This window comes from Oncorhynchus gorbuscha, linkage group LG11, assembly GCF_021184085.1.
Source record: "Oncorhynchus gorbuscha isolate QuinsamMale2020 ecotype Even-year linkage group LG11, OgorEven_v1.0, whole genome shotgun sequence".
NCBI classification, from domain to species: domain Eukaryota; kingdom Metazoa; phylum Chordata; class Actinopteri; order Salmoniformes; family Salmonidae; genus Oncorhynchus; species Oncorhynchus gorbuscha.
In genome coordinates, this window is record NC_060183.1 from 63,224,850 (window position 1) to 63,296,938 (window position 72,089).

Here is a 72,089-nt window from a genome sequence, read left to right on the forward strand (position 1 = left end):
CTAACATACAAACACAGAGCAAATAACTGAGGAAAACTAAGGGTTTAAATACAATCAGGGGAAACGAGGCACAGGTGCAAATAATAATGGGGATCAAGGGAAAACAAAAGGTCAAAAAGCACAATGGGGGCATCTAGTGACCAAAAACCGGAACAACCCTGGCCAAATCCTGACAGGAACACCTACAATGTATTCGGAAACTATTCAGACCCCTTCACTTTTTCCACATTTTGTTACGTTACAGCCTTATTCTAAAACAAATTAAACCTTTTCCTCATCAATCTACACACAATTCCCCATAATGACAAAGCGAAACCAGCTTTTTTGAAAGTATTAAAAATAAAAAACAGAAATACACTATTTACATAAGTATTTAGGCTCTTTGCTATGAGACTGGAAATTGAGCTCAGGTGCATCCTGTTTCCATTGATCATCCTTTATGTTTTTACAACTTTATTAGAGTCCACCTGTGGTAAATTCAATTGATTGGACATAATTTTGGAAAGGCACACACCTGTCTATATAAGGTCCCACAGTTGACAGTGCATGTCAGAACAAAAACGAAGCCATGAGATCGAAGGGATTGTCCGTAGAGCTTTGCGTCGAGGCACTGATCTGGGGAAGGGTACCAAAAATTGTCTGGAGCATTGAAGGTCCCGAAGAACACAGTAACCTCCATCATTCTAAAATAGAAGAAGTTTGGAAACACAAAGACTCTTCCTAGTGCTGGCCGCACAGCCAAACTGAACAATCGAGGAGAAGGGCCTTGGTCAGGGAGATGACCAAGAACCCGATGAGCTCCAGATTTCCTCTGTGGAGATGGGAGAACATTCCAGAAGGACAACCATCTCTACAGCCCTTTATGGTAGAGTGACCAAAAAGAGGCCCTTCCCCTGTAAAAGGCACATGACAGGACACTGGGAGTTTGCCAAAATACACCCAATGGACTCTCAGACCATGAGAAACAAGATTCTCTGGTCTGATGAAACCAAGATTGAATTATTTGGCCTGAATGCCAAGTGTCACGTCCGGAGAAAACCAGACACCGCTCATCACCTGGCAAATACCATCCCTAATGTGAAGCATGGTAGTGGCAGTTAAATGCTGTGGGAATGTTTTTCAGTTGCAGATTTTGGGAGACTAGTCAGTATCGAGGGAGAGATGATCGGAGCAAAGTATAGAGAGATCCTTGATGAAAACCTTCTCCAGAGCACTCAGATCCTCATACTGGTGTGAAGTGTGAGAGAACATGTAGGTATTTACCTGATTTGTTTGATATTAATAAACTCAGCAAAAAAAGAAACAGACATGTGACTAACAGAAATGGAATAATATGTCCCTGAACAAAGGGGGGGTCGAAATCAAAAGTAACAGTCAGTATCTGGTGTGGCCACCAGCTGCATTAAGTACTGCAGTGCATCTCCTCCTCATGGACTGCACCAGATTTGCCAGTTCTTGCTGTGAGATGTTTCCCCACTCTTCCACCAAGGCAACTGCAAGTTCCTGGACATTTCTGGGGGGATGGCCCTAGCCCTCACCCTCCGATCCAACAGGTCCCAGATGTGCTCAATGGGATTGAGATCCGGGCTCTCAGCTGGCCATGGCAGAGCACTGACATTCCTGTCTTGCAGGAAGGGACAGACAGAACGGGCAGTATGGCTGGTGGCATTGTCATGCTGGAGAGTCATGTCAGGTTGAGCCTGCAGGAAGGGTACCACATGAGGGAGGAGGATTTCTTCCATATGGCCTGCAATGACAACAAGCTCAGTCCGATGATGCTGTGACACATGACGCCAGACCATGATGGACCCTCCACCTCCACCTCCAAATCGATCCAGCTCGATCCAGCTCCAGAGTACAGACCTCGGTGTAACGCTCATTCCTTCAACTGAAAACGCGCATTCAACCATCACCCCTGGTGAGACAAAACCGCGATTCGTCAGTGAAGAGCACTTTTTGCCGGTCCTGTCTGGTCCAGCAATGGTGGGTTTGTGTCCATAGGTGACATTGTTGCCGGTGATGTCTGGTGAGGACCTGCCTTACAACAGGCCTACAAGCCCTCAGTCCAGCCACTCTCAGCCTATTGTGGACAGTCTGAGCACTGATGGAGGGATTGTGCGTTCCTGGTGTAACTCAGGCAGTTGTTGTTGCCATCCTGTACCTGCCCCGCAGGTGTGATGTTCGGATGTATCGATCCTGTGCACGTGGTCTGCCACTGTGATGACGATCAGCTGTCCGTCCTGTCTCCCTGTAGCGCTGTCTTAGGCACATCTGTCACGCTCGAAGAGTGATGGGTGTGGAGTCAGGCACAGAGAGCTTTAATGTCCAACAGAAATAGCGTACAAACGGGTGACGCAGAACACAGGCGTAAAACACTACCCAAGTACAAACTTGTACAAAACGCCGAACATAGGCGTAAAACACTCTACCCAAGTACAAACTGGTACAAAATGCCGAACAAAGGCGTAAAACACTCTACCCAAGTACAAACTGGTACAAAATGCTGAACAAAGGCGTAAAACACTCTACCCAAGTACAAACTGGTACAAAATGCCGAACACAGGCGTAAAACACTCTACCCAAGTATAAACTGGTACAAAATGCCGAACATAGGCGTAAAACACTCTACCCAAGTATAAACTGGTACAAAATGCCGAACACAGGCGTAAAACACTCTCCCCATGTACAAACTGGTACATATGCCAGACAGCGAAAAAACACAACAAAAAACAGGAACACCTCTTGACATAACAGTAAACAAGCCGGCACAAACACAGGCGGGCTAATAGAACTTAAATAACCCAAAAACCCCAACAAGGAACAGGTGAAACCAATTAGACAAAACAAAATGAAAAGGGGAAAAAGGGATCGGTTGCAGCTAGTAGACCGCCGACGACGACCAAAACGGGAAGGGGAGCCACCCAAATGAGCAGGGACCATGGGCATCTTTCTTTTGGTGTTTTTCAGAGTCAGTAGAAAGGCCTTTTTTAGTGTCTTCGTTTTCATAATTGTGACCTTAAGTGCTGTCTTAATGACCGTTCCACAGGTACATGTTCATTAATTGTTTATGGTTCATTGAACAAGCATGGGAAACTGTGTTTAAACCCGTTACAATGATCTGTTAAGTTATTTGGATTTTTACTAATTATCTTTGAAAGACAGGGTCCTGAAAAAGGGCCATTTCTTTTTTTTGCTGAGTTTAGTTAACAATTAATACTGAACAAATAGAAAGACATTTATGTTCTATTAATACTGTGTTTCTGTAAAGGGATGGTTTCCACTCTAACTTGCTGCAGTTAGTCTGGGCGTATGGTCAAGGCAATAGGTTTTGCAAGAGAGAGCTTGAGCTGACAATGACTTGGGGATGAAAACCTACAGCCGGCATTCAATAGACAAGATGTGGTGCGTGTGACCATGAGATAGTGATAGCATGGAAGAGTTTATAACAATCCCTCATTGGCTCATCTTCATCCTGGCATCTGGGAAACTAAGACAGGTTGGGGTGAAACAACATCTGTGCAGATAACCAGGAGATGAACCCAAGGTGGCTTATGATGCCCCCCGATTTGCATGGCAGGGTGAAACCAGCCCTGACTAAGCTTTTTTAGGTCTCCTTTATAAGATCTCTGAGTGTGCAGTCGACAGCTTCATTATTGCAATAATTAATCAATATTTAAAAAGATGATTGTTTGAATAATTGTCCAAGTCTCTCTCAGTATACATTAATTTTCATGATAGAAGGTTCACCTCCCAACAGGACAACGACCCCAAGCACACAGCCAAGACAACGCAGGAGTGGCTTCGGAACAAGTCTCAATGTCCTTGAGTCACCCAGCCAGAGCCCAGACTTGAACCTGATCGAACATTTCCCAATCCAACCTTACAGAGCTTGAGAGGATCTGCAGAGACGAATGGGAGAAACTCCCCAAATACAGGTATGCCAAGCTTGTAGCGTCATCCCCAAGAAGACTCGAGGCTGTAATTGCGAAAAAAATGCTTCAACAAAGTACTGAGTAAAGGGTTTGAATATATATATATTTTTTATATATATTTTTGCAAACATTTCTAAAAACCTGCTTTTTCTTTGTCATTATGGGGTATTATGTGTAAAATAATGGTTTAAAAAATCTAGATATATTTATCCATTTTAGAATAAGGTTGTAATGTAACAAAATGTGGAAAGGGTGAAGGGGTCTGAAAACTTTCCAAATGCACTGTACTGTATGTGAGAATGCTGTTCATTGACATACGCTTCTGCAACTGTTCATTATCTATCCTGATGCCTAGTAACTTTATCCCCTACCTACAGTACCAGTCAAATGTTTGGACACATCTACTCATTCCAGGGTTTTTCTTTTTTTTTATATTTTCTACATTGTGGAATAATAGTGACGCATCAAAACTATGAAATAACACATATAGAATAATGTAGCAACCAAAAAACTGTTAAACAAATCGACATTCTTCAAAGTTGCCACTCTTTGCCTTGATGACAGCTTTGCAGATTCTTGTCATTATTTCAACCAGCTTCATGAGGTAGTCACCTGGAATGCATTTCAATAAACAGGTGTGCCTTGTTAAAAGTACATTTGTGGAATATCTTTCCTTCTTAATGTGTTTGAGTCAATCAGTTGTGTTGTGACAAGGTAGGGGTGGCATACAGAAGATAGCCCTATTTGGTAAAAGACCAAGTCCATACTTTGGCAAGAACAGCTCAAATAAGCAAAGAGAAATGACAGTCCATCATTACTTTAAGACATGAAGGTCAGTCAATGCAGAACATTTCAAGAACTTTGAAAGTTTCTTGAAAGGCACTTGCAAAAACCATCAAGCGCTATGATGAAACTGGCTCTCATGAGGACAGCCAAAGGAAAGGAAGACCCAGAGTTACCTCTGCTGCAGAGGATAAGTTCATTAGAGTTATATGCCTCAGAAATGGCAGCCCATATAAATGCTTCACAGACTTCAAGTAACATCTCAACATCAACTGTTCAGAGGAGACTACGTGAATCAGGCATTCATGGTCAAATTGCTGCAAAGAAACTACTACTATAGGACACCAATAAGAAGAAGAGACTTGCTTGGGCCAAGAAACACGAGCAATGAACATGAGAAGTGTGGAAATCTGTCTTTTGGTCTGATGAGTCTAAATTTGAGATTTTTGGTTCCAACCTCCGTGTCTTTGTGAGACACAGAGTAGGTGAACAGATGATCTCCGCGTGTGTGGTTTCCACCATGAAGCATGGAGGTGTGATGGTGCTTTGCTGGTGACACTGTCAGTGATTCATTTAGAATTCAAGGCACACTTAACCAGCATGGCTACCACAGCATTCCACAGTGACACGCCATCCCATCTGTTTTGCGCTTAGTGGGACTATCATTTGTTTTTACAACATGACAATGACCCAACACACCTCCAGGCTGTGTAAGGGCTATTTGACCAAGAAGGAGAGCGATGGAGTGCTGCATCAGATGACCTGGCTTCCACAATCACCTGACCTAAACCAAATGGTGATGGATTGGGATGAGATGAACCACAGAGTGAAGTAAAAGCATCCGACAAGGGCTCAGCGTATGTGGGAACTCCTTCAAGACTGTTGGAAAAGCATTCCAGGTGAAGCAGGTTGAGAGAATGCCAAGCGTGTGCAAAGCTGTCATCAAGGCAAAGGGTGGCTACTTTGAAGAATATAAAAGGTTTTTATTTGTTTAACACATTTTCTGTAACTACATGATTCCATATGTGTTATTTCATAATTTTTATGTCTTTTATTATTCTACAATGTAGAAAATAGTGAAAATAAAGAAAAACCGATGAATGGGTAGGTGTGTCCAAACTTTTGACTGGTAGTGTATATGTACATACCTTGTATCCCTACACATCGACTTGGTACTAGTACCCTGTGTATATAGCTAAGTTATTGTTATTTTTCTATTATTTCCCTTTTTTTCTCTGTTTTTTCGGGAAGGGCCCGTAAGTAAGCGTATTACAGTTAGTCTACATCTGTTGTTTGTGAAAATAAATTTTTATTTGAAATGGTTTGTCTGGTTTTTATCTTTCCCCTTTAATCAGTGACTGATTCAGACCCTGTCAGTGGATTCTCTGGCCAATCAATAACATCCTTGTTCTTTCAGGGTCTAGACCTGGATACTGTTAAGCACTTTGTGACAATGTTTTTGTAAAAATTCATGAGAAGGGTGTGACACCCATAGAAATAAAGTTAGATTTCTATGTGGACACCTGCCCACATAACAACCGGACAACAACAAGCTCACCAGAATGATACATTCACCTTTGATCCAGATTAAAATGGCTGCAGCAGGGATGTAGTGGAGTGGAAGCACAACTAAACAAGGACAACACCACTGGTTTATTAAATAAAAAGTGTTAACACACCTGGCTGTTACACCAACTTAGCATTGTTACCTGCAGTGTTTATGTTACTCTCTCTGTTATCTCAACCAGCTACAGTGTTGAGCCACCGTTATGTTTTTAGCTTGTAACCCTAACATGGAGTTTGTTCAAATCAGTTCAAATGTATAAACACTGCCATCTTCTGGCCGTCTTCATAAATATCCCCAAGGTAAATCTTTGATATCCAGGAAGTAGCCTTGTCATTTTTTAAAATTTGTAGGGTTTTTGAATGGTAAAAAAAACGTAGTGCAATAGTCTTCAGCAAAAACACTTTATAAAAGGTATCTGGCAGAAGTAAATTAATCCACAAACATAATTTGACATATATTTTAAATGTCTGCATTTTCACAAATGTTATTATATAATCGTCAAGCCCATTCAAAAGATTATGGGACAGGACCCGGAAGCATGACGTAGGACGACGTCACTTGCACACCGTGTTGGCTGGGACTGGGAATGGCTATGGACCTATCATTTGTATGACAAGACAACAGATTCATTCACATCTCTTATTACAAACAGGTGTACAATAAACAAATACACTACTCTTCAATCCTTACTGTAGGAGGGTCATTCCACTGAAATTAGTATATTTGGAATCCCTTTGATATTTTAAGTAGAAATTAAAAGGCTGTTATATTAAATCATGTTTTAATTGTGGCAGGATTTTATGTAATCAACCCGGGATATGGTGTATTTTGTTGGTCCCGGGGTCATCCTGATAACATTTTAAGCCGACAGTCGACCTCTCCTCTCAGGTGGGGATGAAGACCAGGACAAATTTCATTCTTTGACCAGAATGTAACAACAACCTCGGCATGGCCCTCTTCCTCATCACTAGATTGTAACAACAACCTCAGCATGGCCCTCTTCCTCATCACTGGATTGTAACAACAACCTCAGCAGGGCCCTCTTCCTCTTCACTAGATTGTAACAACAACTTCAGCATGGCCCTCTTCCTCATCACTGGGTTGTAACAACAACCTCAGCATGGCCCTCTTCCTCATCACTAGATTGTAACAACAACCTCAGCATGGCCCTCTTCCTCATCACTAGATTGTAACAACAACCTCAGCAGGGCCCTCTTCCTCATCACTGGATTGTAACAACAACCTCAACAGGGCCCTCTTCCTCATCACTAGATTGTAACAACAACCTCAACAGGGCCCTCTTCCTCATCACTAGATTGTAACAACAACCTCAACAGGGCCCTCTTGCTCAACACTGAATTGTAACAACAACCTCAGCAGGGCCCTCTTCCTCATCACTAGATTGTAACAACAACCTCAACAGGGCCCTCTTCCTCATCACTAGATTGTAACAACAACCTCAACAGGGCCCTCTTCTTCAACACTGGATTGTAACAACAACCTCAGCAGGGCCCTCTTCCTCAACACTGGATTGTAACAACAACCTCAGCAGGACCCTCTTCCTCATCACTAGATTGTTCCACATCGGTTGTCTCTTGTTCTGGATCATATTCTGTGTTGTCTTCAACTTCTGACACTTCCTCCTCTAATGCATCTTCACTGTCAGTTTCCTGGCCTCTCTCCTCCTCACCAGTGTCATGATCAAAGATATGATCAAGAGCCTCTCATACAGTATTTCAATTGGTCATTGTGCTGCCACAGAATGAATTGTGAGCAAGGCCTCAAAAAAGCTTTATATACCAGAGCTGTGAGAGAAGTTCTACGCATTATTGAAACAATGTTGCGTATGTTTGTGAGAAAGCCAACAGGTGTGATTCCCGTGGGGGAAAGATTCTATTGGGGAAAGGTTCCCGTAGGGGTTGCCATGGAAGCCAAGAAGGGGATTGAGGTGTGTGTAAGTTTAACTTTCGTCCATCGAGCCACAAAAGCCACAGCTCTTGCAGAGCAAGGGGAACAACTACTTCAGGTCTCAGAGCGAGTGATGTCACCCGATTGAAACGCTATTATCGCGCACCACCGCTAGCCATTTCACATCGGTTACACTCACCCCCTTTTGACCTCATCCTTTTCTGCAGCAACCAGTGATCCGGGTCAACAGCATCAATGTAACAGTTTAACTTTTGTCCGTCCCCTCGCCCTGACCTGGGCTCAAACCAAGGACCCTCTGCACCCACCGACAACAGTCACCCACGAAGCATCGTTACCCAACGCACCACAAAAGTCAAGGGGAACAACTACTTCAGGTCTCAGAGTGAGTGATCCGATTGAAACGCTATTAGTGTGCACCACCTCTAACTAGCTAACCATTTCACATCGGTTACATGTGCACGCTCAAACACACATGCATGTGGGGGTCTGGGAGAGGAAGTGTGTCCATCTGATGAATGGGCATGTGCCTCCAAAAATGTTCTATGGGGTTGAGATCTGGAAACTGGCTAGGCCACTCCAGGACCTTGAAATGCTTCTTACAACGCCACTCCTTCGGGCGGTGTGTTTGGGATCATTGTCATGCTGAAAGACCCAGCCATGTTTCATCTTCAATGCCCTTGCTGATGGAAGGAGGTTTTCTCTCAAAATCTCATGATACATGGCCCCATTCATTCTTTCCTTTACACGGATCAGTCATCCTGGTCCCTTTGCAGAAAAACAGCCCCAAAGCATGATGTTTCCACCCCCATGCTTCACAGTAGGTATGGTGTTCTTTGGATGCGACTCAGCATTCTTTGTCCTCCAAACACTACGAGTTGAGTTTAAAAAAAAGTTATATTTTGGTTTCATCTGACCATATGACATTCTCCCAATCTTCTTCTGGATCATCCAAATGCTCTCTAGCAAACTTCAGACGGACCTGGACATGTACTGGCTTAAGCAGGAGGACACGTCTGGCACTGCAGGATTTGAGTCCTTGGCGGCGTAGTATGTTACTGATGGTAGGCTTTGTTACTTTGGTCCCAGCTCTCTGCAGGTCATTCACTAGGTCCCCCCGTGTGGTTCTGGGAATTTTGCTCACCGTTCTTGTGATCATTTTGACCCCATGGGGTGAGATCTTGCGTGGAGCCCCAGATCGAGGGAGATTATCAGTGGTCTTGTATGTCTTCCATTTCCTAATAATTGCTCCCACAATTGATTTCTTCAATCCAAGCTGCTTACCTATTGCAGATTCAGTCTTCCCAGCCTGGTGCAGGTCTACAATTTTGTTTCTGGTGTCCTTTGACAGCTCTTTGGTCTTGGCTATAGTGGAGTTTAGAGTGTGACTGTTTGAGGTTGTGGACAGGTGTCTTTTATACTGATAACAAGTTCAAACAGGTGCAATGAATACAGGTAACGAGTGGAGGACAGAGGAGCCTCTTAAAGAAGAAGTTACAGGTCTGCGAGAGCCAGAAATCTTGCTTGTTTGTAGGTGACCAAATACTTATTTTCCACCATAATTTGCAAATAAATTCATTAAAAATCCCACAATGTGATTTTCTGGATTTATTTTCTAATTTTGTCTGTCATACTTGAAGTGTACCTATGATGAAAATTACAGGCCTCTCTCATCTTTTTAAGTGGGAGAACTTGCACAATTGGTGGCTGACTAAATACTTTTTTTTTCTCCCCACTGTATGTATGTATGTATGTATGTATGTATGTATGTATGTATGTATGTATGTATGTATGTATGTATGTATGTATGTATGTATGTATGTATGTATGTATGTATGTATGTATGTGTGTGTGTATGTATGTATGTATGTATGTATGTATGTATGTATGTATGTATGTATGTATGTATGTATGTATGTACGTGTATATATGCAGTGTGTGTATTCAGTGTATGTATGTACAGTTGAAGTCGGAAGTTTACATACATCTTAGCCAAATACATTTAAACTCAGTTTTTCACAATTCCTGACATTTAATCCCAGTAAACATTCTCTGTTTTAGGTCATTTAGAATCACCACTTTATTTTAAGAGTGTGAAATATCAGAATAATAGTAGAGAGAATGATTTATTTCAGATTTTATTTATTTCATCACATTCCCAGTGGGTCAGAAGTTTACATACAGTCAATTAGTATTTGGTAGCATTGCCTTTAACTTGTTTAACTTGGGTCAAACGTTTCAGGTACCCTTCCACAAGCTTCCCACAATAAGTTGGGTGAATTTTGGCCCATTCATTTTGGCCCACAGAGCTGTTGTAACTGAGTCAGGTTTGTAGGCCTCCACAAGCTTTTTCAGTTTTGACCACAGATTTTCTATGGGATTGAAGTCACGGCTTTGTGATGGCCACTCCAAAACCTTGACATTGTTGTCCTTAAGTCATTTTGCCTCAACTTTGGAAGTATGCTTGGGGTCAATGTCCATTTGGAAGACCAAATTTGTGAAGTGCACCCGTCCCTCCTGCAGCAAAGCACCCCAACAACATGATGCTGCCACCCCCCGGCTTCACGGTTGGGATGGGGTTCTTTGGCTTGCAAGCCTCCCCTTTTTCCTCCAAACATAACAATGGTCATTATGGCCAAGCAGTTACATTTTTGTTTCATCAGAACAGAGGATTTCTCCAAAAAGTACCATCTTTGTCCTCTTGTGCAGTTGCAAACCGTAGTCAGGCTTTTTTTTAATGGCAGTTTTGGAGCAGTGGCTTCTTCCTTGTTGAGCAGCCTTCAGGTTATGTTGATAGAGGACTCATTTTACTGTGGATATAGATACTTTTGTACCTGTTTCATCCAGCATCTTCACAAGGTCCTTTGCTGTTGTTCTGGGATTGATTTGCACTTTCCCACCAAAGTACGTTAATCTCTAGGAGATAGAATGAGTCTCATTCCTGAGTGGTATGACGGCTGCGTGGTCCCAAGGTGTTGATACTTGTGTACTGTTGTTTGTACAGATGAATGTGGTACCTTCAGGCGTTTGGAAAATACTCCAAAGGATGAACCAGACTTGTGGAGGTCTACAATTTTTTTCTGAGGTCTTGGCTGACTTCTTTATATTTTCCCATGATGTCAAGCAAAGAAGCATTGAGTTTGAAGGTAGGCCTTGAAATACATCCACAGGTACACCTCCAATTGACTCAAATTATGTCATTTAGCCTATCAGAAGCTGGACCAAAGGAACACCTAACACAGGGGCCCGTGCTCAGTCCCCTCCTTTACTCCAGGCACAACTCCAACACCATCATTTAGTTTGCCAAATGACACAATAGTGGTAGGCCCGATCACCAAAGACGACAAGACAGCCTATAGGGAGGAGTTCAGAGACCTGGCCGTTTGGTGCCAGGACAACAACCTCTCCCTCAACGTGATCAAGACAAATGAGATGATTGTGGACTACAGGAAAAGGAGGACCGAGCACGCCCCCATTCTCATCGACGGGGCTATAGTGGAGCACGTTGAGAGCTTCAAGTTCCTTTGTCACCAACACACTAACATGGTCACCAACAAACCATCACCAACAAACTAACATAGTCCAAGCACACCAAGACAGTCGTGTAGCTACCTCATACCCTGCAGTGACTCAGTACTGGTACTCCCTGTAGCCATGTTATTTTTACTTGTTATTGTTATTCACTGTCAATTTATTCCTCGTCACTATTTCCATTTTTTTTTTATCTAACTGAATTGTTGGAAAAGTAAGCATTTCACTGTTAGTCTACACCTGTCGTTTACAAAGCGTTTACAAAAATGTATTTATGTAGTAGTAACAGAGTTCTGTGTTGTGTTACCCATACCAGGGTTCTGATCAAGAAAAACTCGTTCATTACAACTGACCTTATTTTTGCGGCAGGGTAGCCTAGTGGTTAGAGCGTTGGACTAGTAACCGGAAGGTTGTGAGTTCAAACCCCCGAGCTGACAAGGTACGAATCTGTCGTTCTGCCCCTGAACAGGCAGTTAACCCACTGTTCCCAGGCTGACATTGAAAATAAGAATGTGTTCTTAACTAACTTGCCTGGTTAAATAAAGGTAAAATATAAAAAATAAAGAAATAAAAAATAATTGTATGATGCAATACATTCATTCCATTCTTGTGAATCTTCTATTGGTTGGTTGCTCCTGGATATTGTGTTGTTGTGTAGTGGTACAGTGGAGTGACACTTGTCATACTCAAAGTTCAAATATGATTGATGTTGCGCCATTCAGCGAGCTGGATTAATTATAGTGTTTGAAATACCTAGAATCGTTACAAAAACACACAACACAGGACCAAGCTTGGCATTGAATTTAATTAACCAATGTTTAAATGTACAGACAATGACAAAATAACTGAAAAGATAAAGACATTGTGCTCTAAAAAAACAGTTCTTAGCTTGTCCTGCCTTGTGCATAATTGATTATTATCTGCAATTATGCCCGCCCTGCTTTCAAGACTAAAGTTTGTGCAAAGCATTATCATAGTTAATTGCCTATTCCACATAATGTAGAGACTACAGTAGGAAGTAAAGCAGCATCTATTTGGCCCATTCTTCTTGTGATAGTGTAGCTACAATGACACTTCTACCAAGACTCTGCTTTTCAACCCCATAATAACCCTTAATACCTGGAATTTAAAAAGCCATTCAAACAGATAACACTGCAATACTGAGACATTAAAATGCCACCTAAGAGTAATGATTGGCTCTGTTGCTAAGCAGCTACGGTATAGGTACTTAATGACCACATTCTAAGGGTTGGATGGATTCAAGACTTAAGCCAAAGGTATCATGACTTTAAAGGCTCAGTATTTTACATACATTTCCACACTACAAGGTTAGAACAAAACTGTGAACATGATAACGCCCTTTTAGTGTAAGAGCTGTTTGAAAAGACGACCTGAAATTTCAGCCTCTTTTGGTGGGATGGAGTTTTGGCCTGCCTGTTGAAATCACCAGGCAGTAAATGAGTTAATAGACCAATAAGAAAGAGTTCCAAACCTCTCTGCCAATAACAGTTAGTATAAGACCACTCCCATACAGTCCTAACAAAATTCTTGCTTGAGAAATTGCACCTTTTTTCCTTTCTTTTTCCTAGGGGTGATTTTTTTTAAACAATTTTTAAACCCATCACAGTTGGGTACTTAATTGTTACCGATAAATTATTTGATATCAAGATAAAAATGGCTTCATTGGACCTGTAATACTATGAATACTGGTCCGAATACAAGTCTAGGTCTACGTTCCAATATGTACATAGGTCCACATTGGAACCTAGAGTTAAGCTCTTATATGCACATTCTAGGTTGCTCTAGCTGATTCTTCCTCACCAGATGACCAAACAGGAAAGTATTTTTTATTTTACTTCACAGTCAGTCTGTCTCAAATGATACCCTATATAGTACACTACAAACAGTGCACAAAATAGGAAATAGGGTGTCATTTGAGTACCATTCATCACATTTCAGTCTTTTTCATAAGTAACTTTGTCAGCCAGCATAGTTCACTTCACAGTGTAGTTGCTTGGTTGGTGTCAGCTCTACCGTTTGCGGACCTTGGTCGAACCTGGGTTGAAATTAGCACCAGGAGCATACTGTAAATATTTGAAAGAAAACATCCTATTTTCAACCCAGGTCTGGTACCCTAGTTCTAAGCTGGTTCTCTGCCTGTCCCCAGTGTCTATGCCTTGCTCTTCTTCTGCAGCCGGGTCCTGGTTGGTTCTGTGAGGACCAGTGGCTCCTGGACCACCATGGCAGGGTACTTCCTCCCCAACATCTCCACTTCCACCTTCTGCCCTACAGAACACAGCTCCACTGGCAGGTAGGCAAACGCCAGGCTCTGCTGGGTGGTGTAGCTGTAGGCCCCAGATGTAGTGTTACCAACCACCTAGGAGAGATAGAGAAGGTTGCAGCAATGCAAACGGTGGGTGGAAGTGTAAGCTTCTAATGTTGTGTTGCCTCTATACACCCCCCCACACACACACACACACACACACACCTTAACCCCAAACCCTTAAGCCTAAAATAGCATTTGAACAAATTAATTTAACAAAAACACAGAACTCTGTTACTACTACAAAATCAAATAAATTTTATTTGTCAAATGCTTTGTAAACAACAAGTGTAGACTAACAGTGAAATTGTGTCTTACCTTGTCAGAACATTCTGGTGACTTGTCAGGACAATGTGGTCTTGATAAGGTAGGAAAACAATGTACACACACACACACACACACACACACAGCTCACCTTGCCATTGAGCCAGATAGTCTCATTGCCCTCGGGGTCAACATCATCTGTTTCCATGGTGATGTATGACAGCTTCCTCTTCAGACCTTTAGCTTTTATCTCCTGCAGCGCTGCCTTACCGATGAAGTCAGCATGCTGGAGACAGACAGGGAGAGATTTGGGAGTGTTGGTATGTGTGCTTTATTTAGAAGTAGAATAAATAACCCCAAAAGGAATACAGGAGTGTAGGAGAAAATGTTAAGTAGACGTAGTAGGCCACAATTTCATAACATCTAAAAATAAGCTACACGTTTGAATATGACACCAATATTTGAACACAGTGGTTGACTGGTGAAACAGCAGTAGCTAGTAACAATGTCTACCTTGTTGAGTTTGATGAAGTAGTCCAGACCAGCTTCCAGGGGGTTGGTGTCACAGTTCATCTGATGAGACAAAAACATCAGTCCAACAGCCACAAACAACTTAAAAAGATGTGTGTACGTACCTCTGCACCCCAGCCTCTGAAGCCTTTCTCCAGTCGTAGTGATGACATGGCGTAGGTACCAAAGTTGTCGATGCCCTCGTCCTCTCCTGCTGCCATGATAGCCTGGTACACAGCTGCCATGTCCTTGTGAGGAATGTACAGCTCCCAGCCCAACTCACCTGAACCACAGTCCGTTAGTTGAGCTGTACATGCACTCACATACTCTTAAAAATGTTTAAGCCCACAAACACACCTGTGTAGGAGATCCTGATAGCTCTGAGGTTGATGCCACCCAGTTGAATGGGTTTGCAGTGGAGGAACTTAAAGCTTGCATCGCTCATGTCCTCCTGAGTGAGTTTCTGTAGAACATCTCTAGCCTTTGGTCCAGCCACACCCAACACCCCAATGTCCTCTGTCACGTTGGAAATATCTACATCATACGCCCCCTCTGCTACCTCCTTCTCCATCCACCTGGGGTTAGGGAGGGATCCATGGGGTTATATTTACAACTTCAAGGAACTCAAAAGGAAAGAAACACTGGCACAATGTTGATTCAACTAATAAAAGTCTTCAATATGAACTTTGATCAGTTGAATCATGTATATTAGTGCAGGGCTGGAGCAAAACCCTGCACCCACATGGCCCTTGGAGGTCACCACTAGGGGGTGATATACAACACCAGCAGACTGTGTTGTATAAGGCAAGGCCTGATTTCAAGGTTTTACTGCTAACCTACAAAGCATTACATGGGCTTGCTCCTACCCATCTCTCTGATTTGGTCCTGCCCTACATACCTACACGTACGCTACGGTCACAAGACGCAGGCCTCCTAATTGTCCCTAGAATTTCTAAGCAAACAGTTGAAGGCAGGGCTTTCTCCTATAGAGCTCAATTTTTATGGAATGGTCTGCCTACCCATGTGAGAGACGCAAACTCGGTCTCAACCTTTAAGTCTTTACTGAAGACTAATCTCTTCAGTGGGTCATATGATTGAGTGTAGTCTGGTCCAGGAGTGTGAAGGTGAATGAAAAGGCTCTGGAGCAACGAACCGCCCTTGCTGTCTCTGCCTGGCCGGTTCCCCTCTTTCCACTGGGATTCTCTGCCTCTAACCCTATTACAGGGGCTGAGTCACTGGCTTACTAGAGCTCTTTCATACTCTCCCTAGGAGGGGTGCGTCACTTGAGTGGGTTGAGTCACTGATGTGATCTTCCTGTCTGGGTTGGCGCCCCCCCTTGGGTTGTGCCGTGGCGGAGATCTTTGTGGGCTATACTCAGCCTTGTCTCAGGATGGTAAGTTGGTGGTTGAAAATATCCCTCTAGTGGTGTGGAGGCTGTGCTTTGGCAAAGTGGGTGGGGTTATATCCTTCCTGTTTGGCCCTGTCTGGGGGTGTCATCAGATGGGGCCACAGTGTCTCCTGACCCCTCCTGTCTCAGCCTCCAGTATTTATGCTGCAGTAGTTTATGTGTTAGGGGGCTAGGGTAAGTTTGTTATATCTGGAGTACTTCTCCTGTCCTATCCAGTGTCCTGTGTGAATTTAAGTATGCTCTCTCTAATTCTCTCTTTCTCTTTCTTGCTCTCTCTGAGGACCTTTTTTATTTTTTATTTCAACTTTATTTAACCAGGTAGGCTAGTTGAGAACAAGTTCTCATTTACAACTGCGACCTAGCCAAGAGCCCTAGGATCATGCCTCAGGACTACCTGACATGATGACTCCTTGCTGTCCCCAGTCCACCTGGCCATGCTGCTGCTCCAGTTTCAACTGTTCTGCCTGTGATTATTATTATTATTTGACCGTGCTGGTGATTTATGAACATTTGACCATCTTGGCCATGTTCTGTTATAATCTCCACCCGGCACAGCCAGAAGAGGACGGGCCACCCCACATAGCCTGGTTCCTCTCTAGGTTTCTTCCTAGGTTTAGGTCTTTCTAGGGAGTTTTTCCTAGCCACCGTGCTTCTACACCTGCATTGCTTGCCGTTTGGGGTTTTAGGCTGGGTTTCTGTACAGCACTTTGAGATATCAGCTGATGTACGAAGGGCTATATAAATACATTTGATTTGTCTCAGGGTGTATGAGAGACAGAGAGCTGAATGAATAGTTAGAATGGAGATTCATTTGTTTTTAATGTGCTGTTTGCCTATTGGGGCAAAGAGAGGGGCCGTTAAAGTAGCAGCTGCTGTAACTACCAGTGTTTCTAAGTGGGATAGAATAATGTTATATAATGGATTACTGAATCCTTTTATATGGGACGGCTAGACTCTACACCTTGTTAGCTGGCCTGGGATGCTTAGAGTCTGTCTGCCTGTGTTACCTGAGGTCATGCAGCTCTGATCCAGATCCTGTGATGAGGAGGAACTCTCCAGGTGTGAGCTGGGTAATGGTGACCTCAGCGTAGACTCTCCCAGTGGGGGTCAACATGTGGCTGATGTTAGTCAGGCCCACCTGACAGAGGAGAGAGTGAAACATAAATATAACCTAAACCTCTGCCTGAGCAGCAAACATATCACTGCCACCTGTTGGCAATAGTGAGTTATATAGGGACTTATACAGTGGTGCAATGAACTGTCTATGAGAGTCAGTGAGTTTTGCCTGGTGCGATGCAATGATACATTTAGTCCCTCTCGTTTTGGGCCTAGCGTTGGTGAGATACAGTAAGATGTGACATAAAAGCACAGTGAGTTGTGTATAGAATAGTTGTAATAGAGTGAGTTGTGTATAGAATAGTTGTAATACCGTGAGTTGTGTACAGAATAGTTGTAATACAGTGAGTTGTGTACAGAATAGTTGTAATACAGTGAGTTGTGTACAGAATAGTTGTAATACAGTGAGTTGTGTACAGAATAGTTGTAATACAGTGAGTTGTGTACAGAATAGTTGTAATACAGTGAGTTGTGTATAGAATAGTTGTAATACAGTGAGTTGTGTACAGAATAGTTGTAATACAGTGAGTTGTGTACAGAATAGTTGTAATACAGTGAGTTGTGTACAGAATAGTTGTAATACAGTGAGTTGTGTACAGAATAGTTGTAATACAGTGAGTTGTGTACAGAATAGTTGTAATACAGTGAGTTGTGTACAGAATAGTTGTAATACAGTGAGTTGTGTACAGAATAGTTGTAATACAGTGAGTTGTGTACAGAATAGTTGTAATACAGTGAGTTGTGTATAGAATAGTTGTAATACAGTGAGTTGTGTACAGAATAGTTGTAATACAGTGAGTTGTGTACAGAATAGTTGTAATACAGTGAGTTGTGTACAGAATAGTTGTAATACAGTGAGTTGTGTACAGAATAGTTGTAATACAGTGAGTTGTGTACAGAATAGTTGTAATACAGTGAGTTGTGTACAGAATAGTTGTAATACAGTGAGTTGTGTATAGAATAGTTGTAATGCAGTGAGTAATAACACAGTGAGTAGTTGTGTGTAGTGTTAACCTTACCTTGGGCATAGTGTTGGCAAACAGTCTGTCCAGCAGTTTATGAGAATCTTTCCCTTTAACCATGAACTTGCCGAAGGGTGTCAGGTCAACGACCCCAACCTTCTCCATCACCAGCTTACACTCCCTCCCCACCGGCCCGAACCAGTTGGTACGCCTGAAACTGGGCCTGGGGAGTAAAGACAGACACTTGTGGGTTAGTTACTTGGTTAATTTAAAATGTAATGTCAAAGTATTGGCTGAGACAGACCTGCACAGTTGTGAAGAGGGCATGGCAGTGCCTCTTTCCTTTAAATAGGTTGAAAAGATTTGGATCCTCAAAAAGTTAGAGCTGCACCACCAAGAGCATCTTGACTGGCTGCATCACCGCATGGTACAGCAAATGCCCCGCCCTCGACTGCAAAGTGCTACAGAGGATGGTGCGGACAACCCAGTACATCACTGGGGCCGAGCTCCCTGCCATTCGGGACTATATCAGGCAGTCTCAGAGGAAGGCCCAAAAATTGACAAAGTCTCCAGCCACCCAAGCCATAGACTGTGCAAAGCTGTCATTTTTTAAATTAACCTTTATTTAACTAGGCAAGTCAGTTAAGGACAAATTCTTATTTACAATAACGACCTAGGAACAGTGGGTTAACTGCCTTGTTCAGGGGCAGAACGACAGATTTGTACCTTGTCAGCTTAGGGATTCGATCTAGCAACCTTTTGGTTACTGGCTCAACGCTCTAACAAATGAGGACAGAATTTTACCACGCTATGCGCTTCTGCACACAGAGGGCCCGTTCTGTGAGCTTGTGTGGCCTACAAAATTTTACTCCTAGACGTTTCCAGTTCACAACAAAAGCACTTACAGTTGACCGGAGCAGATCTAGAAGAGCAGAAATTATACAAACTGATTTGTTGCAAAGGTGGCATCCTATGACGGTGCCAAATTGAAAGTCACTGAGCTTTTCAGTAAGGCCATTTGGCTATGGAGATTGCATGGCTGTGTGCTTGATTTTATACACCTGTCAGCAACAGGTGTGGCTGAAATAACCCAATCCACTAAGTTGAAGAGGTGTCCCCATACGTATGTATATTTAGTGTATTTATTGGGCAGAGTTGGTTGCCAGACTTAACACTTTGTTATAAAATAAGTCATACAAAGACAAGGTGTTAGGAAGGAGACTATTCACTGCCAGTACTTAAATACCGTTGCGTCACTGAGTCCTTATACAGTAGGTTGTATAGTTTTACATATGGAAAACTATTTTCATATACCATGGGCATAATTTCATAAAGAAATCCCACAGGTGGTGCTAAATTCTCTGAGTCAATAAATAGCCTAGTCAATCACTGGTGGGTGGCCAAGTGGAAGCTAACCCTGGGTTTGAGTTGGCCAACAATCTTAAACCGGCGTTTAAACGGGCCAACTGGAACCTAACCCTAAGTTTGATCTCCAAAACACCTCCAGCTCTTAAAACAAAAGTGGTTTCAGACCAACACCTGATGAGGATGAAGTCAGACTAATATTATCAGTCTATAAGGGTATTGAACAGTAGCTACACAGGATTTATTTCCCACGGCATTACCTGTAAATAAATGTGTTTTGATGTTCTCTAAATGTTTCTATTGTGCTGGCTCGAGTAACTGTTACATAATGCCATGTTACAGTCGGTGAACTCACCTCTAAGACCCATTGGGGCTGGCTGATATTTTTACAGGGGGTGGTCTCCACTCCTCCACTGGGAGCTGTCCAGCCTATCCTAACCCTCCCCCCTTCCATCCCCCCCAAAAAAGAACACAAAGTCCTTGAACATTCTAACACACTCTCGGCTGCACCAGGACGAAACCACACTGCTGTCATGTGCCCAATTTTTGTTTCTTCTTTTAAGTCCATCAAAGCATATACCATATACAAAATGAATTTATATGAATGTAAGTACAGAAATTGTTTGCTCTGTGGGAAATGAATGTCCTACTAGTCAGTGACAATTACGTGGAGTTGAGTTTGTGACAGCAACTATGTGAGATAGGAAATCCCAGGACACGGTGTCTATAATACTATGATCTTCTATGTAATGTGATGGACCTTGTGAGCGTCAGAGCAAAGCATGTTACACGTGTGTTCGTGAGAGTCTCATAGATAACTTTTAATAGTTTGTATCTTAAACTATTCCGACTCCACAGATGTTTTTGTAATAAGACCCGGCCCTGGCCCCTTCGGCATCCACCCTTGTCTCACAAACAACTCAACCCCAGTCAATCACACAGACTAATGGTTGGTATCTGCAGATGCAGACAAAATAGACAAATCCAATGGTATGACTCTGTAGCTCAAAAGGGGTTTGAAGTCCTAATTCATGCCGGCGTTATGGTGGGACTCATTGGGTTAACGCTCAGTGTATTGTCATATTTGTACTGATTGATTGACTGGTTTGGTATCTTACTTGTAACCGGCATTGTCTCCAGGCTTATAGAACCAGTGAGGCTGTTCCCAGCCGGCGTGGAACCCCATGGAAGCTTTTCCCTTTAGCAGCTCATACACACCACTCGTCCTGTTGGTCGGACGGCCAGCAAAACGCTCCTCTTTAGGGTAGCCCACTGAGAGAGGGGGGAAGGAGAGGGAGAGCAGAAGGGGGGGGATAAAGAGAGAGAGAAGAGTTTTGACAGCATGAGCGGTCGTGAGTAGATGCGCTTGTTTTGTGATCAAAGCGAGAGCTACAGGTAGTGACGTGTGTACATCTGTTCATATCCTTTACTAGCTCAGTTATGGATCATTTGCAGGCAGCAATGGGCAAGTGTATGTTTCCTACAAGAGCTCAAAATCTTTGAAAAGTGAGTCAGGTAAAGAGCTTTTTTGTCTTAAAGGGGCTGTGTTGTATTTTGAGACGGGTTTGCATAAGCTAAGTAGGTAGAATGTAGCATCATTTGTCTGATTCTCTGTAATAATGGTGGAGGAATAATGATGCATTTTATTTTGTAAAGTGGTTTCTTGCATCAAACACCACTCTAACATGGCCAGTCACCTTGTCTGAAGGACAAGTGGATAAACAGGTTAATGTCAAGACCTGCATGTTTTTTTCAAAAGTCTAATGGAATCTAGGCCTACATTAACTGCTACTGTAGACTGAATGATAGAACAGCTATGTCCATGTTAAAATATTATGGGATGCATTTTCTCCATTGCTTTTGATTGTAGACCACTCTCGTAGGCCTACATTATGATTAAATAGCCATAGTAGCCTACTTGACCACTTAACTTCAAATCAAATAAAATGTTATTTGTCACATACACATGGTTAGCAGATGTTAATGCGAGTGTAGCGAAATGCTTGTGCTTCTAGTTCCGACAATGCTGTAGTAACCAACGAGTAATCTAACCTAACAATTCCACAACTGCTACCTTATACACACACGTGTAAAGGGATAAAGAATATGTACATAAAGATATGAATGAGTGATGGTACAGAACGGCGTAGGCGAGAGGCAGTAGATGGTATCGAGTACAATATATACATATGAGATGAGTAATGTAGGGTATGTAAACATGATATTAAGTGGCATTGTTTAAAGTGGCTATTGATACAACTTAAAGCGGGTACAGCCTCAGTGTTTACAATAAACACACAAAGTTGCACAGGATTTTCACAACTTTCAAGTTTGTGCATAGCAGACCTGAAAATTTGCTCAGTGATGAAAAACATTTGAGGGAACATTGGTAGTGACTACTCACCCATGTTGTTGAATCCATAGGACTCTCTGGCTTTGGCACACAAGTAGGGTACAGTGGTCCATTTTCCATACCGGTTGGGGTCACACTCAATGAGGTCATAGGGGGGTTCCCCTGTCACGATCCAATCACTGAGGAACTTCCCAATGCCACCGGCGTGGATCACTCCATACCTGGGACACAAACAGACCCCGAGGTATGTCTTTAAGCTACAACCTCCTACTCCCTGTCAATCAAACATAACAAGGCTTTTATAGTTCCCACAATAGGGAAGATGCTTAGAACTTTCACACTACACAATCCAGTCATATTGACTTCAGCATCCACCCGAACCCATCACACACACAAACACTCCCGTTTACCCGAAGCCGATAGCGGTCCAGTAGTTACGTGCTCCCTGGTGCGGTCCGACCATAGGAAGGAGGTCAGGGGTGTAGGTGATTGGTCCAGATACAATGTTGATGATGTCAGCATTCTTCAGTACAGGCACCATCTCCATGGCCATCTCTACGTGGTGCATGATACGGTCCAGGTCTGACTCAAACAACTCCTTACCAAAACCTGTTCAACACACACACACACAGAGAGTACAACTGAGGTTAAGGCATAGAGAGCGAGGGCAAGAGAGAGGGTGAGAGAGCGATAGAGAGATCAGCAGACAGACCTGGTGGTACTCCATCTCTAACCCAGGAGTCCTGCAGCACCATCTTCTCCTCTTTCTCATAGGGTCCAAACAGCAGTCCATCTCTCTCCTGTCTAAGGTAGTAGGAACCCTCCAGGTCCCTGATCACTGGCAGCTCTGCCTTTAGTGCCTTTACCTAGACACAGCAAAACACAAACTTTATTAAACATCAAATCAAACGCTGTTAAACATCACAACACATTTACTGTAAAATATGCACAATGAAGGATAGTTAAGACAGTAAGACATTAAGCTGTGATTCAATTAGTACCTCAGGCACCGTTGCCGTGACAACATACTGGTGATGGACAGGGATAGTGGGGTGGTCAAAGCCAATCTGCTGGCCAACTTCCCGGGCCCAGAAACCTTTTGACCAATCAAAGATTAGTAATGAGTTCATGGTCTACACAGGAAATTGATGAGTTTTGATGAGACCAGGAAGCAGTTAACACAGACAGTAGGGAGAAAGACACCACCAACATGTAAACAGCCATCCCTGAACCGCTCCAATCTCCACCATAAGGAAAGCAAAACAAGGTTAGGAATAGTCTCACACACACTTACACTCTCTGCCCTCTACCAACCAGCCTTCACTTCTTGAGACCAAAACACTGTAAAGCCAACTGGGTCCCACAGAGGATTGTAAAAAGATAGTGACATAAATGGAGGCATGCGTGTGTCACAAAGGGATGTCTTGAGCATATTAGAATCCCATGTACAGAATGTATAAGCTGGCAGCTAAGAAGAGTGAGAGCATGACTTACAAAAGTACTATGGTGTACTCTATGCCACTCAGATATGGGCTGTATTCAAAATTGTACCCTGTGTAGTCCACTAGTTTAGGCAAGAACCATGGGTCACTGGCCAAAAGTAATGCACTATATGGAGAATAGGATGCCATTTCAGATTGAGACCTGCTATATTACACTAACAGAGTTAGCCGTCTGAATATGGCTCCAACATAGAGATCCTATTAAATTACTCCAAATGTTTTATCTTTATTCTAATTCCAAATTTGAAGGGCTCCACATCTTAGGACAGGGGTTCCCAAACTTCTTAACTTTGCTTATTTCCTGCAATTGTAAACATTGTCATTGGGTGCAAAGAAAATGTTGCAGTTTTAAAGCAAACGTTCTATACGTTTTGCAATGTCTAATGTGTATTCGTGTGATATTTGAGTGAAAACTAAATTACAACAATATCTTTGGGCAATTTGTTTTAGAAAAACATTAGCTGACATGGGCTAGTTGATCTGGACAGTTCTGACAAGTTAGTCACTGCATACCATAGAGATATTTCTAACATGACAAGAGGAACTGATGATGCACTACCCAATTTCGAAATTGCACCTTATGCATTCTACTATTATAACTTTCAAGAGTAAGTTTAAAACCGTCAATTCGTAAACTCAATCCTCTGTCTGGACAATTGTTCCTTTATGATCTAGTCAGGTCATTACATTGGTGTCAGAAGTAAAAACATTGATAAAAGTTAGCCAGCTAGGTAGCTGACTTCTGTGGCTAGCTACCGTATGTGAGAACGGGGTTGAAAATGCTTCGAGGGAATCCGAAAGTGAAGGTGGGGGTAAGGGACGATTATGGCCAAGAAGATGCGTGTGCATGGACGTCGGAGGATCTGGCTGAGGAGATCGCCAGGGCGTCGGAGCCCTGAGGCTGCTTGAGGGAGGACGTTAGAGTGATGGCGGCTGAAGCGGGCATGAGTGCCCCGTCGACTGTGCTTCGCGCTGATTCTGGTGGGCGGACCGAAGGGGTGACGTCGCCGAGGAATCTGGGGCTCAGTATGTAAACAAACATGGCGGCGCCCAGTTCCCGGCTGCGTCTGTATTTGTTAAGACCCTGAAGTATTCCGGTAAGGCGGATTGGGAAGCTTTTCATGCTCAGTTTGAACTGTTATACCTCGATGACATCCTGGCACATGGCAGCTCCTTCCAGTCAGCCCTGGTGGCGCTACGGCGTGTGCTGGAGCGGGTGGCTGCTTCAGGTCTGAAGCTCCACCCCGAGAAGTGCCACTTCATGAGGAGAGAGGTGTCCTTCTTGGGCCACCGAGTGGGGAAGGACGGGATCAGCACCATGGAGGACAAGGTGGGGGTTGTCAGACTGGCCCACCCCCACCGACCAGCGTCAGCTGAAGAGCTTCCTGGACCTGGCCTCGTACTACACAAGGTTTGTACGGGGCTTCTCAAGCGTCGCTGCTCCCCTGAACCGCCTGCTGCCGAAGGACAAGGCTTTCACTTAGACAGTGGAGTGTGAGGAGGCGTTCAACACCCTCAAATGTGCACTGATCGAGGCCCCCGTGCTCGCCCCCCTGATCTCACCTTGCCCTTTATCCTGGACACAGACGTGAGCAATGTGGGCATGGGTGGGGTGCTGGCCCAGGTGGGGCCAGAGGGGGAGAGAGTGGTGGTGTACTTCAGCAAAACATTTGACAAACATGAGCGCCGCTACTGTGTCACCCGACGGGAGCTCTTGGCTGAGGTGGCCTCCGTCAAACACTTCAAGTACTACATGGGTGGCCTGCCCTTTACTGTAAAGACTGACCACTCTGCTCTCCAGTGGCTCATGTCTTTCAGAGAGCCAGAGGGACAGGTGGCTCTCTGGTTGGAGGAGCTTCATCCGTATGACTTCACAGTGGTGCACAGGGCAGGGGCACGCCACTCCAACGCCGACGCCATGTCCCGTCGGCCCTGTACTGCAGACGGCTGCCGCCACTGTGAGCGAAGAGAGGAATGGGAGAGCGAGCTGAATGCAGAGGAGGGGGTCTGTGCCACAGTGTGTCGGGCAAGCGGGCCTGTCTGCTGTGAGCTGCAGACTGTCAATATGGCTGAATGGGGGAAGCAACAGGGACGGGACACAGACCTACAGCCAGTGCTACAGTGGGTAGAAGCGCAGGTGAGGCCACCATGGGAAGAGGTGACAGAGCTCTCATTCGCGACCAAAGGGTTGTGGTCAAAGTTTGAGAGACTGAGGCTGGCTGATGGCGTGCTACAGCGCGCATGGAAGGAGTCGGCTACGGGAGAGGAGAGGTGGCAGGTGGTGGTCCCAAAAGCATTGCGGGAGGCTGTGCTCCAGAGTACTCATGAGGGGGTGGGGACAGTACACTTTGGGGTCACAAGATCACTGCGCCGTCTCAGTCAGGGCTTTTACTAGGGGCAGCACAAGAGGGATGTGGAGGACTTTTGTCGCCGCTGTGACAACTGCACAGCGAGAAAGGGCCCCCCAGGCCACTCTCATGCTCAGCTCCAAAAGTTCCCAGTGGGGGCTCCCATGGAGAGGGTGGGAGTGGATGTAGTTGGGCCATTTCCCACCACAGACAGTGGAAACAGCTGGGTGCTCACGGCCATGGACTATTTCACAAAATGGCCTGAGGCCTATGCTCTGCCTGACCAGGAAGCAGAGACCATCGTCGACACCCTGACAGCGGGGATGTTGGAGCTGCAGAGTCCATCCACAGCGACCAAGGCAGAAACTTTGAGTCCTGTGTGTTCGCCACTATGTGTGAGAGGCTGGGTATGCACAAGACCCGCACTACTCCTCTCCATCCTCAAAGTGATGGCCTTCTTCCAAACACCAGCGTGACTGGGACAAGCACCTGCCTATGGTCCTCATGGCATGGCGCTCCGCTGTCCAAGACTCCACCTCCTGCACGCCTGCCCTCCTCATGCTGGGGAGAGAGATCCGCACCCCTGCGGAGATGGTGTTTGGTCGGCCCCTGGATAGCCCTCATGTTCTCCTGGGGCCGGAGTATGCCCGGAGACTCCAGGACTGCCTGGAGACAGCCCACACCTTTGCCAGAGAGCAGCTGGTGCATGCAGGTGTGAGTCAGAAGAGGAACTATGACGTGCACACCCGGGGAAGGCACTTTGTTGCTGGGGAGCTGGTCTGGGTCTACAGCCCCCTAAGGAAAAAAGGCATATGCCCTAAGTTGGAAAGTCACTGGGTGGGACCCTGCAGCGTCCTGGAGAGGGTCGGGGAGGTTGTTTAGCGGGTGCAGCTTCCTCCCAGGGGGAGAAAGGTGACACTGCACCAGGACAGGTTAGCCCCATACAGAGGGGCCTCTTCTCCCCAAACCCCAGGGACCCCCACAATTCCCCTCTCTGGCAATGACATTCTCCAGGCACCCACCACCAGGTGCCGCAGACAAGGCTCCAGACAGCCCACTCCCCCTGTCTCCCCCCCGTGTCACTGCGTGGTTCCCCAGAGCCATGGACTGTATTACCCGTTCCCACTTCCTTGTCCCCCATATCCCTGCCTTCATCCCCTGGGTTCCAGAGGGACACTCTGCGACCATCACGGCCACGCAAGCAAAGGAGACCTCCGAGTCGCTTCAGAGACTTTGTTTGTTCCCACGGGGACGAGGGACTTTGGTGGGGGGGGGGGCTGTGTAGCGTCCCGCACAGACAGCTGTGTGTTAGGCTAGTAGGGGGCTGTGTTGTACTTACCAGTACCCAGTGTTTGCGGGGTCCGACATGCCAATCAACCTGCCAATCACGGGAATGCCTGGAATGTTCTGATGCCGGGCATCCTGGCGGTTGGCGGGGTGGCGTGGAGGGGGGTTGGGCAGGGGGATGGAGCATTGGAAGTGAAGACCAGGTTTAGCCTTTGTTCTCGCTCTTATGTCTGGCCTTCACAAGAGAAGGTCACGGTTGGCTTGTGGGTTATCTTTCATTTATTTGGCGTGGGCTACGGCCAAACAGTAGCCTGTGTAAAGTTGGGTTAATAAACCGTCAATTCGTAAACTCAAGCCTCAGTCTGGACAATTGTTCCATTACAGTATTGTACAACTTTATATATATCCATACACTACACCAAATAGTTTTAATAAGAGACACCCATAAAACTTTAAACATAAAATGATTTATGGCATAACCTCTGTTACAGCAAACTGACTACTAACCAGTATTCATGGGTTGCATGTTTAGTCACAATCTTGTTTTGAATGTTAGTTTTGGACTGATTCCCAACAGCATTCTACTCAAATGCATTGTCAATGAGTGTTGATAAAGAGTTTATCAAAAAGTGCATTACAATGACAAATCAAAAGAGGAAGAAAGGAAAAGCATGTCATTTTGATGTCACGGGATTGACTTTAGCTAGCTAAAACTGAGGGGAGGTCACAAACTTTGCTAGCTAATAACATTGCAATCTGTCTAAAGTCAATTTGATGATATGATAATGCTGGAAAAGTTGTTCCCTACTAAATATTTTAATACTTCAGCTAAGTCATTGTATTTCCAGGCACTATAGTTTAATTTAGACTAAACAGTAGTTAGCATTCGTCCAGAATGACTGTGCTTATCACAACTTTACCAAGGGCACCAACCACTATGTTGCTGCCGATAAAGGGCGGCTAGAGAACTTTCATAATAATGTCATACTGCGACTGAGTGACGGAGGTGCAACCTATTGCTACTGGTCCCTAGCCAGACAAACAATGATTTTTGGGGCGAAAGTCCGACGTGTGTCAACTGCGCTCTCTCTCTCTCTATACACACAGACACACACCATGGCTCCTGCAGCCACCACAGCTGTTTGTCCCCACAGATCAGACTGGTAATGGCCTGCAGGAACTAGTTGTGACGGGGAACGGCAGAAGTCAACAACTGGGGTTATCTGCTGAGTTGCAACTGTTCCACACCAGACACTGGCTCAAATACAGTACATTCAAAAATAATTCATACCCTTTGATTTACCACATTTAGTTATGTTACAGCCTTATTCTAAAATGGATTCAACCCCCCCCCTCAATCTACACACACTACCCCATAATGACAAAGCAAAAACAGCTTTTTAGAAATGTTTGCAAATGTATAAAAAAGGGGTAGTGTGTGTAGGTTGATGATGATTTTATATATATATATATATATATTTTTTTTTTTACACCCATTTAGAATAAGGCTGTAACGTAACAAAATGTGGAAAAAGTCAAGGGGTCTGAATACTTCTGGAATGCACTGTACATAAATACTTAAACTACATGTAGGGTCTGATATAATCGCTCATTTTAGATTCTGCTTTCTCGCTCTCAAATTGGGCAGTTTGGCTGATTTGAACATCAGCGTTGTTTACATTTTCCAGCACAGAGGGACGTACGTACTCTACTTTTAAAGGTTGCCTTGCACCAATTCTGTAGAATACAGCTAGTTGGGCCAGGGCAGAGCTTCCGAAGGAGTCAGAGTAGACAGCACATGTTTACAAGCTCCCTGTAGGAGGACACACACAGGGCCATTCACAGACCCTCCCAGGAATAACCTCTAATGAATGGACTCATTGGAAGTGGGGCTGTCTGACACAGGCTCAGCCATGTCCAGAGTACAACCACCTCCATACCTCTAACTAACTAGTTAATTTCCCTCCCTCGCTTATATTTATGAGCACCAGTAATAACCTAAATCGTTTCTGAAGGCCAGAGATAAACAAGGTTTCTCTCTCTCATTGAGACACTGTCCTTTCACTGGGGGTCTCAGTGTCCTGTGCACCTTTAGCAGGTCACAGGGCCAACTTTTGAAACCGATCCTTCAGGGGAAGTGACTTTCCAAGAACCACAACCCTTTACCTTACTCTGGGGGTTCTCTTTGGTCAAGGTGCCAAACAGTGATGGGGTGTAGCAGTATGAAGGTAGGGTTGGAGAAGGGGAGGTAGACATGGAATGGGTGAATGTTGGAGTGAAACAAGGGGGAGGAAAGGGGCGAGTTTGAGACAGTGGAAGGAGAGAAGGAATAGGGTGAGTGTGGGACTATCATTTGTGTGTTATTTGTGTATTGTATTTGTGAGACATTCTACTGCACTGTTGGAGCTACTGCAGAAACATAAGCATTTCACTGCACCTGCAAATATGTGTACGCAACCAATAAACTGATTAAATGTTTTATTTTATTTTAGAAGGTGGGAGGGATGGAATGGAATTAGTGTGGGAGTAGAGGGAGGGAGCAAATGAGAGACTGTTTGTGGGGAATGCTACAGCGGTACTTCAGGATCTGCTTTCACATGGAGTTATTTCTGCACACCGTAGCGCCAGCAAGCATAAATCACATACCCTACCCCACACACACACACACACACACACACACACACACACACACACACACACACACACACACACACACACACACACACACACACACACACACACACACACACACACACACACACACACTAAAGGAGTAGTTTGACCTGAGGGTTAGAGAGTTGTATTGTAATGAAAGATATAAACTTCCCAATGATATGTATAGAGTGGGAGGCTTCCGGAAGTGCTCTTCACAAAAGATTATCCTCCTCCTCCCAGGGTTATTCCCACAAATATGAACAAAGCTCACAAAATGTCCAAAACTCAACCACAAATCAGTGGGCGTATTCCAAAGTAGAATAATGAAGTTGAGAGATTTAGCTCCAAAGTAAAGGAGTGAGTTTAATGGGTGTAGTAGCTACTGTTTATGAGTACAACCAAGGATGTTCTGATAAAAAAAAGTAGCCCACAAAACCAAAACTGGACACATAAGACTCTCAAACTGCAGGTTGTGTATGTGTTCGTGTCTGCAAAGTGCAAACACAGCAACTGACACAATCACCACAAACTCCCCCTACCAGGCCTGTGTGTGCTGTACGTGCACTGTTCTATTTTACTGGACCATAAGGAGACAAGTCATTACCGCATTAGTCAAACACTATAAATCTAGTGTCCAGTGGGGTTTCAAACAGCAGCTTCAACGACGAGGTTTTAGATTAAATCCCTCAGCTGCGCTATGGGACGTTTCCATTGTACCCCTGACAAAGTGGCTTTCATTTGGCCCCAGCAGCTTTATGTGCAGCTATACATTTCTCTCTCCGTGTTGATTGTATGCAAAGTGTAATGTATATGACAAGGCTGTAAGTCTCTCACCAGCCGTGACTTATGCAATAACACACATCGATGGGCAGTATATCTGCAGATCCCCTATAGGAAGTGTTATATCTACCAAGCACTCGTTATCCTCTGTAGCTCAGTTGGTAGAGCATGGTGTTTGCAGCACCAGGATAGTATGTTCGATACCTGGGATTACCCGTACGCAAAATGTATGCACGCATGACTGTAAATGGCATTTGGTTAAAAGCGTCTGCTGAATGGCATATATTATACATTATATTAATATTATAGCCTAATTCATCCTGTGTACCAAAACAATACATATCCGTTTTTTTGCCTGACTGGACAATGTTGTAGCTGCTGTGAATCAACTACGTGTTCAGCACTAGACAACATTTTGGTAGTAACAGGCAGCAGGTAGGCTAGGGGTTAAGAGAGTTGGGCCAGTAACTGAAATGTTGCTGGGTTGAATCCCCAAGCAGACTAGGTGAGGCACTTTACCATAATAGCTCTGGATTAGAGTGTCTTCTAAATTACTTAAATGTAGTTACAGCTTGTTACATTACACCAACTGAGGAAATCAAGTTGAGTTGACAAAACATGAGTCAAATTCTAAGATAGCTGACTGTTATTCAAAGATGATGATTTTTTTGTATTTTTTGTAATAAAACTATTTCTACCCCTTTTTCTCCCCAATTGGTAGTTACAGTCTTGTCTCATCACTGCAATTCCAGTACGGACTCGGGAGAGGCGAAGGTCGAGAGCCATGCGTCCTCCGAAACACGACTCTGCCAAGCCGCACTGCTTCTTGACACACTGCTTGCTTAACCCGGAAACCACCCGCGACACAGCCCGGGATTGAACCCAGATCTGCAGTGCCTTAGACCGCTGCGCCACTCGGAAAGCCCAGTCAGCAATGGTTTGACTGTTGTACATAGGTGATGTTAACACAAGGTTGTCAAATGAGTGGACCCAAACTGCAAATTCACGAACTTAAAGAAAACCAAGTTTGCAGAGAAAAAGCACATGGAAACCCAAGCATCACTAAGGAATCAGAAAATGTTTGTTCTTCAACATTTAAAAAAAATCTGTCAGCAAAGTGTTAAAACGCCTGCTGAAGAGGCGTCCTTCAGCTGCTGCTCTGTGATTGGCTAAAACCTGTTGGCCTGTTTGGTTAAACTGATGAGGGAACGGAGGGCCAAGGGCCATAATAGTAATGGGTTTAGCAAAGCTACACCAAAGCAAAGTAAACCTACAACGTGCCCCTCTCCTCCTCCTCCAGCGACCCATAAAGGAGGGAGAGAGCAAACTTCAGGCAGCTGCAAAATTAATCAGTTATGCAAGGAGGTATGATAGTGGAGACAAAACCTTGCCAACTAAATCCTCCCAGAACTGGTATGACCCAGTTCAAACCATGTGACCCAGTTTCTCCTGAACTCAGAATGTCGTGTATAGGGTCAAATGTCCCTAAGATAGCAGCCTTGGAATAAGAGCAGTTCAGACAAGAGTCAGAAAGACTGAAAGAGGCTCAGCACTGGGCCAAATCAAACAAGAACTACAACTGAACTCACCCCTAAAGTATTTAGTTTCATCAACTTCTTTGTCCTCAGGACTGGGGTCCTAAGATCTAATTTGTCTGTGCCGAGTGTGCTCTTTACTGTAGACTATACCCAATTCTACTTTTACTACGGTCATCTCTTTTGTCTGTCTACAAGCAGTAAAAAAAATACAAATAACCAGTGGCTGAACTGAAAATGAGTTCATTTTATTTTTATTTGATTTTACCTTTATTTAACTAGGCAAGTCAGTTAAGAACAAATTCTTATTTTCAATGACGGCCTAGGAAGTGGGTTAACAGCTTTGTTCAGGGGCAGGAGAGAGGAGAGACTGGTTTGATTGACTTGAGAGACATGGGGTCCTGCATTTTAACCAACCCAAACTGGTAAACCAGGTCTGTGGGTTTAGTTTCTGACAACCTAAAGAGGAGCTAGAGGTGTTAACTTCCCCAGCTCACCCACCCAGACTGGTCTGTGTTATACAGACAATCTGACTCACACCAACTCGTTTAGAGAAATCTTCAACTGAAGTTGTTGTTCAAGCCTTTTGGCCGGCTCTAATCATAGTTTCTCAATGTTTGCCAGTGAGATTTCAATCTGACCCAAAAGCTGTGAATAACAGGACTGTGTTGCCGAATGGACAAACTGCTTGAGTCAGTTTTAAACATTAGAAACTCATATATAGCCCTAAATGACCTCTACATGCTGATATATCTACAAGATACTACAGTGCATGATGCAATGTATTGATACAATTTATCTAGAAGTCAACAGTCAATGCATGTTCTGTAATATGGTCACTAATGTTAGTTTGGACATACAAACTTGTGCAAGGGCCAATCAATCATGATTTGCAGCACAAACACTCTGTACAATAACATTAGAGCCTGGACCCAACTACATCAACGCTCATCTGGCTCTCTGGCAGACCAAGTTCTAGCAGGAAGCTAAGCCTCCCAGTTTGCCAAAGGTTCTTGTTTCTATTCTCCATGTATGCAGCAAGAAGTACATGTTGTGCATGTATTCCTGCATGCAATTGTATGTACCGGTGATGACCCATTCCATTCCAGCCATTACAATGAGCCTGTCGACATATTCTGCTCTCCTCTAGCCTCCATTGGGGTTTACATAGAGACAGATATTTTGCCACTGACAAATATTCAACCACTGACCTGTGGCGTTGACTATGCGGTTAGCTCTGATGGTCCCGTGTGGGGTCTGGACATCCCACTTCCCATCACTGGTGGGTGTGAGGCCAGAGACCAGGGCTGGGTTGTAGATCTGGGCTCCATACATACGGGCCCCTGCAGCCAGAGCCATGGTTAGGGAGTAGGGGTCAATATGGCCATCTCCTGGGTTATATAGACCCGCTAGCACCTGGGGGAGGTGGATATTATTACTGTCATGTCGTTGTCTACTGGATCAAACAAACGTTCTTGGTCAATGACAACTTTAAAGATACATTATGGAAATGTTGTTTCCCTCAAGAGCCCCCGCAGAGAGAAAAGTTGTATAAAGCCTCTTTAAATCATTAGAGTATATCCACTAGGCTCTTAGGTCATGACATGAAACTGAGATCACAATGATGTCTATTAGCCTGGTCCCAGATCTGTTTGTGCCGTCTTGCCAACTCCTATGGGCATTGTCATACCAATGACCAATGGAGTTGGCAAGAGAGTGCAAACATATCTGGGACCCAGGCTACATGTCTATGGCGCATGAGAATGCATTCCCCACGGTCCAGACCAGAACAATAGATATAGAGCCATGGTTATAGATCAGTGGTGGCTGGTGGCACTTTAAATGGAGAGGACAGGTTCATAGTAATGGCTGGAACGGAATAAATGGAATGGTATCAAACACCTGGTTTTCCATGTGTTTGGTACCATTCCATTAACTCCATTCCATCCATTATTATCAGCTGTCCTCCCCTCATTAGCCTCCTCTGACAGATAGATATATTTTTGGTTCAGGTCCAGACCTTGTCCATGTTGAGCAGGGGGAAGAGCTCCTTGATCTTCTCAGGGGTGATGAGCCACTGAGGCGTGGGGTGCCAGTGGGCTCTTGCCATCTGGTACTTCAGCTCATCCACTCTGACTGGGGTGGAGGCAATACGGATACTGCCTGGCTGGTGGAAACCCACCGCCTATAGACACATGGATAAAATGTGTGAAACATGCATACATAGTGGGTATCATAAGTAGTCACCCCCCTTTTCCCCCACATTTTGTTGTGTGACAAAGTGATATACAAATTAATTTTATTGTGATTTGTTGTCATTGAGCTACACAAATAACTTCATTAAATTAATAAAAATGTAATAACTAAAATAGTTATTGCACCCCATTTGTTTAGACAAGCCTAAAACAATTCTCATAATAAGTAGCATGTCAATCCCTGCTATTTCACACGAAGGTAAGTATTGAATTTCAAGTACAGATTCAACTACAAAGACCTGTGAGATTTTCAAAAGACTCATAGTAAAAGGGCAGTGATTGGTAGATTAGTAACAATAACAAAATATACATTTAATATATATTTAAGCATATTCAAGTTAATAATTATGCTGTGAATTATGTATTAAACCCCCCCAGACACATCAAAGATGCAGTCATCCTTCTGAACTGAGCTGCAGGACGGGAATGAAACTGCTCAGGGATGTCACCATGAGGACATTGCTCATTTTAAAACAGCTCAATGGCTTGAAGAAAAAAAACTGAGGATGGATCAACATTGTATTTACGCCACAATAATGACCTAAAAAGTAGAAAGAAAATTAAAATATGCAAAGCCTTATGTTTGGGGCAAGTCCAAAACACACTGAGTTACTGCCTCCTTGTTTTCAAGGGTGGTGGCAGCTGCATCATGGTATGGGTATGGTTGACATTGGCAAACAGAATGTTTCACAATAAAAATAAATGGGACAGAGCTAAGCACAGACAAGATCCAAGAGGAAAATCTGCTTCAGTCTGCTTTAAACCAGACACTGGGAGAGGAATTCACCTTTCAGCAGGACAATAACCTACAACACAAGGTCAAATTTACACTGGAGATGCTTACCAACAAGACAGTGAATGTTCCTGCTTGGCCAAGCTACAGATGACTTAAATCTGCTACAAAATCTATGCCAAGACTTGAAAATTACCATCTAGCCAACATCTAGAATCATTTTTAAAAGACTAAATGGGCAAATATTGCACAATCCAGGTGTGCAAAGCTCTTAGAGACTTACCCAAGAAGAATCACAGCTCTTAGAGACTGACCCAAGAAGAATCACAGCTCTTAGAGACTTACCCAAGAAGAATCACAGCTCTTAGAGACTGACCCAAGAAGAATCACAGCTCTTAGAGACTGACCCAAGAAGAATCACAGCTCTTAGAGACTTACCCAAGAAGAATCACAGCTCTTAGAGACTGACCCAAGAAGAATCACAGCTCTTAGAGACTGACCCAAGAAGAATCACAGCTCTTAGAGACTGACCCAAGAAGAATCACAGCTCTTAGAGACTGACCCAAGAAGAATCACAGCTCTTAGAGACTGACCCAAGAAGAATCACAGCTCTTAGAGACTGACCCAAAAAGAATCACAGCTCTTAGAGACTGACCCAAGAAGAATCACAGCTCTTAGAGACTGACCCAAGAAGAATCACAGCTCTTAGAGACTGACCCAAGAAGAATCACAGCTCTTAGAGACTGATCCAAGAAGAATCACAGCTCTTAGAGACTGACCCAAGAAGAATCACAGCTCTTAGAGACTGACCCAAGAAGAATCACAGCTCTTAGAGACTGACCCAAGAAGAATCACAGCTCTTAGAGACTGACCCAAGAAGAATCACAGCTGTAACTGCTACAAAAGGAGTTAACATGTATTGACTCAGGGGAGTGAATTCGTGTCTAATCAAGGCATAGTTACGTTTATATTCTTCCAATTTCACAATACAGACTATTCTTTGTCATCAATGACAACAACAACAAAAAAAAAACAATTATATTCATTTCAATTCCACTTTGTAACAACATTTTTAAAATCCAAGGGGGGTGAAAACTTTGATACCCACTGTACATAAATTCACTCATACAGACAGACATTATATAATCCGTTGTGCTGTGGTTGACATATAGTATACCTGTCCTGTCTCGGCCTCCAGACTCTCATACAGCTTGATGCTGTGGTAATGGACCTTCTTCAGGTTGATACCAGGGTGGTAGTACGTGGTCAAACCGGCCTGGAACAGACCATAAACATGGACACTTAGAAGAGGAGGCATGGTCATGTACATGGAAACACTGACAACACTTGATCTACTGTATTGACCCTGCATGTTTGCAAGGCAATGATTTGAAAGTGCATCTTATCAAATAATAGTAATACATATTTCAACAACATCATGTTATCTCCATTGACCTGAACTACACTACACAACCAGGGCATGCAGTTCACAAGATCCTAACATAGATACATAGAATGAGAAGTTTGATAAGTCTACTAGGAAAGTTGGCCCCTTGACATTAAGGGCAGCATATTTACTATGTAGAGTAATCTATATGGGATAGGGTTGGTTGGAAGGGGGTCATAGAGAAGCAGTATTAGGTCATCAGATCCTTGGCAGACCCACATAGTCCTGGTTCTTTGACAGCAGCTGTCTGACAGCTACCATAACTTAGATCTTCTTACATGCCTCCATCTACTTCTTGGGAATCTCCCTCTGCTGAGTGGACTATCTGATATCTTGTAGTACCGTAGTATCTTCGGTCGGGTTTTTCCCGTTAACTGTAAGTCACTCTGGATAAGATGACTCAATGACAAAATGTAAATATCTACAGTGTGGTCTCAATGTATTATTTCCATGTTGAATATCTCTGACCTTTATCTTTTCCTCTGACAGTTCCTTCTAACAGTGGGTGTGTGTAATAACTCCTTCATTTATTCAAATGTTGGGGAACAAACTCCCATACCTTGCTAACTTATGTATTAGTAGAAGACGGGTGGAGGTGGGTGGAGATTTCACTTAAGGGGCACAGGGTCTTGCAAAACGAACTCGCCCAATACGTTTGTGTGCCCCCCTGACTGACAAACAAAACAAGACTCTATCCATGCGCCCCTTGAGCCAACTGTTGCTCCCAGACAGTTCTGTCTTCCCTCATACGGTTAAGATAAGGTTTTGGGACAGGTAAGCTGATCCTAGATCTGTTTTAGCTTTTGTTGACCTACAGCGTGCCAGGTGGATCCAGCGGTCAGTTCAGACTTCTCCAGCAGGACCACATCCTTCTGTCCAGCCTTGGCCAGGTGATAGGCCAGACTGACTCCAACACAGCCCCCTCCGATGATCACCGTCTCAGCCGCGTCCTTCCACCTCTTCCCCAGGACCATAGTGCTGTCCCTGAGAGGGGGAAGAGGGGGTAAAGAGGGGTGATGTAATAATACATGTATGTGAAAACATGTATTAATTGATTTGAATGCATTTGAATCTATTTTAATACAGGTAAAGATGTGTAGAGTAGTTATGTGACGTCTATGAAGCAGAAGAGATTATTGTGAAGAAAATCAACCCTGACCAGTTCTGACCTGACATACACCCCTGGAAGGAAATGCAACACATGCTGCCATGAGATCACTCAGACAACCTGGCACATTAACGTCAATTGTAGATATAGGCTATGTTGTATGTCACATTATAAACACAGAGAACATTAGCGCGTCAGAATAACATCATGGTCTGTTCAGCAGGGAAGTCATGTGCATTATGCAAATTGAATTAAAACGGTTGGGTTGTGGGCAGACCCATAATAACATTACGCTATCAAAAAGCCCCTTAAAGCCTACCGGACACCTCTGTGGTCTCTCCAACTGTCCCAAACGTGAAATCTGTAAACTTACTGTAGGATACAAGAAAGCTGAAAGGGTAACATAAGTTGTTTACTACAAGGCGAAAAGTGCACGAGGGGGCTTACCCATTTCCCACATGTTTCTGCGAAGTGTAGTTTATTGTACGCAGTGGAATACAGACAATAGCGCGATATGCGGCAAAATCTCTCCGGAGGTGAGTATTAATTGCGTTAAAAAGCCTAGACATGGTTTAACTAATTAAAATATATATTAAAACACAAAGCACACCAGAACCACCTCTGCCTAATTTCCCACCGCAATTTACTGCAGGCCTTCTATACCAAAGCACTATTTTGTTGGCTGAACACGCCCTCGTTCGCGCAGAGCGCCAGTCAATTTAGGCACAGTGAAACTTGGTGCGTTCAAAACAACTGGGAACTCAGATAAAAACGAGCTCAGTGTGGGAAAATCGTGACATCAGTGATCTTCAGTTCGGAGAAATTTGAGCTCTAGGATCTGGCCTTAATGACTATCTTGGTTGAAGATCGATCTGGCCTTAATCGCCATGTACTCGTATAATCTCCACCCGGCACTCCACGGGACTGGCCACTCCTCAGAGCCTGGTTCCTGCCTCTTCCCAAGTTCCTGCCTCTTCCCAAGTTCCTGCCTCTTCCCAAGTTGCTACCTCTTCCCAAGTTGCTGCCTCTTCCCAAGTTCCTGCCTCTTCTCAAATTCCTGCCTCTTCTCAAGTTCCTGCCTTTCTTGGGAGTTGTTCCTAGCCACTGCTTCTACATCTACATCGCTTGTTCTTTGGGGTTTTTTGGTTGGGTAAAAATGGCTTTATAAAATATATTGATTGATTGATTGACTTATTGATAGCATGATGCTCTAGTTTCCAACTTGTAATTCAGATTTGGATGCCCGTTTAAAACGACTTTTCCTAGTCGGAGTTTCTTTTCGAGTTCCAAGTTGTTTTGAACGCACCAACTGTGTCCAGACCCTCCCAGTCTAAAAATCGCTGAAATGTTAACTCTTTAGATATCATAGGTCAGGCGGTGTCTCAGGGAATCTGGGGAATAGAAGGGCCCCAGCGTATAACACAAAAGAGAATATACAAATAAATGAATAATACACACAAAATGGATAAGCACTGTTGATATTGATGATATTTAGTCCAATAGACCCTTCACAAAATCTTGTTTTTGTGACAAGATCTATCTATGTCATTGTCATCTAATGGCAGTGTAGACAGACAATGCTTGCATAACTTGAGTCGACATAAACTGCCCATAGAGCATTGGCCAGGCACAATCTCACCTAGTGTAACCGATGTGTAATGGCTAGTTAGTTAGCGGTGGTGCGCGCTAAAAGGGCCACGTTCTTTTGTGGTGCGATGGGTAACGATGCTTCGTGGGTGTCAGTTGTCTATGTGTGCAGAGGGTCCCTGGTTTAATCCCAAGTAGGGGCAAGGAGAGGGACGGAATCTATACTGTTACACTAGTCTACACAATACACATTAACCAGGGCCAGTGATGTGTAATGACACAATATGGGTAAAGCTACTCTGAGCAACACAATATGGGTAAAGCTACTCTGAGCAACACAATATGGGTAAAGCTACTCTGAGCAACACAATATGGGTAAAGCTACTCTGAGCAACACAATATGGGTAAAGCTACTCTGAGCAACACAATATGGGTAAAGCTACTCTGAGCAACACACTGGATAAGAAAACTATTAGGACAAGACTAGAATATTGAATTCCTTTGTGGGTGACATTCACAGTAGCCTATGGTCATTTAAACAAAATCTATATATATTTAACCAGGCAAGTCAGTTAAGAACAACTTCTTAGTTACAATGACAGCCTAACCCAGACGACGCTGGGCCAATTGTGCGCCGCCTTAAGGGACTCCCAATAGAGCCTGGAATCGAACCAGGGTCTGTAGCACTGAGATGCAGTGCCTTGCGCCACTGCGCTCAATTGGTGTAGCACATTTCACAAGGGCTCCTGGATTGACACAGGAGGTTATGTGCTGTTTTTATCAGTCCCTGCTGGTCTGATGAATTGGATCCAGTCTGAACAGGCCACGGAGGGACATAGAGTTGCATCCCAAATTTGACGAGAGCTCAACAGGGAGCCATTAGGGACACACACAGACTTACAGTATCATCTACTATTATATAAGTACAACCCCTAGAAACCCCCTGGAACAGCTGACCTGCATTCAGGTTCTATCTGTTGAGGAATGTTATTGGATCTATTGTTAAAAAACAGTGAGTTTAACCATAACTTAACCATATGTTTCTAAAAGCGTGTGTGTGCACGTGCACGTGCATGTGTATGTGTGTATCCACACATGCATTTGTTTGTGCGACTGCACATGTGTGTGTGTCATAACCATTGCTGACAGACAGGGGAACAGGGGATTGAAGATTTGGTCAAGAAAATAAATGAGTGGACTTCTGTCAATACTGCGCAGCAGACCTGGGATAACTATACGTTTACCTATGCTTTGTGGAAAGTAAAACACAAATTGGGGGGGTGGGAACTGACTGTTACTTTGGAGGTGCTTAACTATTTGAATACAGATCCCAAAAAAGTACTACTTTTAAAAACTATTTGAGTCCAGATCTCACAAAATAACTACTTATCAAATCTATTTTAATACAGATCGCACAAAGTGACTACTTATCAAAACTATTTTAACACAGATCTGAGAAAGTAACTACTTTAAAAAAGTGTGAATACATATCTCAGGAATTGACAACTTTTTTAGAATCTATTGTATTAACTGCCTTTAACTAATGTCAGGGTTGTATCTGCAACTGCATGTTGAAGATATAAATAGAACCAATACACTCTTAGAAAAAAGGGTTCCAAAAGGGGGTTTCAGCTGTCCCCATAGAATAATCCTTTTTGGTTCCAGGTAGAACCCTTTTTGGTTCCCTACATGGAACCCAAATTGGTTCTACCTGAAACCCAAAGGGTTCTACCTAGTATTTAAAAGGATTCTACGCAGAGTTCTCCTATGGGGACAGCTGGAGATCCATTTTAGGTTTTAGATAGCAGCTTTTATTCTAAGATTGTAGAACACAATGTCATATTCTATTCCAATCTACTGTTACTGACAGTCATATTTTATTTACACAATACAAGTCTATTCGATCATTCTTTAAATGTCCATTCTCCTGAATGTCCATTGTCTGAGGTGTACATAATAATAAATAAAATCTATTATATTTTGTACAGATATATATATTGTGATGCTCAACTACTGTATGACTTTTTCAGCATGCCACTGAAAAGGTTAAAAGTTACAATACCTTTTATGATACCTGAAACATTGGATACTTAGCAAAAACAGGTAACACTTTTTAGAGGTATTTATAAACTATTTCTAAGGCATTTACAAACAGTATGCATACCATTTATTAATCATTACTCCCACATTTTGTAAATGTTAGTAAGGTAGTTATTCACACATGTATTTACACTGAGTATTAGTAATATTAGTAATATTAGTGCTTTGGGTGGTGGACCATTCTTGATACACACCGGAAATATATGAGCTTAAAAAACCCAGCACCGTTGCAGTTCTTTACACGAACCGATGCTCCTGGCACCTACTACAACACACACATGCAGACCAACACAACACAAACACACATCCATACACATTACATGGAGGAATATTCCTCTTGTGTTACACACTCACTTTTATCATCTGCTGCTACTCTGTTCTACTCTGTTCTATATTGTACTATTATTATTATCTATCCTGATGCGTAGTCACTTTACCCTGCATTCATGTACATACAGTATCTACCTCAAATACCTTGTACCCCTGCACATTGATCTGGTACTGGTCCTCACTGTACTGTATCTCCATTCCTGTGTATTTTATTTTATTCCTCTTGTGTTACTATTTCATTTTCATCTTTAAACTCTGCATTGTTGGGAAGAGCTCGTAAGCAAGCAATTCACGATAAAGTCTACACCAGTTGTATTTTGCACTTTTGATTTGATTTGATTGAAGTTGATTTAACAAGTAACATCAATAAGGGATCATAGCTTTCACCTGGATTCACCTGGTTAGTCTAGTATGTCATGGGAGGAGCATGTTTTGTACACTCAGTGTATTTCCTTCAAGAAGCCTGTAGCATAAAGCATAAAGCACACAACCAAATGCAATACAAAGGGAGTGTGTGCATACGCGCCTGTGTGCATGCAAGCATGTGCTTGCGTGTGTGTGCTTGTGTAAGCATACAACTGTAAGTGACAACATACAACACCCCCATTATGAAACCTGCCAGGCTACCACCTTGGGTTATAATGATTTGCCCAATGTACCAGAAACCCCCCAAACCCTAAACTATAAGTACATCAGTGCTTGTATGCTATAATCGTAAAGTACATATATGCTTCAAAACTATAACTGTATGTAAAGTACCTCTATAAATAACAGCTTTGCCTGTAGGTTTTTTGCATCTTATATAACTGTGATGTGATTCGCTAAGGGGCTCTATATTGCTGTAGATCAGTTATGGTGTAGGCCTACTGTTGTGCTGAGTTCTTTTATTAGGCCCAAAATGTTCCTTCCCCATCCCCTCTGCTTCCCATGGACACAAACACACACACACATGCAGCTGCATGATGACCTAGTCTCTCATTCATCACTCCTGCCACAGACCCCTTGGCTAATGGTGATTTCAAGACAACTGGGAACTCTGAAAAAAAACGAGGTCAAATCATGATGTCAGCGACCTACAGGTCAGAAGTCAGAGCTCTAGAAAGATGCCAGTGTTGCATCCATAGCTCGGTCTATGAATTTGAGATTGGTTGAATTTCTCCAGCCCATTCCTCATACTTTTACCGAAACAGGGACGAGAAAACATTGTGTTATTGTTTTAAGTGCTGATTGCCACTTTAAATACTTATATACTGTGTATATATATATTTTTTAAAAATCTAACTCTTTGTAGCCTCCGAACTTTACCTGCCATCTGATTTTGCAGTTATTTGTGTATTTGTTTTTCTTAAACTCATGGAATTCAGACAGGTCTAACCAGATTGGATGAGTTTAAGAATTATATTAATCAATCTAACAAAAACAGACAAAGAAACATATTTCTGTACCAACACTGAACAAATGTTAAACTTGGAAAAAGAGGCAGCCCCACTTTATATCTGAAGGCTCTGGAATAAAATGTATAAACAAGTGATCTTGTTTTTTGGTGGTCACACATGACCTAGAAAACTGTAATTCCAAGTCATAAGGGAAAGAGCTATTGCACATATTGATTGACCCATGCTAAATATCTGTGCTGTGGGCCTTCACTGAAGTTACAAACAACCATGATAAGCTATTGCACATTGCCCTGTCCACATCTTTCTTTTAAGTAAACATGCACAAGGTAAAATAACAAGTGTTCTTTGTGCTACATTTGCATTTATAGATGCAGAGAAAAAAGAGATCTATGCTGTGTTCATAACAACTGGGAACTTATACATCTGCATTGCTTGCTATTTGGGTTTTAGGCTGGGTTCATGTAGTCAGTTGTGACATCTGCTGATGTCTCCGACTTCCGACTTCAGTACGTTCAAAACAACTGGAAAAAAAACGAGCGACTTGAAAACTAGTTCTGGACTGTCATCCAACTCGGAATTCCAATTCATGAACCGGGGCCTCTTTCTAAAGCTTTCCGACCTGGGGATCATTGACGTCATGATTTTACATCGTTTTTCCCTGAATTCCCAATTTTCATGAAAGCACCATGTGTAAGAAGCAGGAGCAGGCGGATCTGTGTGTGACATCACTGCGCACCACACCTCTCTTTTGGCGTATAAAGGCAGAGGTTTCACTGCTTCAAACACCAAATCTAGCCGAAGCGGTTGGTTGAGAAGGTGCATCTAAAATACAACTGCAATCACCAATAATCATGGCACCCGCTGGAGCTAAGAGGGTAAGTGGCGACTTAATATTGTATTAACGTCATTATGGCTGTATACAATTGCATGCATTCTTTTGCAGAACCTTTGCAGATGTGCTATGTATTGCTGTATACAATTGCATGCATTCTTTTGCAGAACCTTTGCAGATGTGCTATGTATTGCTTCAATTATTGAGAAGTTATTTGTTATAATGCGTAAGTTTTTACAACTATAAAACATTCTCACAAAGCGTGTTTGATGGAACAATTGTGACTTCTACTTTAACTATATTCTGTAACTTTGTTTTAGAGAAGCGTTTCCCAAACACTGCCCTAAGAGTTTTGGTGGATGAGTTAATAGCCTGAATCAACTGTGTGGTACTAATTTGGGTAATACTGCTAAATTTTAAGTGTCCCCAACCCACTGAAGTTGAAATGTTAAAATGGTTGAGGTTTAAGGTAAGAACGTCCCAAGGATTCCTGATGGCACCGACCCTAGTTTACGGCTAGCTTATTTCATCCAGGGAGCTGTTATGCGTGTTAATTAAGCGTGCATATTTCATATTTGGAGAAAGACCAACTAATTACGCAATGTTTGTGCAGAACATTCTGGAGCGCCTGGATGCAGGCGAAATTGTCATCGGGGATGGGGGCTTCGTATTCGCTCTGGAGAAGAGGGGATACGTGAAGGCGGGTCCCTGGACTCCTGAGGCCGCGGCAGAGCATCCCGAGGCTGGTAAAATGAGCGCGCTTATCTAATTGCTTGGCTACCTAGCCTGGACCATGCATCAGTCATAATACATAGCGGTTCGCGCAGCCTCTCGCCTACAACTTGTCCACCAGACGCACACTGTAAAGTATTTAGTTCCGCTAACATTTTTGTGGAAATACTGTTATATTTTTAAGTTGTAAATAGTTGTTTTTTTATGAACTTGATGTATTCTGAGCTATAACGATTGAAGTTACTTGAACATGAATCTTTTTTGCAGTGAACATAGTGTCCCTAACAAAGGTTAGTACTTTAAGTAGATGTTTTTCTAGTGTAAGTAGTTCTGATTACTCATTTTCAGTGGTGTCTTAATGTTTAGCCTAACATTGTTTTATGCATATGAAGACTTGCCACTTGAACCCCCCTTGCCAGTCCTTCTTGGGCACCGTGCTCATTTCTCGAACGGTAACTGGTGGTAGAGCTGTAAGCATTACAAGATGCTGCATTAGCTTCTGTTATGACGAGTGGGGCACATTACCTTGTTGATGGTGAGAATGGGTTGTCTCATTATTGAATGTCAGTTTTCCCAAAGGTTTTGATATTGTTCCTTATCAATTACACATCATAGCACAACAAACTGCTTAATACTATTTTAGAAATGAGTTTCTTTATTTATTAACACTCTTAAACAATGGATGCTTATTGAAATGTTGACTTACCCCAAATCCCCCCAAAACAGAGCCATGTGGCACTAAATATTCTTAACTTGCAAAAAAGTAACTATTACAACACATAAATGTCATTGTTTTACTCAAATATCAATCTGACTACTTTATTTTAAGTAAAGACAAACATAATAGTCAAGTAAGAACAACTTATTTTATGAATGTTGGCCTGACTGCCAAAATATTGAATAATCATAACTTGTGAACTCTACTTTAGATTAGCAGAACACAAGTAAATTGTTATTTACTCTATTACCTAATTTGTTAACAGTACTCAAACATTAAGTGATAAATCTTATTGACATGAGTTGGTACGACTTTTATGCTTAGTTCTACTGACTGTTGGAGTAGACACTACTAGTTACTTTTTACAGTGCACGTTTTAACCAGACGAGGCTGAGGGCATTAAGTCGAAGTTGTAAATACTTAGCCAAAAGCCGATTGCTCTTACTTCCAGTGCGACAGCTGCACCGTGAGTTCCTGCGGTCGGGGTCAAATGTCATGCAGACCTTCACCTTCTACGCCAGTGACGATAAGCTGGAGAACAGGGGTAATGCTCAGCGCTTCACAGTGAGTATCTGTCTGCTCGGTTGGGAAAGCTCAGGGGGGAATGAATAAGCATGCCAGACCCATGCTACTGTAATGACCTTTTAGCCAAATTGACCAATGACTGAAAGTGCTGATATAAATTATTTCTGGTGTTTAGCCTACTTGGCATGTTTCACATTAGTGATATAAAATACATTGTACTGTACCTGAAACTACATCAATAAGGTTGTACACTAATCAATGGCTGCACCAGGGTGCGCAAATCAACGAGGCTGCCTGTGACCTGGCCAGAGAGGTGGCCAATGAGGGTGACGCGATGGTGGCAGGTGGGGTCTCCCAGACCCCCTCATACCTGAGCTGCAAGAGCGAGGCTGAGGTCAAGGGTATCTTCAAGAGGCAGCTCAATGTCTTTGTCAAGAAGAATGTGGATTTCATGATTGCAGAGGTAGGAATGTGATGTTGTACATGCATATAGCACATTTTCTTATACACAACATCTCATTTTGACCTGACCGTTTCTATGTTCAATGGATCCTCACTTGGACAATGCTGGATTCTGTGTTTTGGGTCTTCACTTATTCACCCCATCTGTGTGTTTGTGCAGTACTTTGAGCATGTGGAGGAGGCAGAGTGGGCCGTGCAGGTGCTGAAAACCTCCGGGAAGCCAATATGTGCCTCCCTGTGCATCGGCCCTGATGGAGACCTCAACGGTGTCAGCCCTGGGGATTGTGCTGTCAGGCTGGTCAAAGCTGGTATGGGACTTAATTTAACCATTAGATGTGCACACATGTTTGTTTTACTATCCTTTTGGGGACCAAAACAATTGGAGCTTGAACTCGATTTCCTTAACCCTAATTGTAAGCCTAAAATCGCCTTTTCCTTGTGGGGACCGGTGGCATGTCCCCCCCCCCCTTGTTTTACTATCCTTGTGAGGACTTCTGGTCCCCCACAAGGACAGTAAAACCAAAAACAGTGTCAATAGTGATATTGTCAAAATGTCATCTCACTCTCTGCTTATAGGAGCCAATATTGTTGGCATCAACTGCCACTTTGACCCCATGACCTGTGTGAAGACAGTGAAGATGATGAAAGAGGGAGTGGAGAGGGCAGGGCTGAAGGCCCACTACATGGTGCAGCCTCTGGCCTACCACACTCCTGACTGCAACTGCCAGGGATTCATCGATCTGCCAGAATTCCCCTTCGGTACACACACAATAACATCTCCATCGCAATCTCTCTCCTGCCCTGTAGTTGTTCTTTTTCCCTTTTTCTTCCTTTCTTGCCTCCCTCCTTCTGACTACATTTCTCTCCCCCAGGTCTGGAGCCCAGGATTCTGACCAGGTGGGACATGCACAAGTACGCCAGAGAGGCCTTCAACGTTGGCATCCGTTTCATCGGTGGCTGCTGCGGCTTCGAGCCCTACCACATCAGGGCTGTGGCTGAGGAGCTGGCCACAGAGAGAGGCTACCTGCCCCCTGCCTCCGTCAAGCACGGCAACTGGGGTGCTGGCTTGGAGATGCACACCAAGCCCTGGGTCCGCGCCAGGTAACGAGACCGTATACACCACAAGGATACAAATTAATAAGATACCAGGAACCACGAAGTGGTGCCAGTATATGTACATTTACATTTAAGTCATTTAGCAGACGCTCTTACTCCAGTCCAAAATTACAAGAGTTAAATTATTTAACTCTAATTGTTACATGTACATACTACTGTAACATTTTAGTACCAGCTTATAACTACATTTGGCGTATACATATGACCATCCGTCTCTTCCCCCAGGGCCCGCCGTGACTACTGGGAGAAGCTGAAGCCAGCATCCGGCCGTCCCAAGTGTCCCGCCATGTCCACCCCTGACAGCTGGGGTGTCACCAAAGGCCATGCTGACCTGATGCAGCACAAGGAGGCCACCAGCCTGGACGAGCTCAAGCCCCTGTTTGAGAAGGCAAAGGCCAGCCACTGAACATTCCTCCTGGGCTAGGAGGGAGGTAAACCAGCCAGGAGGATGCTGTTCTCTACTCGTGGTAGTTGTGTTGTGGTATTGTGTGAGAAAGGCAGAGGGAAGAGCTCCCACATATTCCAAGTTTACATACCAAAAATGATCAGATAAAGTCTTATTCTCCTGATTTCCAGGACCATCTTTTTGTCAACCATCTTTTTTGTTATTTTTCTTGTCATTTAGATTTGCACCACCTGTACATAGTGTAGCACCATCGTATACTCTTCTGTAATAATTGAAGTAACATGTTATAGATTTCTCATTTCAAACTTGATATGTGCTTTACTTGGACAGAATGTTACAGGAGTCATCAAGCCAGTGATGCGTGGTGTTAGAGAAACAAACAAAAAAGTTGTTGTGTCCACATGTCTCCAGAGTGTGCTGTTGATCTGGGGTGTAGTCATTACGCAGAGTCTGTTGCAAAACATTTAGCAACAACTGTTTACGCCAAACAACATTTGGCATCAAAACAAGTTTCTATTGGACAAATTCAGTTAGGTTTTGTTCTGCTTGCTTCATCATTTGTTTTTTTTAAACAGTTTCCGTTGCAAGAGGTAATGAATACATCCCTGGTGCATCTAAACCTAAGCTTATAAAGTGTTAACTACTGTGAACACAATGTTAGCTCTGAAGAATGTAGCCTAGTTCTGAACACAATCTAGTGCCAAATATTGTCTTACCAAATGGAAGTATTGACTTCAATACTGTTTTATTTAATAAACTTCCACGTGACCTTAATGTTTGACTTTTTATTGTATTTCTTATCAAAACATTAGACACACAACTGTTTTCTGAAATAAAAAAATAACCAAGTGTTAACAATTACAGTAAATTGTGACATCAAAATAAAAATGATTACATACACGCAGTCATTCTACCATTACAAAAAATGTCCTGCAGAAATATTCAATCATCTGAACAGTTTCTTTCACCGGCTGGGGCCCTCACCAACCGGCCATCTCATTCATTAAACATTAAACAATCTCTGAACTGCACATAAAACAACTACATTAGCACTCCCTTCATCTCTATGCATTGTGATACTGTAAATTTGTACATCCTCTGTAAAGATTAGTATATCGACTTCTCATTCCCTTGCGACTGTTCCTACACATTTTGTATGTAAATTCCTGTCTGTATTTGAGTTTTAATGTCAAGTACAGTGACATGCCTTTCTTGCTAGTGTTAACCCCAACAATGCAGTAATAACTATTTAACAATATAAATAAGGTAGAACCAACACACAATCTAGAAATATTAAAGTACAATATATGGTCATTTCCCGTACCATATTTACAGTCTGCAGGGAATGATAGATATGTATAGGGGTAAGGTGACAAGGCATCAGGATATATGATAAACAGTAGCAGCAGTGTTTATGATTGTGTATAGAGTCAGTATAAAATCATGTGTGTGAGCAAATGATAGATGGAGTGTGTGTGTGTAGTATCAGTGTGTGTGTAGGGCCCTGTGAGTGTGCAGAGACTTGACGCACAGGTACCGCTTGCTGTATGGAAGCAGAGAACTGTCTATGGCTTAGGTGGTTGGAGTCTAACGATTTTCCGGGCCTTCCTTTCACACCGCCTGTTGGAGGTCCTGGATGGCAGGCATCTCGGCCCCAGTGATGTACTGTGCTGTCCACCCCACTCTCTGCAGCGCCATGCTATCGAGGGCAGTACTATTGCCATACTTAAGCAGCGAACAGGGAGTACAGGAGGTCACTAAGTACGCACCCCTGTGGGGCCCACGTGTTGAGGGTCAGCGTGGCAGAGGTGATGTTGCCTACCAGCACTTGGGGCAGACCATCAAAGTCCAGGATCCAGTTGCAGAGGAAGGTGTTCAGTCCCAGGGTCCTAAGCTTTATGTCGAGCTTGGAGGGGACACTGGTGTTGAACAGTATTCCTCTTATTTAGGTGGGTGAGGCTGGTATGGAGTGCACTTGACATTGCCTCGTTTATGGATCTATTGGAGTGGGTCTGGGATGATGGAGTTGATGTGTGCCATAACTGTCATGCAGGTGAATGAGGACCCAAAAGCGACTTGGCGAAAACAGAGTATTTAATCCAGAATAAACTTTACAAAACAAAAAGCATAATACTACACGTAAAGACGAGAACGGACTGGAGACTTGATCGAGAACTGCAGGTTGCCTCGGGAAGGCACTTGAACCTAGCAGACTCAGACACCTGCTCACCACGCAGCATCTGAGGGAAACACGACACGACAGGGCAAAACATAGACACAGCACGGTGAATTATAAATGAGGATCCGACAGGGCAGGTACGGGAAACAAGGAGTGAAATAGGGACTCTAATCAGGGAAAAGGATCGGGAACAGGTGTGGGAAGACTAAATGATGATTAGGGGAATAGGAACAGCTGGGAGCAGGAACGGAACGATAGAGAGAAGAGAGAGCGAGAGAGTGAGAGAGGGAGGGGGAGAGAGAGGGATAGAAAGAGGGAAAGAACCTAATAAGACCAGCAGAGGGAAACGAATAGAATGGGAAGCACAGGGACAAGACAAGATAATAAATGACAAAACATGACAATAACAAACCTCACATAGCACTTGATGATTACAGGTGTGTGTGCTATGGGGTGGTAGTCATTGTGGTATGAAGACTTAGAGTCCTTAGAGCAGCGTTTCCCAACTCAGTCCTCGGGACCCCAAGGGGTGCGAGTTTTGTTTTTGCCCTAACACTACACAGCTGATTCAAAATGTAAAAGCTTGATGATTAGTTGAATCAGAGGTGTAGTGCTAGGGTAAAAAACAAAACGTGGACCGAGATTGGGAAACCCTGCCTTAGAGTTCTTATCTCTAAATGTTCTCTGTCACTAGCAGCACCATATTACCAAGTAAAATTCTGAGTATGTGTAAATACACTTGACGAATTAGGATAATTTTGATTCCTGCAGTAATTACCATATCCTGCAGGAATATCAAAAATCCAGGACTGAGTTTAGGAAAACATGATTTAGCAGACGCTCTTAACCCTAATTGCGCCTGTAAGTCACTCTGGATAAGTGCCTTGCTCAAGGGCTCATCGGCAGTTTTTTAAAAACCTAGTATTGTCAGTGATTTGAATCAGCAATCTTTTGGTTACTGGCCCAAAGCTCCTAACTGCTAGGCTACCTGCCACCCGTTCACAAAAGCAAAAATTCCTCCAGGAAATGTATCTTTTAGTTTTCAGAATGATTTATATATTTTTGTTATGCAATTTGTTACATGGTAGGCTATCTCTACCTAACTGCCATATAGTGTGACTGCTTGGTTTAGAGTAGACTAGAGCAGTTTAACTGCATACATTTTAGAGACAAAGTATGCCATCAAGTGGACAAAATGGAAATCACCTTGTAGTATACTACTGTTAAGTAAACTATCATCTGTAGGTGGCAGTGTTGGACCATCTGGCCCACTATAATCCCCAGTAGGCTTCAGTATCATCATAACAAACAATGACTGTATCAAAGGTAAAAGCAGCAAGTAAAAACGAATTAATTCATGATTTACAAAATATATTGTAGCTTAATGGCCAAAAGTTTGTTTGTACCATGTTTTGTTTTGCTACCATGCTGTGCTGCTGCCATGTTGTGCTGCTACCATTTGTTGTCATGTGGTGTTGCTACCATGCTGTGTTGTCATGTGTTGCTTCCATGCTATGTTGTCTTAGGTCTTTATGTAGTGTTGTCTTGTCGTGATGTGTGTTTTGTCCTATATTTTTATTTTTAATCCCAGCCCCTGTCCCTGCAGAAGGCCTTTTGCCTTTTGACAGGCCATCATTGTAAATAAGAATGTGCTCTTAACTGACTTTCCTAGTTAAATAAAGAAAAAAGAAAAGTGGAAACGTCTGTCATTTAATTAAACACCTCCCAAATAAACAAAACAGATGTTCAATGGTGAGTCCTCAAAACATCAAATGAGAGTAACCTAACCATTCAGTTGATTCTGTCACTGGCAACAAATGGTCTGAAGTCAATGAAATATGTATATTTTGCTTAGATTATTTAACAAATTGTCACCACCATGCTTGTTGCTATGACGCTATTATGTCATGGTGCCTTTGTTATTATTTTATGTATTAGTTCAATGCAGGCATATATATGTTACATTGACAGAGTGAAAATTGTATGAGCACAAAGGATTACTTGCCAGGGCAAGTACTAGTTGTGTTATGCATGATTTATAACACATTAATAAAGGTTTATATTAAAAGTGATTTGATTAAAATAAATAGGGATTTGTAGGCTACATTTGACATGTTTTGTTGTAAATTTTCTGCGTCACCACGTCCACTGCGTGTCCCACGTGCAGATGTTTAGGTCCTCGTGCAGAACTACGTCACAACACTTCGCAGTTGGAAGAAAAACGTTTGAAAGAGGTAAAGATGCGACATCAAAACAACAATTTGCCGGATGGAAAAGAGGGACATCTCGTCTTTGGACTATTAACAAAATAGAAACAGTAAAGACAGTATTTCCGAACATTTCAGAAAGGTGGTTTGTTCAGAAAATCCCCCCGGGTTTGACAGCACAGCAGCTCTCAACCGTTTCACGGCTTGTAAAACAGATCCTCACACGTGACGATGGGAACCGCGGCTGTGCATTGTCTGTAGTCGCACAAAGGGAGCCATCCAGCGCATGTAGCAGGCTGGTGAGCGAGGCAGGTGGAGAGATGACTAGCCTGCCAATTTACGACATAAGTCGACTCTTACGCTTTTCGTGTCTGTTTTGTTCTTATGGATGTAGGCAAGCTTTTTACGGAAATATTTCCTTTACTTGATGTCTGATTTGAGGAAAATCTGCGCAACGTTCAGAGGGTAATCAACTCAAAGCTTGTACACAAAGCTAGCCACGGCTGGTTTTCTGTAATCTTTTTGGTTAACGTAGCTAGCTAGCCTTTTTAGCTTCAACGGCGAACTGTAAAAAAGGGGTATTTGTGTGTGAGCTCACTAGCTCCGTTTTTACTGGCTGGATGAGATGCCATTCATGATGGAGGATTCTGTAGAGTCGGACTGGGTGGCCGTTCGACCAAATGTTTTCGACGAAAAGGAAAGACACAAATTCATTTTCATCGTTGCTTGGAACGAGATTGAGGGAAAGTTCGCCATAACCTGCCACAATAGAACAGTACAGAAACGGACAGCGTTTCGGGATTCGCTATTGGAAACTGTCGAATGCGACCTCGTATCCCCCGTCACCGTCAAACTAGCCCCCGAGGCAGACAAACACAAAACTCCAATAAAAAGTCCTACCAAAAGGAAAGATGACATCTCCACATTGGTTAAAGTTAGATGTAACGTCAGCCCGAAAGAAATAAAAACGACAACGAGCCCCATTCGAGAGAGAACTGCGGCGGTGGGTTCCTCGTCAAGGCCAGCCGAGAGTGTTATCAAAACACTGGGGTCGTGGGACATCGTGTCCTGCAAGGTGACCGACATTGAGGTCCTGGAACCAGCGGATGTCCCTAGTTTGCCTCGCTCTCCGGATGATGGCGACGGAGAGGAGTCGGACAGCAGCCGAGAGGGCTACAGCTGGGCCGGGCTATTCTCCTTCCAGGACGTCCGGGCAGCCCACGTTCAACTCTGCGCGGTCAACTCGGACCTGGAGCCCTGTCTGCCCCCCTTCCCTGAGGAGCCGGTGGGCATGTGGACGGTGCTTTTCGGGGCCCCGGAGGTGTCCCAACGGGAAACGGATGCCCTGTGTTACCAACTCCAGGTGTACCTGGGCCATGCTCTAGACACCTGTGGCTGGAAGATCCTTGCTCAGGTGCTTTTTACGGAGAGTGATGACTCAGAAGAGTACTATGAGAGTATGAGTGAGCTGAGACAGAAGGGTTATGAGGATGCTCTCCAGAGGACCAAGAAACGTCTCCAAGAGGTAAATTAAAACTTTACTCCTGTCTCTCAGCACCCATGTTTTATTGGGGAATAGCTAAACGTTGTGAACAACCAGTCTCCAGACAAAAATAACAAGTGTAGCTACATTAATCCTCAACTGTTCTGCATGACTAACACTAGAAAATTGCTGCCATAAATTTTGAATAACACAAGAGAATTGATTTCATGCCATCATATTATCATCATTCTGGTCTCACAATGAAGAGTTTGTGTTTCACATGAAGGAGAATGCCTGGAGAAGTTCCTGACACTCCTTACTGTGTTTACAATTGTGTTAAGCTGGCATTACTGTACATTACTGTATACACACACACACTGTGTCCATGGGCTGATGAGATCCAAAATGCATGTCAGGGTCACCCAACCACATGGTCGTCTCTCTCCCCCTCTCTCTCTCTCAATTCAATTCAAAGTGTTTTATTGGCATGGGGAACATGCATTGCCAAAGCAAGTGAAATGGATAATGATCAAAAGTGAAATAAACATCTGTTGCTCTAAACTCCACAGTCCCAGGCCTGTAATATGATCCTGCCCTGACAATCCAGTTGGCTTGCTAGGTGGAGTGGAGTCCATGGTTATAGTTGGATAATGGGGTATGGGTCCACCACACTTAAGTCATGCAGTTCAGCTAACTTAGTTTGAATGTTATCATTTGAATGGCTCCTATGATGACAAGGACAATCAACATTCTAGTAACAAAGACCAGTGCTCATAACAAAGACCAAAGACCAGTGCTAGTAACAAAGACCAAAGCTCCTCCTTCAGGGCAGCTCCTATCACCCTGTTATAATCATCATCGTTATTTTAAGTGCTAGGGCACACTTTATATAAAAACTATCCGCTCATGCTTCCCTCTTTATCTCTCCATCCCCATATGTCTGTCTTCACAATCTCTCTGTCATAGTGTGTGTGTTTTGAGTCAGACCACAGAACATCTGATCAGGCTAGGACAGGGCATGACTAACCGGTGCAAATAAGACTCAGAATCAGGCTATTGCTTGGCGTTACAGAAGGGTGTTTCACTCATTATGAGGACTAGATTGTTATTAGGTAAGCTAATGTTAATTATGTTATGACAAATGTATAAACATTTGGCTGAACGTGGACTGATTTGTACTGTGTGAAGAGTACACTGTCCTTTGGTTTTATGGAAAAACTTGGGTAAGAATGATGTTGATGGCAATGGAGGTTATTAGGTTATTACTGGAAAGATTGTGTATTCCCTATTGCAATGATGACCTGGTTTGACTCCGTAAGGTGTTACTTCCTGGACTGAGAGAGAGACCGAACACTGTTTTCATATTGTAGGTAAATGAAGCTCATAAAACAACTAGGGTAATGCCTCATCTAGTGTGTGTGGAGGTGCCTGAAAGTGACTTCACATTAGAGGTCGACCGATTAGGATTTTTCAATACCGATATCAATTATTTGTGGACCAAAAAAAGCTGATACCGATTAAAAAAAAGATTAAAAAACGTATATATTTGTAATAATGTGTCACGGCTGGCTGAAGGACTGGACCAAGGTGCAGCATGGTAAGCGTACATTTTCTCTTTATTAAAAAATGCCACCGACAAACGAAGAACAAAAACCAAACCGTGAGGCTTTGGGCTATGTGCCCTGAACAAAGACAGTTAACTTCCCACAAAACAGGTGGGGGAAAAGGGTACCTAAGTATGGTTCTCAATCAGAGACAACGATAGACAGCTGCCGCTGATTGAGAACCACACCCGGCCAAACACATAGAAATAGAAATTCATAGAACATAGACTGCCCACCCAAATCACACCCGGACCAAACCAAAATAGACACATAAAAACGCTCTCTACGGTCAGGGCGTGACATAATGACAGTTACAACAATACTGAATGAACAATGAACACTTTTATATTAACTTAATATAATACATAAATAAAATCAATTTAATCTCAAATAAATAAGGAAACATGCTCAATTTGGTTTAAATAATGCAAAAAACAGTGTTGGAGAAGAAAGTAAAAGTGCAATATGTGCCATGTAAAAAAGCTAACTTTTAAGTTCCTTGCTCAGAACATGTGAAAGCTGGTGGTTCAATATTCCCAGTTAAGAAGTTTTAGGTTGTAGTTATTATAGCAATTATGATGCGTCAACTATTTCTCTCTATATAATTTGTATTTCATATACCTTTGACTATTGGATGTTCTAATAGGCACTTTAGTATTGCCAGCCTAATCTCAGGAGTTGATAGGCTTGAAGTCATAAACAGTGCTGTGAGCAAGCATTGCTAAGCGCTGCTGGAAAACGCAGTAAAGTTTGCATGAATGCTCGCGAGCCTGCTGCCGCTCAGTCAGACTGCTCTATCAAATCGTAGACTTAATTATAAAATAATTAACACAGAAATTTGAGCCATTAATATGGTCAAATTCAGAAACTATCATTTCAAAAACAAAATGTTTATTCTTTCAGTGAAATACGGAACCGTTTAGTATTTTATCGAACGGGCGGCAACCCTAAGTCTAAATATTACAGTTACATTGCACAACCTTCAATGTTATGTCATAATTGTGTAAAATTCTGGCAAATTAGTTTGCAACGAGCCAGGCGGCCCAAACTGTTGCATATACCCTGACTTTGCGTGCAATGAACGCAAAAGAAGTGACACAATTTCCCTAGTTCATGTTAGCAGACAATATTAATTTATTTTAACTAAATATGCAGGTTTAAAAATATATACTTCTGTGTATTGATCTTAAGAAAGGCATTGATGTTAATGGTTAGGTACATTCGTGCAACAATTGTGCTTTTTTCGCGAATGCGCTTTTGTTAAATCCTCTCCCATTTGGCGAAGTAGGCTGTGATTCGATAAATGTACAGGCACCGCATTGATTATATGCAACGCAGGACATGCTGGTTAACCTCTCTAGGGTACGTGGGTAAGCATCCCACCTCGTCAACAGCCAGTGAAACTGCAGGGCACCATATTCAAAACAACAGAAATCCCATAATTAAAATTCCTCAAACATACATGTATTTTATACCATTTTAAAGATACACTTGTTGTAAATCCAGCCACAGTGTCCAATTTCAAAAAGGCTTTACGACGAAAGCACACCAAACTATTATGTTAGGTGAGTGCCTATTCACCGAATAACACAGCCATTTTTCCAGCCAAAGAAAGGATTCACAAAAAGCAGAAATATAGATACAATTAATCACTAACCTTTGATGATCTTCATCAGATGACACTCATAGGACTTCATGTTACACAATAGATGTATGTTTTGTTCGGTGAAGTTCATATTTATATTAAAACATCTGAGTTTACATTGGTGCGCTGTGGTCAGAAATGCATTGTCTCAAACGAACATCCGGTGAAAGTGCAGAAAGCCACATAAAATGACAGAAATACTCATCATAAACATTGATAAACTATTCAAGTGTTTATGGAAATATAGATAAACTTCTCCTTATTGCAACCGCTGTGTCAGATTTCAAAAACGCGTTACGGCGAAAGCACACTTTGTGATTATGTTAGCTAGCCATAGACACGCATACAGCCATTTTCCAACCAAGGAATGTCACAAAAGTCAGAAATAGCATTTAAATTAATCACATACCTTTGATGATCTTCATCTGGTGGCACTCTCAGGTCTCCATGTTAGACAAATGTTTGTTTTGTTTGACAATGTCAATCTTTATGAGCAAAAACCTCCTTTTTGTTTGCGCGTTTTGTCCAGTAATCTAAATGCAGAAGGCACTAATTCCAGGACCAAAAGTTTTTAAAAAGTACAATAAAAATGAGTAGAAACATGCCAAATGATGTTTAAAATCCATCCTCCGGTTGTTTTTGTCATAAATAATCAATAATATTTCAACCGGACAAAAGCTTCGTCAATAGGAAAGGAGAAACAAGAAAGGAGAGTTCACGATCAGGGCGCATGGCTGATGAATGGAAATTTCCATTAGTCAATGATTGAAAGTGCTGCATCTCCCTAATTTTTCAGAGTAAAAGCCTGAAACAATGCCTAAAGACTGGTCACATGTAGAGGAAGACGGATACCGTGAACTGGGTCCTAAGTCTTTGTATGGTGGATAGGCTTTCAATGGAAAAACAGGCTTTCAAAATAATAGTACTTCCTGGTTGGATTTCTCGGGTTTTCCCCTGCCATATCAGTTCTGTTGTACTCAGACATTATTTTAACAGCTTTGGAAACTTTAGTGTTTTATATCCAAATCTACTAATTATATGCATATCCTATCTTCTGGGACTGAGTAGTAGACAGTTTAATTTGGGCATGCTTTTCATTCAAAATTCCGAATGCTGCCCCCTACCCTAGTGAAGTTAACCCAGTAATATCATCAATCATGTGTAGTTAACCCATCAAGAGCCTGGGTAGATGGTACAACGAAAGCCTCCGGGATAAAGATCAAGTGCAGCAAGTAAGGCAGGACATCGCCGACGGTCTTGAGAACATCAACAAGACCCTACTGCCTGGGAGGCTCAAGCTCTGGTGCCTACAGTTTGGACTTCTCCCCCGGGTAATGTGGCCACTCACCGTCTATGAGGTCCCAATAACAACAGTGGAGAAGATGGAGCGAACCATTACCTCATACGTGAAGAAATGGCTGGGTGTCCCACGATGCCTGAGTAACATCGGCCTCTATGGCAAAGGGGTCCTTGAACTACCTCTTACAAGTCTAACGGAGGAGTACAAGTGCTCTAAAGTAAGACTTCAGATGACATTGAAGGACTCCAAAGACCAGACCATTAGCAAGGCTGCACCTCCCCTACAAACTGGACGGAAATGGACATCATCCAATGCTGTGCAGCAAGCAACATCAGCCCTGAGACACCAAGACATTGTGGGGAATATCCAGCATGGAAGAGGAGGCTTTGGCCTGGCAGCAAGCAAACCAACGTTCCATAAGGCAACAACATCTGAACGCAGGAAGCTGGTGGTCGAGGAGGTGCGAAGACAGGAGGAGACTGCAAGAAGTGCAAAGGCTGTCTCTCTTGCTAAACAAGGGCAATGGACGCGGTGGGAAGGCCTGGAGAGGAGAAAGATCAACTGGAGTGAGCTTTGGCAAATGGAGGCAAGCAACATCAGCTTCATCATAAGAGCTGTTTATGATGTGCTTCCATCACCAAAAATCTACATCAATGGTATGGCGAGGACTCGACCTGCCCCCTCTGCCCAGCTCCAGCGACTCTCAGGCATATAATGACAGGTTGCAAGACCAGCCTCTCACAAGGCCGCTACACCTGGAGGCACAATCAGGTCCTCAAGAGCCTGGCTGCAGCACTTGAGACCAAGAGGAGTGCAACCAATTCATTACCTCCAAAAACAAGCAATCCCGTCAAAACAACAACATTCATCCGGGAGGGACAGAAAAGGCCCAAGTATCTTCCTACAAAGCCAGAAACTGGACACCTAGCTATGGCCCGGGACTGGAAGATGCTTGTCGATATTGGCCAGCAACTCATTTTTCCACCTGAGATTGCTTCTACCAACCTTAGGCCAGACATGGTACTCTGGTCCCCTTCACGAAAGGCTGTGTACATCATAGAGCTCACAGTCCCGTGGGAAAACTCTGTTGAAGAGGCCTACGAACGTAAGAAACTGCGTTACACAGAGTTGGCAGCAGACGCAACTCAGCGTGGCTGGAATGCAAAAGTCTGGCCAGTTGAAGTGGGATGCAGAGGATTCGTGGCTTCTTCCATCATCAGGTTGCTGAAAGAACTTGGAATCCATGGACAGGCTCTGCGGCAGACCGTCAGAGCAGTTTCTCAAGCAGCTGAAAGAGGTAGCCAGTGGATCTGGATCAAACGGAAGGACCCTTGCTGGGCTATAACTTCATGACCCCTCACCCCCACCTGAGAACTCAATTCAGATCCCTCCAACTTGAGGAGGGCATATGAGGTATGCGGTCAGCTGTATGGCTGGCTCAGAGAAGAGGACGCCCCTGCCTTGCACAGTCCTGTGGGACATCTTAATTGGGCATGGGACACAAGCTAAGGCTTGATCACCCTTTAGCTGGCCACCTTTGATGAGGGTGTTTAGTGATTAAAGGCCGAAACACCCACTGATTCGAAGGCACACTACTGAGGATGTGTCCCAAAAATTGACATCTTACCCCAGTCTAAGAAATAAACCTCCCATGCCACTCTGTCAACATCACGGCAAATCTCATGCGAGTGCATTCCATCTATTGGCACAATGGACAGTTTTTAACATCTCGTCCCGTGTTTTATGATTCTGTAGTGAAGATTGTTTTTTATAAGATAAGTTTAATGCTAGCAACTTACCGTGGCTCCTTGCTGCACTCGCGTAACAGGTGGTCAGCCTGTCACACAGTTTCCTCGTGGAATGCAATGTAATCGGCCGATTGTTATGAAAACTTGAAACCGGCCCTAATTAATCGGCCATGCCGATTTCCCCCCCCTCTCCCTCTTTTGACCATTCAGATCAGCTCTTTTGCCAGTAATTGGGCAAAAGATCAGAATTGGGCTGCCTGTGTAAACGCAGCGTTCTGCATGTTTTGGTTTCGGCTGGCGCCTATCCAAACTTGGGGAGGGGAACGGAACGAGTGTGCTCGCGTACTCCCTTCAAAGCAAGAAAAAAGCTGCAATAGTACTGAATGTCTTGAGATCTTGAGATGCTGTAGCCAGTATACACTTCCTCAAAATAGTCAAAGGTAATCAAAGAGAACTCAAGAAAGTGGTTCGTGACCTAAAAGAATGCACCACCAGGGGTCATATTAACAGAAAAGATAATATGCATTAGAAATATCTTGTGTTTTGTAACTGCTAATTTTGTGCTTTATTTGCACTTCACTCGATGAGAATTCACATACGGGCATTCAATCAGCACACAGTGCTCTGACTGATGTGTAGCTACTTTTCTGTGGTGCTTTTCTCAGTGTAGCCTACTTTTGTCTGGTAAAATGCAAGATTAACTTCAAACAAAACATTAGGAAATATCCTGTCCACTTTATTTCTATGATCAACGTTACAAATATGATGGCCTTGCATGGTTTCTGCCCACTTTCCTTCTATGATAAACATTGCAAATTTGATGGCCTTGCATAGTTTCTGGCCAAAATACCTTGCTTTTTCATTGTAAGCTGATTTGCTTGTGTGGCTGCTAGCCAAATAGCGTTGCACTTAAGCTACAGTATTTTCTGCCAAATGTGTTGCGCTAATGTATTTTCTGTGAAGGAAAACTTTAGTTCCAAGCCCCTGATCACACTATTGAAGCAAAAAAACTGTTGACTTTCAATATGGTTTAAAATGTATATTTGTTTGATGTTTTGTAACATTACACATATTGCTACCAAACCGTTTGGTACAGGGACCTCCTTTCGGTCTACACTGTGAACCCAAATGAATACATATTTAAAAAATGTAAACGCTATGCCTATGGTATGCTGCATTGTATGCCATTGACTCGAGTAAATCTGAGCTATTAGGCTATTCTGTTAAAACAACTAGAGCCTATGTGCACGTTGTAATAACAATTTGGATCTTAACTGCTGCATTTCAAACTATCCTTTTGAGTCGCAGCCGGGAACTGTCCCACTGGGCACACATTGGTTGAATCAATGTTGTTTTGATGTAATTTCCAACATGGAATAGACGTTGAATTGAAGTCTGTGCCCAGTGGGGTACGATGGCAAGAATTTTAAGCCAGAATTGGAGGATCCTCCATAGGATCCTCCATAGTTTGTGAACATTTTGGCTTCAGAGTAAATCACAATGGCGATGGACAGAGAGTTGTGGATAAAATGTTGACAGTATGTTGCCACTGCTCAACAATGGCCTATGCAGCTCCCAACACCTCAAACATGTTGACACATTTATGCTGACTGCATTTCCGCCTTACTCTGGTGCTAGGAATACTAAGAAACAACAGCACAACATCGTCTCCCCTCTGTATTCAAGCAGCCCTTCACAGCTGATTGTAATAGAGAGAAGAAATGGTATGCTGCGGACAAAGACAGTACAGTATGCTTTTCATGAGAGTGGCGCTTAGCTTGTTGTTGTCGCCCAATCACAAGTCATCAAAGGGGCCCTACAGTCATAGAGCCTCTGTGTGGCAAAGAAAGTTAGGAGATTATTCAATCAATGAAGGACTGGCATAAAAAAAAAATCTTGGTCGACCAAGAGTGACCATTTTAAATGTTAAAATATGTATTTTTCCATATATAGACAAACCCTGTGTGTTTTAATAAAATCAACTATATCTAGGCTACGGAGCTTGTCTGATGCCTTAATTAAGCACTCTGTGATGTAAATAATTAGACACGCAAATTACTGAAGGGAGCCAGAGATCAAGGTAACCTAGCCAGAAGAAAAAAAACTTCCCGATCCCCCTCCTCCAGCTGCTGCTGGCCTTTGCAGATTCTGCCGTTATCCTCCTGAAGTTGCCGGTAATAGGCTACACCAGGGGTCGGCAACCTTTCCTATTTGAAGTGGCACTCAATCTTACCATTTCTACGGATTTCCGTGCCAGTTATGATTTTCATATGCACATTTTCGTGGAATCGTTTTATTAAATTTATAATAAAGTCTTTGTACCTCAATCATTATCATATGTTTAATACAAATTGTAATGGCTAACTGTGTAAAAAATAATCTACATAAAGCCAACAAATAAAAACATTGCAGCCTGCAGGTTGAAAATATTCAGATTTTAAAAATAAATATCTTATAAATCACATTGTCTACTCATGGCCTGTCTGCAAGAAACTTGAAGCATTGTATCAACTATCAACTTGGTCTGGCCTGAAGCTGGCACTAGCAAACTTGCAACATTGTAGAAAATATTCTTGGCCTTCAGAGTTTCCTGTGCCAGTGAGCTCCTGACAGACACAGCTGTAGGCTATTTGCGCAACGGATAAGAAGTAATCAGGTAGGCCGATTTTATGACGTTTCCACCGGATCAGAGCATTACATTTTTTTCCTCCTTTCACACAAGTGGTTATCGAAAGAGAACTGGAAATCTTTTTCAAATAGGCTACGTTGAGGAACTATTGTCATTCTCAATGGATGTAAAAACAGACTTAGTTTACTTGCTGTTTGAGGTGAATAAGAAATTACTTTGAGAAGCTCCACAGTGGTGGTGAGTTAAGACAATCAGAAATACTATCAGATCCCCATATGTGAACATTTATAGGCCTATATTTTTGTGCCGGTTGCCTAGGCCTACTTCTATGCGTAAATCGGGGGCGCACCCTTAATCAACATTGACAGGAGCGCTTCAAACAAAAGACAATTCATAAATTGGCAACTTGTAAATGGAATGAAATACACCAAAACATGTTCCTCAGAAATGTAGCCTAGGTTGTGTGGTCCGCAAAAAAAGTGTCCACACCGACAATGAGAACGGTAAAAGACTAATAATAATAATATATTGAATGCATTAACCACTTGCTCCTACCTGGCACGCAGGCGTCCCATCTAGAGCTCTGGAAATGCAAATGCGCTACGCTAAATGCTAATAGTATTAGTTAAAACTCAAACGTTCATAAAAATACACATGCAGGGTATTGAATTAAAGCTACCCTCGTTGTGAATCCAGGCAACACGTCAGATTTTTAAAATGCTTTTCGGCGAAAGCATGAGAAGCTATTATCTGATAGCATGTAACACCCCAAAAGACCCGCAGGGGACGTAAACAAAATAATTAGCATATTCGGCGCTACACAAACCGCACAATAAAAATAAAACATTCATTACCTTTGACCATCTTCTTTGTTGGCACTCCTAGATGTCCCATAATCACTATTGGGTCTTTTTTTCCGATTAAATCGGTCCATATATAGCCTAGATATCGTTCTATGTAGACTGTATGATAAACGGAAAAAAAGAGCGTTTCATAACGTAACGTCATTTTTTAAAATTCAAAAAGTCGACGATAAACTTTCACAAAACACTTCGAAATACTTTTGTAATGCAACTTTAGGTATTAGTACACGTTAATAAGCGATAAAATTCATCAGGAGGCGATGTAACTTCTATAGGTGTCGTCTGGAAAAAAACATGGCCGAGAGAGCTCGACCAAAACATCCGGTCGGAGAACGGAGGGAAGGAGTTCCCTTGAACCGGTTAGATCAAGAATCAATTGTGAATCAAATGACAAGACTCTAGACAACGTGTGGTAGCTGTAGGCGCTGAAACCTCGGTCTCATGTAATTCGGTTCACTTTGAACAATTCCTGGAAGTAAGCGCAAGGATATTTATTTCCATTTTCAGTGATCAGGTTTTCCTGCGCTATTCGATGAAATGATTTAACCAGTTTTAGAAACAGAGTGTTTGCTATCCACACATACGAATCATATGCATATACTATATTCCTGGCATGAGTAGCAGGGCGCTGAAATGTTGCGCGATTTTTAACAGAATGTTCGAAAAAGTAGAGGGTCGACTTAAGAGGTTAACAGAAATTACCGTAACTAAACAAACAATTTAGATAAACAATTATGGGATTTAACGGTAAATGTGATACTGGTGTGCCATCCTGCGGCCTCTACAATGGATTAGTCTACTTAGACCAGACAGGTGTGAATCCGACAGGTGTCTCGTGCTAAATTTTTTTATTTGTGACTGCTCGACTAAAAGAATATTGGTCGACTAAATGGGGTCAGCCCTAAGACCCAATGTGGGGTCGCCTGATTTGAAAATGGGGTCGTCGGATTTGAAAATGCGGTCGCGAGAGACTCAGAAAACAAACATTTTGCTTGGCTAATTGAACCAGGATTACATCAGTAACCTCCAATATCCGGTAGATGTGTTTGTAATTAACAGTGGTTTCTGAATGCCTTTATGGACCAGCACCTGTGGTTTCTGGGAAGGGGCTTTTGCAGGGTCCCCCACACAATGTACACATTTATGATGGCAATGTTGAGCACCCCCAAAACACATATTTCCACAATTTTCTGCCTATGCGTCCAACATTGTAATAGCTCCTCAGTTGGTCAAGATGGTCAACCCCGCCCATTTTCTTGTTGTAATCCATTACAAGCTCTGGAACAGATATAAGTTCCAACCACTTAACCTCTTATGGGTAGGTGGGACGCTAGCTGGCCAACATCCGGTGAAATTGCAGAGCGCCAGATTCAAAATACAGAAATAGTCAAATTAAACATGTATAAAAATACAATTGTTATACATCGGTTTAAAGATGAACTTCTTGTTAATCCAGCCACTGTGTCAGATTTCAAAAGGGCTTTACGGCGAAAGCATACCATGTGATTATCTGAGGACAGCGCCCCGCTTACAAAAGCATGCAAACATTTTACAACCAAGTAAATTAATTACAAAAGTCAGAAATAGCGATAAGATTAATCACTTACCTTTGATGATCTTCATACGGTTGCAGTCACAAGAGTCCCAGGTAAACAATAAACATTTGTTTTGTTCGATAAAGTCCCTCTTTATGTCCCAAAAACTCAGTTTTGTTGGCACGTTTTGTTCAGTAATCCACTGGCTCAAAGGTGGTCATGACATGCAGACGAATACACCCTAATTGTACCTGTCAAGTTCGTAGAAACATGTCAAATTATCTTTATAAATAAGCCTCAGGTTGTCCATTGTCTAAATAATTTATCATATTTTAACCGGACAATAGAGTCTTCGAAACAACGAACGGCACGCAATCGGTCACGCAAAACAGCTCTGGTTCATTCTACAGTCCACTTAGAAAATGGTCTCGTTCTTTCTCATTTTTCAGAATACAAGCATGAAACAATGTCTAAAGACTGTTGACATCTAGTGGAAGCCATAGGAATTGACATTTTGGTCCTATCCCAATACATACTGTATAGGCATTCAATACTGTATAGGCATTCAATACTGTATAGGCATTCAACTGAAAATTTCCCACATCAAAAATATCCCACTTCCTGGATGGATTTTCCTCAGGTTTTCGCCTGCCAAATCAGTTCTGTTATACTCAGACATTTATTTGAACAGTTTTGGAAACTTTAGAGTGTTTTCTATTCAGTACTACCATGCATATGCATATCCTAGCTTCTGGGCCTAAGTAACAGGCAGTTTACATTGGGCACCTCATTCATCCAAAATTCTAAATACTGCCCCCTACCCAGAGAGGTTAAAGACAACTCCAAAAATCCTGCTACTGTCACCTTCGTCCCAGGCTGTCTGGCACAAGGGTGAATGGTAAGACTTTGGGCAGACATACTCCATGGAAACATAGGCTTCCCTCTCGGGTGTGCTATCCCTCTTCTCCTCCCTCTGCTTCTTCCTCTCCCTCTGCTTTATCCTCTCCCTCTGCTTTATCCTCTCCCTCTGCTTTATCCTCTCCCTCTGCTTCATCCTCTCCCTCTGCTTCATCCTCTCCCTCTGCTTCATCCTCTCCCTCTGCTTCATCCTCTCCCTCTGCTTCATCCTCTCCCTCTGCTTCATCCTCTCCCTCTGCTTCATCCTCTCCCCCTCCTCTGTCTCCCTCCTCCTCTCCCTGTTCCCCTTCCTGATCCTTTTCACTCTCCTCTTCCTCTCTCCCTCTACTCTCCTCTTGCTCCATTCCCACTGCCTCGCTCCACATCTATCACTCCAGTCATCTCTAACTCCTCCCTGCCTTTTGCTGCTAAGCCCTGATTCTCCACATCACTTCCCTCACTTTCCCTGACCTAGAGGAACAGAGTAACAGAGGGAGAAGAGAGGAGCAACAAATAGGATACCATTGTAGTCAGGAACATACTCTCTCTCCCTCTCACACGGTCTCTTTCTTTCTCTCAACCTATTAATCACCTCTTAGGGTTTCCCATAATAAATTGTGTGATACAGTTACACGCCTCCCATTCCACACTTTCCCACCCTCTCCCGCTCTCTATTTCACTTCAATCAATTCTCAACTCGAGATTTCGCCAATGTTAACTGATTAGTTACGAAGATGGGACAGTTTCCAAATGTAATTGCATCGGTAGAAACAGGACAAAACAAGCACCTTGTTAGCTGGCTATGTAATTAAATATCCAACTCAATATCATATGAGCTCCACTGCATAGGCATCTACCTTAACCTGTTACTCCTACCCCCTACTTCTTCGAACATTCTGTTAAAAATCGCGCAACATTTCAGCGCCCTGCTGCTCATGCCAGGAATATAGTATATGCATATGATTAGTATGTGTGGATAGAAAACAGTCAGACGTTTATAAAACTGGTTAAATCACGGCTGTGACTATAACAGAACGTGCGTTTCATAGAAAAGCGCAGGAAAATCTGATCACTGAAAACGGAAATATATATCCATCCGCCACCTCAACCCATTGATAAAGGCGAACCACAATAAATGGGGCTGAGGTTGCAATACCTACAGCTTCCACACGATGTCAACAGTCTTGTCATTTGCCTAGGCTTTGTTTCTTGGTCAAACAAAGAAGAGACAAGCCATTTGTTCCAAGTCTCCGACCGGATATTTTGGTTGAGATTTACCCGGACATTATTTCCAGATGGACAGCTAAAGAATATACTTCGCCTCGTGACCAATTTGATCGCTTATTAATGTTTACTAATACTTAAAGTTGCATTACAAAAGTATTTCGAAGTGTTTTGTGAAAGTTTATCGGCAACTTTTTTAATAAAAAAAAATGACGTTACTAAGACGCTATTTTTTTCCGTTTATCACACAGTCTTCATAGATCGATATCTAGGCTATATATGGACCGATTTTAATAAAAAAAGAACCAATAGTGATTATGGGACATCTAGGAGTGCCAACAAAGAAGATGGTCAAAGGTAATGAATGTTTTATATTTTATTTGTGCGGTTTGTGTAGCGACGACTATGCTAATTATTTTGTTTACGTCCCCTGCGGGTCTTTTGGGGTGTTACATGCTATCAGATAATAGCTTCTCATGCTTTCGCCGAAAAGCATTTTAAAAATCTGACTTGTTGCCTGGATTCACAACGAGTGTAGCCTTAATTCAATACCCTGCATGTGTATTTTAATGAACGTTTGAGTTTTAACTAGTACTATTAGCATTTAGCGTAGCGCATTTGCATTTCCAGATGTCTAGATGGGACGCCTGCGTGTCAGGTAGGAGCAAGAGGTTAACACAACAGCTAAGCTGTCAAATAATAGGAAAACAAGGCAATGTATAGCCTATGAATATCTGCACCTAGCAAACCTGACAAACCATAACCTAAGCAGACAAACACAATTGACTCTACTTATTTTGGTGGCTAGTTTGCTGGATGTCTGTATGGATAGCTAGTGAAAGTGATAGCTGAGGTTGACGATTCATGAGCGCAGCCCAAATTTACCGCTACACACACAACTTGCCTAACAGACTAACTAGCTAGCAAGCTATAGCAAGCATCTTGGGCCGTTTCCATCTTTTAATTACATCAGTAGAAACAAGACAAAATTACAGCTAAACACTGCAACTATTTCCATGAGACAGAGCAATCATTTGAGCTCCACCGCCGATGTGCTTGCCTGTACCAACTAAGTGATCATGACAGGACGTGCTAATCTGACCCAAAGTTTCACAGCAAACATTGACAACACCAAGCATATATCTACTGTTTACATATTTCACTCACCTTGACATCACCGCTTTTCATTGTGCAAGTATGTGTTCGAATCCTTATCACCAACCAACATAAATGCAGCCTCTTTCACAGTGAAAAGTCGTGCCTACTTCAGCGCTGTCATTTTGGCTAATGAAGTGGGGAAAAAAGACAAATGACAGCATGACCTTTTTCTGGTTGACAAAAGCCACACGAATATGACAACCGGTTGTTTGCAAGTCAATTTTGTGATTATTAACACTGATATTATTGTTAGAAAAACAAGGCCGTTCGCTGCCGCTATAGTAATTTAATGAAAGGCCGTTCGCTGCCGCTATAGTAATTCAGAGGACTGAGGAGAACCGGCTTGAGGCAGGAGACATGAAAGGTGGGATGAACTCTTAGTGTAGCAGGCAACTTGAGTTGGACCACAACAGGATTAATGATCTTCTCCACTACAAACGGACCAATGAACTTCGGTGACAGTTTCCTCGACTCAGTCCGTAGAGGAAGATCCCGTGTAGCCAACCAAACCTTATCTCCGACGGTATAAGCGGGGGCAGGAATACGGCGACGATTTGCCTGGATCTGATACCGGTCAGAAACCTTAAGGAGGGCCTTCCTGGCCCGATGCCAGGTGCGGTGGCAACGACAAATGTGGGTCTGGACAGAAGGAACCGAGAGATCCCGCTCCTGAGAAGGAAACAAGGGAGGTTGGTAACCGTACAGGCACTGGAAGGGAAACATCCCAGTGGCAGATGAAGGGAGAGTATTATGAGCATACTCGACCCAAGGTAATTGAGAGGACCAAGAGGTGGGATCAGAGGAAACAAGACAGCGCAGCGTGGACTCCATCTTCTGGTTGGCTCTCTCCGCCTGACCATTAGATTGGGGGCGAAATCCAGATGTGAGACTGCCTGTAGCTCCAATGGCCAAACAGAAGGATTTCCAGACAGCAGAGGTAAACTGAGGACCACGGTCAGAAACAATGTCACAGGGCAACCCGTGGACCCTGAACACCTCCCTAACCAGGATCTCGGACGTCTCAGTGGCAGATGGCAGCTTGGAGAGGGGAACAAAGTGGGCAAACTTGCGGAATCTATCCACAATGGTCAGAATAACCGTGTTACCAACAGAAGAGGGCAACCCCGTGACAAAATACAGGGCCAGATGCGACCAAGGTCGCCGGGGAATAGGTAGGGGCTGAAGAAGCCAGAGCTGGCCCGATTGGTACTCTTATTCTGCGCACAAACAGGACAAGCAGCAACAAACCTCCGGGTATCTTCTCCCATGGCAGGCCACCAAAATAGTCTGCGCAGTAGCGCCATAGTCCGAGCAACACCAGGGTGACAAGCTATCTTGCTGGCGTGGGACCACTGAAGGACAGCAGAACGAACGACTCAGGCACGAACAACCAACCGGGTGGACCGCTACCGGGCCCGGGCTGTGTCTGAAGAGCCGCCATCACCTCCTCCTCAATCCTCCATGTAACGGCTCCCACGACAACGTTCTGGAGAAGAATCGTCTCAGTCTTGGCCCCACTCTCCTCCGTCTTGGAGAACATCCGGGACAGGGCGTCCGCCTTCCCGTTCTTCGACCCAGGTCGGAACGTCAGGGAAAAATTGAATCACCCAAAAAACAAAGCCCACCGGGCCTGACGGGAGTTGAGACGTTTAGCTGATTGCACGTAAGCCAGATTCTTGTGGTCAGTCCAGACCACAAACGGTTGCTCCGCTCCCTCCAACCAGTGACGCCACTCCTCCAAGGCAAGCTTCACAGCGAGAAGCTCTCGGTTACCCACATCGTAGTTTCTTTCAGCTGGAGAAAGACGACAAGAGTAGAAGGCGCAAGGATGGAGTTTACCGTCAGTGGAGCTACGCTGGGACAGGATGGTGCCCACCCCCACAGACGCATCCACCTCCACAACGAACTGACGGGAAGTGTCAGGTTGAGAGAGAATCGGGGCGTTGGTGAATCGGCTCTTCAAATCTAGAAATGCTCGGTCTGCCTCAGGAGACCAACATAACTTTCTGGTGCAAGACGTCAGTACAGTTAAAGGGGCGGCCACCCGGCTGTAATCACGCATAAACCTCCAATAAAAATTTGCAAACCCCAGGAATCTCTGGAGCTGCAATCTCGTACCGGGCTGGACCCAATCCCGAACCGGCCGAACCTTCTCTTGGTCCATCTTGATCTCTCCCCTGGAGATGATGTACCCGAGGAAGGATGTCGTGTGGGCGTGAAAATCACACTTCTCAGCCTTCACGAACAGACGGTTCTCCAATAACCGCTGCAGGACCTGCTTGACATGCTGAACGTGGCTCGAAAGCTCATTCGAGAAGATGAGGATATCATCCAGGTAAACGAACACAAAAATACCAATCATACGTCTCAGAACGTCATTCACCATACTTTGGAACACAGCAGGAGCTTTGGTCAGTCCAAACGGAATCACCTGGTACTCGAAATGTCCCATCGGAGTATTGAACCCAGTCAACCACTCGTCCCCTTCTTTGATCCGAACCAAATGATAAGCATTACGTAAATCAAGCTTATTAAAAACCGTAGCACCCTGTAAAGAATCGAAAGCCGAGCTCATCAAGGGCAGGGGATACTTGTTCTTGACCGTAATATCATTCAAACCCCGATAATCAATACACGGTCGAAGAGAGCCATCCTTCTTGCTCACAAAAAAATTCCTGCTCCCAGAGGTGATGACGAGGGCCGAATGAGACCTGCAGCTAGAGACTCCTTGATGTAGGTCTCCAAGGCCTCACGTTCAGGTCGAGAGATACTGTATAACCGTCCCTTGGGAAAGGCAGCTCCAGGAAACAGATTAATCGCACAGTCATAAGGTCGGTGGGGAGGAAGGGACAGAGCCTTCTGTTTACTGAATACTTCACCCAACTCGTGATATGTTTCTGGAACCAGGGACAAATCAGGATGAGCAGAGTCACTGACCTGACTGGAAACGGCAGGAGAACAGGCAGTCCTAAGGCAGTTAGCATGACAATCAATGTTCCAACTAGTTACCTTACCTGTCACCCAATCAAACGAGGGATTGTGTTCCTTCAGCCAGGGGTAACCAAGAACCAAAGGAACATGGGGCGAGGAGATAAACTCTGAATGATTCCCCAACAACATCTTAACCGGTTCAGTCCTCATAGTGATCCGTGTCAGACTACTGCCGTTCAGAGTGGTTGCTTCAATGGCTTCCGGCAATTGCTCCTTGGAAAGCCCCAGCTGTTCCACCAAGTCGGCATCAATAAAGCTGCCATCGGCACCTGAATCGATAAAAGCGTTCATCTCTAAGCTCTGATCCTTATTCATAAGGGTCGCAGGAAAACGGGGTCTGACAGGATCTTTGAGAGGTTGAAACTGGCTCGCTAAAATTCCTCCCAAAACTAGCGAGCCGGGCAGTTTAACGGGCGCTGTGGACAAGCTGAGATGTAATGTCCCGAGCTACCACATTAGAGACAGCTGTTGGTCTCACGTCTACGTTGGAGCTCCTCCTTAGTTAGCCCGTGTCGCCACACTTGCATTGGTTCAGGATCTGGTGGCAAGACCCCTCCACTAATCCCGTGTGGGGAATAATGATCAATACGTTCTGGTTCACTTCCTGAACCGAATGGTAACAGAGTTGCTGATTGATTGGATGGGCCCCACTGCTTCTCCCTCCTCTCTCGGACTCTATTATCTACCCAAATAGATAAAGTGACCAAGCTGTCTAGGTCACTAGGCTCTGG

At 43.4% G+C, this 72,089-nt stretch overlaps 3 protein-coding genes across 3 annotated transcripts in view; 2 read left to right on the forward strand and 1 right to left on the reverse strand.

Moving 5' to 3' along the window:
- Nucleotides 1-12,525: 12,525 nt before the first annotated feature.
- Nucleotides 12,526-38,653, reverse strand: dmgdh (dimethylglycine dehydrogenase). Its single transcript, XM_046370437.1, has 17 exons — nucleotides 38,138-38,653; nucleotides 37,398-37,566; nucleotides 36,313-36,411; nucleotides 34,168-34,332; nucleotides 33,359-33,563; nucleotides 23,042-23,136; nucleotides 22,753-22,906; nucleotides 22,451-22,649; nucleotides 22,092-22,261; nucleotides 20,806-20,959; nucleotides 18,380-18,545; nucleotides 17,252-17,382; nucleotides 15,194-15,411; nucleotides 14,962-15,119; nucleotides 14,840-14,899; nucleotides 14,478-14,612; nucleotides 12,526-14,116 (listed from the first exon to the last, which is right to left on the reverse strand). Exons 1-17 carry the CDS (start codon nucleotides 38,257-38,259, stop codon nucleotides 13,910-13,912), a joined length of 2,607 nt encoding a protein of 868 aa, XP_046226393.1. The 5' UTR covers nucleotides 38,260-38,653; the 3' UTR covers nucleotides 12,526-13,909.
- A 5,167-nt stretch (nucleotides 38,654-43,820) lies between these two features.
- Nucleotides 43,821-48,669, forward strand: LOC124049093 (betaine--homocysteine S-methyltransferase 1-like). The gene is made up of 8 exons (XM_046370438.1): nucleotides 43,821-43,979; nucleotides 44,550-44,682; nucleotides 45,838-45,950; nucleotides 46,183-46,374; nucleotides 46,534-46,681; nucleotides 46,950-47,132; nucleotides 47,246-47,474; nucleotides 47,715-48,669. Exons 1-8 carry the CDS (start codon nucleotides 43,956-43,958, stop codon nucleotides 47,893-47,895), a joined length of 1,203 nt encoding a protein of 400 aa, XP_046226394.1. The 5' UTR covers nucleotides 43,821-43,955; the 3' UTR covers nucleotides 47,896-48,669.
- Nucleotides 48,670-52,251: 3,582 nt separating this feature from the next.
- The window catches only part of LOC124049094 (junction-mediating and -regulatory protein-like), a 72,424-nt gene continuing 52,586 nt past the window's right edge, over nucleotides 52,252-72,089 (forward strand). Inside the window, exon 1 of the mRNA XM_046370439.1 lies at nucleotides 52,252-53,806. Coding sequence (XP_046226395.1) covers nucleotides 52,907-53,806 — 900 coding nt within the window. The 5' untranslated portion in view covers nucleotides 52,252-52,906. The remainder of the gene's footprint in view (nucleotides 53,807-72,089) is intronic.

Bases quoted from the DNA above. Each gene is read 5' to 3' on its own strand.
- dmgdh (XM_046370437.1), bottom strand. From the start codon at position 38,259: ATGTCTAGGCTTTTTAACGCAATTAATACTCACCTCCGGAGAGATTTT. The intron at 22,650-22,752 runs GTCTGTCTGCTG...TGTGTTGAACAG, and splicing joins TAGAGATGGAGTACCACCAG to GTTTTGGTAAGGAGTTGTTT. The intron at 22,262-22,450 runs GTAAACGGGAGT...TTTGTGTCCCAG, and splicing joins TGGACCGCTATCGGCTTCGG to GTATGGAGTGATCCACGCCG.
- LOC124049093 (XM_046370438.1), top strand. From the start codon at position 43,956: ATGGCACCCGCTGGAGCTAAGAGG. The intron at 46,375-46,533 runs GTAGGAATGTGA...GTGTTTGTGCAG, and splicing joins TGGATTTCATGATTGCAGAG to TACTTTGAGCATGTGGAGGA. The intron at 46,682-46,949 runs GTATGGGACTTA...CTCTGCTTATAG, and splicing joins TGTCAGGCTGGTCAAAGCTG to GAGCCAATATTGTTGGCATC.